This window comes from Lotus japonicus, chromosome 1 (genome assembly GCF_012489685.1).
Source record: "Lotus japonicus ecotype B-129 chromosome 1, LjGifu_v1.2".
In the NCBI taxonomy this organism is placed as follows: domain Eukaryota; kingdom Viridiplantae; phylum Streptophyta; class Magnoliopsida; order Fabales; family Fabaceae; genus Lotus; species Lotus japonicus.
Window position 1 is genome coordinate 3096903 of NC_080041.1, and position 70893 is coordinate 3167795.

A 70893-nucleotide genomic window follows, 5' to 3' on the forward strand; every position below is an offset into this window, starting at 1 on the left:
TTCGATGAAACCGGAGAGAAAGTCTCTTTAAAGTCAATCCCTTCCTTTTGAGTATAACCCTTAGCCACAAGACGAGCCTTATACCTCTCCACATTACCATTAGAATCCCGCTTGGTCTTAAATATCCATTTGCAAACAATGGGTTTCACACCTTCCGGTAATGGGACAAGTTCCCAAACCTTATTGTTTTGCATGGACTTATACTCTTCCTTCATTGCTTCAATCCACTTTTCAGAGTTGGAATCCTGCATGGCTTGCTGGAAGTTGATTGGATCAGCTTCCATCATACCATTATTTTCCTCATGTTCTTGGAGAAAGACTATGTAATCATCTGGAATAGCATTTCTCCTTTCTCTAGTGGATCTCCGCAAAGGTATTGGTTCTTGTAACACTTGTTCTTGAGGATCTTGAGTTTGTTCTTCATGAACCACCATATCACCTTGAGTAGGAGGAGATTCAACAACAATGTCTTGTAGAGGTTCCGTACTTGCTTCATCAAAAGCAACTGTATGAATCGGTTTTGGAATTGTTACCGACTCTTCCTCTAAAACAAAGTCTCTAATCTTATTCTCCCCTCCAAACTCTATATCCTCAAAGAACGTGGATGTTCCCGTCTCAAAAATTGTCTTTAATTTTGGATCATAAAATTTATAGCCCCTGGATCTTTCAGAATAACCAATAAAGTAGCTGCTCACTGTTCGGGAGTCCAATTTCTTTTCATTTGACCTATAAGGCCTTGCCTCAGCTGGACATCCCCATACATGAAAATGTTTCAAACTAGGCTTTCGCCCAGTCCAAAGCTCATAAGGTGTTTTGGCAGCTGCCTTGGTTGACACTCTATTTAGAATGTAAGCTGCAGTCTTTAGTGCCTCTCCCCAAAGTGACTCTGGCAAGGTAGGATGACAAATCATACTCCTTACCATATCCTTAAGAGTCCGGTTTCGTCTTTCAGCCACACCATTCATGCTAGGTGACTCTGGCATGGTGTACTGTGGGACGATTCCACATTCAGAGATTCACTATAGTAGCTACAGTATCAACAAATATAGATTATCATATCCCATAAGTGGACCGGTTCCAACAATATTTGAGTTAGAAGACAACTTGAATTTATTGTTTCCAAATGAACATAAATAACTATATTTGTCCATATAAGAAACTGAAACCAAATTTCGTCTAAATGACGGTACCACAAAAGTATCTTTCAAATCCAAATAAAATCCAGTACACAATAATAATCTAAAATGCCTTGTAGCTGCCACCTCCACCGACTTGCCATCTCCAACATAAATGTATCTTTCAACATCATTTGGCTTTCGGTAGTTCAGGCAGCCCTGCCTTGAAACACTGATGTTAGTAGTTGCACCGGAGTCTAACCACCAAGTGTTTCTAGGTACTGAAGCTAAATTGACCTCATAAATGTACCTTTCCTTGCACGCCAAGCGTGATATTTAGGACATTTCTTTTTCACATGCCCAGACACATTGCAAAAGAAACAGTTATCATCCTTATTCTGTTTCTTTTGTGCTGGAGCATTTGCAGCTTCATTCTTGGGCTCAACAGTTTTCTTTCTTTTGCCCTTGTCTTTAGAGGTGCTAACAAAATTTTCGATTGAAACACTGATTTCTGATTTTCGATTTCTGGTTCTGGTTTTGTGCACCGAGAGTAGCTTTGCTTCGTTCAAAAATGTTGAAGATGTGGGGTGTTACAAGGCTCAAGGTACGATTGGTTTTTATCTCATTCATATTATGTGTGCTTCCATTTCACGTAATTGCTTCTATTCGCAGACTATCCGCCCTGCTTTCTCTTCACTCAGACAATTCTCTTCCGCTGCCAAAGAGGTTCAGCTCCGCACTTGATGAGGAAATGTCAGCAGATCCTAAAGTCTTCTTGATGAGTGAAGAGGTCATTCAATTCTCCCATTTATATAACACTGCTTTTTTTAACAAAAAAATGTCTATTTCTTACTTCATTTTTTGTTGTATTGAAGTGCAGGTTGGGGAATATCAGGGTGCATACAAGGTTAGTTCTGGGTTTCCAGTTGTCGGTGCTATTTCTTTGCTAGCTGTGAATTTCAAAATTTGATTTACTATTATCTGTTAACCTGCTTTTCTTCTTTCATTGTAGATAACCAAGGGTCTGTTGGAGAAGTATGGCCTTGAGAGGGTTCTTGATACTCCAATCACTGAGGTTCTTTTTCTTACCTCACTCCAGACACAATTTTTTTTCTTCCACAAAGAACTTCATGATATTGTGTTTTCAATTAAAACTGCTAGAATTAGTGTTAGATGTAAACCATTCACATGTCTTCTTGACCCAATAGCTTAAGTTTTTTGAATAGTTGGTTCGTTACATACATGTTATCGAAGCCCCATCCATTCCTCTACTAAAAAGCTGAAGTTTAATACAGTAGATGGACTTTTGTAATGTTCATGCTTCAAGTTCAAAGTGCACTTGCGTGGGGGTGGGGGGCATGAATGAAATACAGTATATGAAATTATTCATGTGTCTTCATCTAATAGTTTAATTTTTTCGGGTAGTTGGCTCCTGATAGTTAGAAACTAATTGCAGAATTCAATCTATTTTCTAAATGATAAAATAGACCCTTAGTCGTTGGTATTTGTACTTCTGTTTTCCGAATCATCTAGGTGATAACAAGACTTTGTAACAGGCATAAATAACTCATAGCATTATGTACCGGATCAGACCAGCTAATAAAGCACATCACATTTTACCTTAAAACCTTCTTTAAATGAAACTTGCAAGATTTTGGTATCCAAACACACTTGATTTTCATTCAGCACATGTGAAGGGCTGTGTTATAATGCCCACTTGGCAGGGTTGGGCTACATGGATTATGTGATGTCCTAATGCCCTGTCCATTTTGTTCCAATGGAATCATCCAATAAAATAAACAAATTGAATTTTTTAATAATGAGCTAGCATGGATATGCATTCCTTGGATATAAGCATAGGCTGTTATGTTAGGCTTCCTTCTTCATGTTGATCTGCTTTTAACTCTGCAATGGATTTTTTTATTGAATGTGAAGATTAACTTTTCCTGCCAATTGATACTTCAATAGTGTTTGATTTCATTTTCAACACCGTGTGTGGTGTTTTACATCCTTAAATTTACCCTAATAGATAAATTATTTTAACTGATAATTCCTCGAAAAAAGAACAAGATTTATAGTTGGTAACCGTGGTTTGTTTGGGGTAATTTATTGTTTAAATATACTGCAGGCTGGGTTTACTAGGATTGGAGTTGGCGCTGCTTACTGTGGTCTAAGACCTGTCGTGGAGTTTATGACATTTAACTTCTCCATGCAGGTTAGAGTTGATCTTGATTGCTTTCTTTCTTCCTTAAACTGAATATGCAGTTATGTGGTTTAATATACTTCTTTAACCACTGCTCAATTAATGTTTAATTTCCTTTGGTAGTGTCTCTTCCCTCCGGAGAGCTTCTTCTTGGAAAGGTATTATTATTTCTCTTATTTGAATGTTATACTTTGTGGTAATTTCTTTCTTCTGTTACTTGGTTACTCAAGTCTAATGGGTCTTCCTGTTTCATTGTTTTCTATGTGGCTTGCGAGATATCAAAGAGACATCATTGGATCCTCTACCATCCTCTACTATAAGCCTTAGAAACCCCTGTTGAAGAACTTTGCGGTTCTCCATTCTTTAGTTTGTGTAGAGTTTATGTTACTTTTTATATTTATTTCAGTATATTTCAATCTTTGAGCCTGGCAATTTTTTTTACTCTGTAAAATGAAAACCTTTTTATTTCATTTAGATTCTGAATGGTAAGCACCCAGTATCTTGAAATTTGGCTGGTTTTTATGTTCTGACTTCTACTCTTTAATTTTCAGGTGATGTGTATTCAAATGTAATATTTTATCTGCACTTGATGAATTAGTTGGGCTTGCTCCTTGGAGTTTCTAAGTCACAACTATATCTGCAGTGTTGTCGCTACTGTTGGCCCCGGAAGCAGTAGCAATAACATGCCAACTTTAGAGGAGTACGGAACCAATTTGACTGACATAGCAGAGGAGGTAATTACCAGTTTCTCAATTAATTTAATTGTCATTTTATTCCATATAGATTCAAAATGATAATAGATAGCAAAGTTCCCATGACTGGAATTTCGGATTATGTGTTATTTGAGTGAAGACATGTTCTTGTGATCTTGTATTATCATTTAAACTGACTTCTTTATAAAAATAAGTTAATATTATAGGAATGTGAAACAGAAACATGATATGATTTGAAAAGAGTTTATACTTTCAAGATTAAGATTTAAGAAGCTTTGCAACTTTTACTAATTGTTTTCTCTGTGTATATCTTGAAGATTGAAGAATCAAAGAAAAAGCTTTAATTTGAACTAATATGATTCTCGCTCTTGGTGTACAATTTTGTTTAATAACTAAGTAAAAATTTGGTATAAAAGCTTGAAGGAGACACTAAGAGAGTTATTTCTTTGTGTTTTTGCTGCGTATTTTACATTTGTCTCTGCCACTGCATATGTATAACAAAGCAGTCTGTGTATGTGAATCTTTAATATAGTGTTTGATAATGGAAATCTAGGTGGTGATCAGAAACCATCATGCCTTACAAGATCCTGTCAATTGAAGATATCCATTCTGCTAAATAGTATTTAGGACAGTAGAACAAAGTGAAAGGGGGCTATGAAAGTTTTAAATCTAATAAAAATGCTTCAGTGAAATTGAATCATCTGATGTTATCTACATAATCAATCACATTGTTATTAATGGACTAATAATCAACTACAATACTGCATATTCATGTACTCCAAGTGTTCAATATATGCAAATTCATCTAATTCTAATTCTAATGGAAGCCTGATATATGTATGGGGAAATTCCTATGCTACTGTGATCATTTCATGCAATGGTGTAGACTAATTGCACCAACCTGTTATTTGTTTGTTCCTGTATATATGCTGCAATGAACAGCTAATTTTTAAAATCAAAATTGTTTCCAAGAGCAAATTACAGATTCACTTCAATATTTCGGTTTTATGTATACTTTCATAGTCATCTGTTTGCAATGCAACTGCGATTGCTTTGTCCATATGGGGAACGAATGTCTGGTTTTGTTGTTTCCCCATTCATTTTTCTGCTCATTTATTGGATTATTTTCTGGGTTCTTTGAATTTTAAGAGAGAGAGGGAGAGAGAGAGAGAGGTGAGGGGATAAGAAGAGAAAAATATGAAGAAAAAGTGGTGAAAATATGATGAAAGAGAAAGTGTGTGAGTATGGAAAACTTAATTCTAAAAATCTCACTCCCGGATTATTCCCCTACTCACTTTCCCCTGCAACTGAGTTTTTCATCTCATACTCACCTATTCTGTAGGCAATTGTCATTGTTCATTATATTTACTTTTGATGAAAAATTCAAGCAATCCTCCAATCCAAACTAGACTAGATAATGAGGTTACCTTGGACCTTTATGGAAAAAAATTAATCTTAGTTTTCAATATTTTGAAATTCTTCTATTTCGAATCTGATTCCTATCCTCTCTGCTAGCATTAAAAGGATCTAACTTAGTACAATCTTTTGTCCATATATGTTTGCAGGCTGCTCTGGAATCCAGAAATGAAGAGGAAAGGTTAGGTGTGGCAGAAGAATTCACGGTAGAGGAAAGGATTGATTTGGAAAATACTAACAACTGCCATGACCCAAAGACACTAGGAAGAGCTTGAGAGATATATACATAAATTTGTATAGGATTAAGAATTAAAAAAATGCTACAAAACTTGATACAGGACTTGCATATTAATGTTGCTAGAATATTCCTACTAAAAACAAGAATTATAATAATAGTTTAATTTACTTTGATGAAGGAGATAAAAATGTTATTAAGAAGTTGATTTTTAATTTTCAGATAAATACTTCAATTTTTATTCAATTATATTATCATTTTTCATTCAATTATATTACCAAATTTTATTCAATTACATTATCAAATTTTTAGTATATTTGATCTAATAAAATGTTAATTATATTTCATAATATATTATATATTATAAAATAATACATGTTTTAATTCATAAAAAAACAGTGACCGTGCATCGCACGGGATACTACCTAGTGTATATACATACAAACTGGCATAAATTGAGTGAGCATATACATACAAAAACTACTGAATTTTCATGATATTCAAATTGCACTTGTTGAAACCAAACCATCATATATAATGCGTGAAACCAAAAAAGCATATATAATTTCTATCGCTGTCTGTACTTGTTGAAACCAATAACAACAATTACGCATATCAACGAAATTAAAGTTACATATAGCATATATAATATGTGAAACCAAAACACATATATACTAATTCCGTTGAAACTGAAAACACAAATTCTCACAGCCACAGTATTGATAACCACGCATGTTACATGAATCTGAATTGATAAATTGCATATTAATTCATAGTCATTCAATGAAACTGAATCGAGTATATGCAATCCGAAGAACTGAACTTACAAATCATTAAAAAACCCAATAATCCCAAAATGCAAATTCTCATGAAACTGTACAATGAATATAATTCCCAATATCACAAAATTGGAACCCTAATCTCAAGAAATACCAAATTTCATGCATGAATCAAGTATGGGTGGCTCTGATACCACTTGTAGATTTCTAACAAATAAGGATTTGTTCCTAATTCATGAATGCACTAGACTCATGCGACGGTTTCTTTGGGGTGGTTCAGATGTGGAAAGAAAAATTGCTTGGGTAAAATGGTCTGATGTATGTAAACTCAAAGCTTTTGGTGGCTTGGGGATAAAAGATTTGGCTACTTTCAATAAGGCGCTTATTGGAAAATGGAGGTGGCGATTTGTGACAGAGCCTAATAGCTTCTGGTGCAGGGTAATTAAGTCTCAATTGGCCGATGGAAGGTGCGCTTCACCTTGGTGGAGGGATGTTCTCTCACTGTGTTCAGATGATAATTGGTTTGATTTGGGGATTAAGAAATCTTTGGGGGAAGGGGATGCAACTAGATTTTGGCTGGAGGATTGGCTAGGTTCGGGACATTTGGAGGGAAGATTTCACAGACTGTATAATTTATCTCAAAACAAGTATGCTACTGTTAAGGAGGTGGGGGAGTGGCGTCAGGGTATTTGGGAGTGGAAATTTACATGGAGGAGGGGGTTGCGAGGTAGGGAGTTAGGGTGGCTTGATATACTGCTCAATACTATTAATATTGGTTGTCTGCGGGAAGGGAGGCCGGATAGGTGGTTGTGGGAACCAGGGGAGGAGGGAGTTTATTCGGTTAACTCAGCTTATTCTTTTTTGCAGGATAGCGATTCCGTGGATTCTGATATTGATTTCCAGTCAATTTGGAATGGATTTGCTCCATCAAAGGTGAAAGCCTTTGTTTGGCGCATGTTGCTCAACCGGATCCCGACAAAGGTTGACTTGAGGAGGCGCAGTGCGATTCCTGCAGCTGCGAATTTGCTTTGCTCTCTTTGTAATATTGAAGAGGAGAGTTGTGATCACTTGTTCTGTACTTGTGCGCGATCTTTGGATGTTTGGCTTGCCGTTCATCGCTGGTTTGGATTTGTTACAGCTGTGCCTTCTTCGTCAAAGTCTCTCTTTAGCCAGTTTTCATTCTTGGCCAGAAACAAGAAACAGAGGCTTGCGGAGATGACGGTATGGATGGCTTCTTGCTGGTCCTTATGGCTTATGCGCAACAGTATTATTTTTTCAGATGGGGTTTGGGATGATGATTTTGTTTTGGACCTAATACAAGTCAGGTCCTGGTACTGGATAAAGGAGAAAGTGAGGGGGTTCTATTATTCATTGTTTGAATGGAAGACCAGCCCTTTAATTTGTCTTTCATCTGTGTGAAATTCGCTGGAGACATGGGTGGGTTGTTTATTAGCTTGGTTTCATCTTTGGTACATGCTCTTGTTGCTGCCTACGAATTGGGTGTCTGTTGGCTCATGGGGTTGTTTGTGCTGCTATGGCAATGTGGGGTTGGGTAGTTGGTATCATGTAAGTTTGTACCTCAAAGTAGGGGGGCTTTTGCTTGTTGCAGTCTGATAGTACTGTTCTTTTTTCTTTTTCTTCATCTCTTTTCTTGTATTTGGGTTGAGCACCCCTTGTGCTTTTTTAAATACAATTCTTTGGCTTATCAAAAAAAAAAAAAAAAAGGATTTGTTTCTAACCACATGCTTTCTACCCATATAGAAAAAAGGAGCATAATCCTAAACCTCACTTGATTAACCCATACCCGAATTCAAGATGAGACACATAAAGCGGAAGCGTACCTTAATGAGCCATGGAAACCACTGAAGGATTTGAGGTTGTGATTTTCCAATTGTAGATCACCTTTAGGGTTTCCTTATGTTCTCTTCTGATGGGGATGAAGAGAAACTTTTCACGTTGTTACGTTGTTGTGTCTACAATTGGGGACCATAACCCTATAAGTAACTGCATCAGTTACAATTCTGTTTTCAATATTTCTAATTTGGCCCCTCATCAAATTAGAATATTGCCTTATGGTATCTGCACAATACATTTTCATAACACATATGCCCTTAGCCATAAAATCAATATTAAATAAACCACTTTAGTTTTGGCTAATTAAATAATGGCCCTAACACAATTAAAAGTTATATTTGTGACCCAAAATTCTAACAAAGTTACCTTCCCCTTTTCTCATAACACACCTACAAGATAGATTGATGGAGATTTTTCTACAACAAATGTTCAAATCTACAATGAGGAGTTATTGGTGATGGACAAAGGAAGAAAAGTAAGGGAAGATAGCACTGATAGCGCCAACTTCCTTAGTCTTGACTCAAGTACATACTGATCCTCATTTAAGTTGCTTCTTTAAGGTTTGAGAGGGCTCCTTGTAACTTGTAAGGGCGGAAAGCATTGTGAGTTCACCACGACAATTCGAAAATTGATGGGTTCTAAAATAAAAAAACCTCCATAATCACTCATGAATACGCTATTATTATTTATGCGCATCAGTGATGCTAATTCATTGCCTTTTCACACTATAAATGCTAAATCAAAACAAAATCAGAGACTTGGAAGTAACAATAGTTAAGAAAACCAACATAAACTTATTCAGGACAAGCACATGCACGGCAGAAGAACCTAAGCGACAAACTCTACTCTATGATTAGCCGGAAAAAAATGTATCATCCTATGTCCTATGTCCCTATCTAATTGAAGTTCTTTGCGCAGCATCGGAAAAAATAATTTGGGCTTAGCTCATGTTCTTAGTTAGAGACCATTGCGCGCTCACAGAGAGAGAGAGAGAGACACAAAAAATAAAGCCTTGAACTTCAAAGATAGTTTTACTAAAGTACATCTTCTTCTTATCTATGGACACGTACTCTTCATAAACACCAGATCTATCATTATTAGGTGCCGGCAAGCCATTATCACAGTTCATCGTTATACATATATATTAACCTAAAGACTATGAGATAAACATGAAAATTCACAACAAAAAGAAAAAGAAAAGAGATCATTCTACATTTACTTTTGATGAAAGAAACATTACTGATGTTCATAAATCAAGTAGCTTCAGGCCATGAATACAGAAATATAATGGTTATTATACATGATCAATGTTGACATTATTACAGATGTAGATATTAAATGCCCCAAATAACGTCATTATTAACGTCACTAGCTAGAAAGCCATCTTAAAACCCGAAGATTGTCGCTTAGCTCAAGTAAAATGAAAGTAAATGTCGTATAGATCTTGTGCGCCTTCAACTCCATGGTATTGGGAAGACATCATGGTCATTTCATCTTTGCTTGGATTGGATTGAAAACCATGATCATTGTTGTAGTCACAATTAATCCATTTAGGTTGCACATTTTGGATGCTAGTCTTCTTCTGTTGCCCCCCTCCAACTTCATAGTCATTATTTGGATTGAAAGCCATGAGTTGATCACCGTTGTTGTCATTAATGGTTGTAGATTTTGGATGTTAGTCTTCTCCAGTTGTGGTGAAGGCATTACTTGAGAAGATAATATGGACAATATAATATTTCATAGTTGCTTGGATTGAAAACCATGAGCTGATCAGTGTTGTGGTCACAATTAATCCATTCAGGCTGCACATCTAGTGTTCTTCATCTGTTGCGGCCATGAAAGCATTATTTGAGACTCTTGGAATATTGGAAGAGACTTGTCTTCAATTGGTGTAGTATTTTCCATAATATCAAGTGTATGTGATATCATGAATACTAGATCTCTTTTTACTGTCATCTTTCCATTCTTTAGAAAGTTTTTGCCTATTGTAGAACTTTTGAGCATGGCTTGCTACTTGGGTTGGTGTCTTTGTGACAACAAACTTGCGAGCAACATTTCTCCAATCCCCTTTACCACACTCTTGAGAAGTCCCAGCAGAAAGAGCCTGAAATTCAATACCAAAAACTCATGTCAAGAATTGGACCTAAAAAAAATTAGAGTTAATTCCATAAATCAAACCTAAATGAACTAACTAAAATCTATGTTTAACAATTCTTTCTGAACGTGAAACATAAAGAAAGAAAAAAGAAAGATGTAAAGACAATTAATGATCAAGATTATATGAAACTCACTCGGGTTCATCTACTCACTTGGGTTCATCTTCTGTCCAGTCCAGTGAAACATCTATTCACACATATCTTCTTTCAATTTCTTGTAGCGCTTAATCACATCAAGAACAGTTTTTCTTGGAATCACCATTGCCATATTCACCCATCGGTCAGGTGTATCCTCATTAAATATAGCAAGAACATGAGGGTTGGGGAGGGGAATGTCCAGGGTTGGAATCTTGGAAGGAAAATTTGAAGGGATTTTCTAACTTACTAACAACTAACCACTAACATTTGCATATAAAAAAAATTTATAGCAAGAACATATTCAAACATCTGGTCATCTTCAGTTCATTCTTGGTTGCGCTCCTCTTCTAACAAACCGATTTAATTTGAGAATGGGGTTTCGATGTCCATAGCTTCTACCTCACCAATAAGAAAATGAAAACCAATTTTTTTTTTTCAAAGAAATGCACCAAGAAACCGAACTTACAATGTACTGTGAGAGTGATATCTTGAGAGTGGCTATGTATCCAAATTAATTCATCTAAATCATTTTAAATATAAATATTTTTATACTAAAAAACCACCATCAACAGAAAGTTGTTAAGTTTCAATTAAAATTAAACCAAAATCTCATATTAACGGAAATCAGCAATATTTTAAATTAAATATAAAAACTTAATGACAATTTTTATAATATATACTAAATGAGGAGTTAATGGTGTATAAAACCCAGCACACAAACCCTATTTGTTATTTTGCAAATCGGCATGGGAAAAAAGGTGCGCTCAAGGGCCGCCGGCGAGAAGGTGGTCGGAAACATAAACATGTTATGGGAGATTCTAATCCGGGTGTCGTTGAAACCCCTTGTCCGATTGGAAGTGCGTCTCGAAGCAGTGGCAGACACTCATCTCCGATCAACAATTCCGTGACTCTCATTCCCTTCACCATCAACAACGCCAACGCTACCCCAATTCCCTTATCTTCACCAACTATATGCCTGGTATGTATTATGGCCCATCACACATCCTCTCCTTCACCACCACCCCTACCTCCCATGTTCTCAATTTAGATGTCCGATTGTAGGACGTTTGTATTTGATGCTTCCGGGAAACTCTAAATATAGTGTTTATGATATTTTTGAGTTGAAGGAAGATTACTCTGGATGGTTATTGAGGCACCGTTTTGATCTTAATCCCATACAAGTTGAATTCCCACATATAGCTTGGAACTGGGTTTATTTGAGCTTTTACATTTTTGGCATGGCTAAAGACAAGAAGAAGAAGAAATCATCAATGTCGGTGTTGATTGTAGGTAGAGAAGGAGTAATTTCCCATGATCCTGAGGATAAAACTTCAAAAAAGTTATGTGATTTTCAGATGGGTACAACAACATATGCTCCTATATGGAATAGCCTTACTTGCGGTCATGTTCTTCCGCATTTTGAAAACCTATGCTAATTGCATGAAATAGTCATGATTAGTTATAGGGTGTAGAATCTTGTGGCCATTGCAACTTTTCAGGCTAAAAGTCAACTTGGGGTTGTTTTTTGTACTATGATAGGGCTTTGAATAATATGATATACTCCTTCCGTTCCTTTTTATAAGAAACACTTTGGAGATTTTTCTTGGTCATTTTTATAAGAAACACTCTTATAAAATTAAGTCAAATAATTAATATCAATGCAAATGGACTTATTCCCAATACAAAAATATGGAGGGAAATTGCAAGCACCCAATAGGTATGATCAACATTTATGGTAATTAGCATGATTGTTCTTGTAAAAAGGAAAAAAACATCATTGGAATTAAGCATAGTAGTTAATTTTATAAAAAAATATTAGTTTCCTTAGCTTGTGTGATTTTGTCCAAGATTTTCTTATAAAAAGGACCGGAGGGAGTAGTAGATTGAACTATGAATGAAGTGGACTGGATTTTTCTGTGTGAGATGCATCTTGGAGTGGTCATGGTGTAGAAAGTGAAAATAAGACATTGGACTCTTCAAGCTTTATCCAATGATGTAATCTATGTTAACTCTGTCTCAATACCACTTTAAAATCAAATATGATCCATGTTTTTTCTTGTTATAAAATTCTTATATGTTAAAATCAACTTGTATATAAATCATTTTAAGTGAACCGGATTTTTCCTGATCTATATACACAGCCAAGAACTAATGGATTATCCCGTTGGTGTCTTTGAAGTCAAAAGTTGACTCCAATGAATGCCGCACAACTAGTAACTATGGTGCTCACTAGGGTGGGCAACTTTCTTTTTGGTCCACCCGTGGACCAAAGGGATTTTCAGTAATTTCCAAACATCATCCCCAATCCTTCCCTTTCTCCCCCCACTGCTGCCCCACCCTTCTCGTTTCCCCACCGCCACCTACCTTCCTTCAATAAGCTGCAAACATTAATCTTTTCTATCTCTTAAGTGTAAACCTCTTTCTCAATACTTGTAAATCAATTAGTTTTCTTCCTCGGTTTTTCATTTCAATTCCAATTCCACTTTTAAAAGAGGAATTTTTCATATCTACAAGGAGTGTCGGTGCCATTTTTCTTCTTCTTCTACCTTACTTATTACACCTTCCTCCTCCCGCAGATCTCACGCGCCTGAGGGAGAGGAGGGCGGCGCTGGGGCGTGCGAGCAAGACAGAGGTTGGAGCGACCGGTGGTACACTTGGGTGGCGCGGGTCGCTGGTCACACGCGGGCACAAGTGGTTTTGGAACACCAGATGGTGTGGCCAGTGATGGAACTTGAAACCTCACCGCAGCTGGGAGAAGAAGAGCTGGTAATAGGATTGGATGTAGGAATTGTCAAATTATATTTTTACCCTTTTTATCATCAACCAATCCTAACCATTTAATGAAAAAATATTCTAAGATTCTCAAATCTAATGGTTGTAAATGATGGTCCATGGGTGAACCAAAAAAAAGGTTGCCCACCCTAGTGGGCACCTTAAAGTGAAGGATAACAGTTTTTTGCTCCGAAGACAATTGGTATATGTTAATTTGGGGTTTTAAAGGCTTTTGTACGATGAATCATAGTTTTAGTTGGTTATTTCAGCTCATTTGTTTGAGTGTGCATACCTGTTCTTAATTCCCTCAAATTTTATATTCAAAGCATCTTTGACAAAAAAAAATGCTAATTAATCCTTATAAAATTTAAGCAGCTGGAATAATAATTTAGCACGTATGACAGGTATTCCAAACGCCAGCATTGAGAATCCAAAATTACCATCCCCATTTCTTATAACACACCTACAAGTTAGGTTGATGGAGATTTTTCTAGAACAAATGTAAAAATCTACAAGAATGAGGAGAGAGATTTATTGGTAAAGGACAAGCGGGAAGAAAAGGAATGAGAATAGTTTTTATTATTTTTTTAAAAAAAAGACGACAAACTAAAACTCTAGGAAATCCTACAGAAAGCACTGATGGTGCCAAGTTGTTTAGTACTCAAGTACCGGAATCACTTATGAGGAAAATCTACAAATTGCAGCTTTTGGAGTTAATTTGCTCCAAACACAGTATTAATTTGCTCATAGTATTTACTTCTTTTCATGTGAAAATGCACAATAGTACATGATAGAGTGCCATAAGATGTCAAAATAACTGTTCTTCGCTCTCAACAAACATACCATGGAATTTATAAAATAAAAAAGCTCGTCCAAAACAAACATTTTCCTTGGTCATTTATCAATGGAAATAAGATCCTTTCAGCAAAGTTGAACCCAAAATTTTATCATTCCCACATTATTCTGTAGGGTGAACACAGCATGACCAACATCATGTCAAGGGAAACAAATTTCTAAGGATATGGATCTCTAGTTTAGTCCACGTTATAATAGTAATAATAATTTAGGCTTAGCTCATGTTCTAAGTTAGAGAACATTGCATGCTCAGAGAAAGACACACAAAAAACAAAGCCTTGAACTTCAAAGATAATTTTACTAAAGTTAAAAAAAGAAAACCTCCGCTCTCTCTCTCTCTCACTCTCACTAAATCTGTGAGACTGTGACACCAATAGACAAAAACAAGGAAAGGAAAGGAAGATAACAACTCAAACAATGTGAGATTAGATCATCTCACTCACTTGGAAAGTGAATGCGCCTTCACCAACCAAGAAGCAAAACCTTCAACAGAGCCATCCTAATATATAAACCATTCTTTGCCTGCCTAAAGTACGCAGCTCTTGGATCATCATCAACATTAACTTCAATCTGCATCAAATTAAAGGACCAAACCAATTTAGTTTATTTAATCTTAATGCTTATGTTCATAACTAGAGTGTAGATATCAAGTGATGATGTTCTTACTTCATCTAGTCTTGGAAGAGGGTGCATAACCACAGCATGTTTTTGCATCACATTTAGAACATCCTGATTCACAATATACTTGCCTCTTGCCTGTTCATAAAGATCAATTTTCCCTTCAAACCTTTCTTTCTGAATGCGAGTTTGATAAACTACGTCGCACTTAGAAGCCACTTCCATCAAGTCAGCACTTTCTTCCCACTCAACTCCCTTTGATGTTAGGTACTCTTTTATATCATCCTACAAAAAAGAAAACTCCATAACTCATCATATCCTGAAATGTCCCTAACATTGTGTTTGGATATCAGTTGAGTGCAATGTGAACAAACTTTCATGTCAACAAAAAAAAAGAGTTCCTTTCACTTTTTGCCTCGAAGTGAATGCTAACATTTGTTTGCACTGGTGCCAACGGATATCTAAACATACATCAATTCTGTTCATGAAATCATAACTAGTATTTACTACAGTTACCTTCATTTTGACCACATTAGGAGAGACAAAATAAAGTTTCACATCCTGGTACTTGGCAAGTAAGTATGCGAGTGAGCGAACTGTCCTCCCATTAGCTAGGTCTCCCACAAGCCCAACTCTAATTCCGTCCAGTTTTCCTATCTCTCTTTCAATGGTATAGACATCTAGCAGTGCCTGAGAAGTTTGAAAAAGCAAGAGTTTTGAATAAAAAACAGTACCATCCATTTATCATTCAAATTAGTATCAACAAATATTATAGAATGCTCAGCAATCGATACAAATATCTTGCTCTCCAAGAAAATACTAAGGAAAAACATATGCATAACCATCTTGTCAACTGCAAATAAAACATACAACAAGGTATGTACCAAAAGACTAATCTAGTATTCTATACTTGAGGGTACTTTTTGGTGGAGAAGTCTATATTATGTTATTACAATTGGCTAGAAAACGAGAAAATTTGAAGTCATGACTCGTAAATAAACAAACAAATTTCGCTGTATGAGCCTAAGTCACCATAAACCCCTTCAATCTCATCAACTTCTCAGATATAATATGTAGAAGTGTCTGATTTTTGTGTAAAAGTTTCAGAGGCAATGTAACACTACAGAACATTTGTGTCAGAAGGTAGCAAGTAAAGCAATTCCACAAAATGAAGATGAAGTGGTGAAAGCTCTGCCCTCTAAAAGTCTCTATCCTTATAGCCAATATAACAGACAACAATTAAAAACCCCATATACAATGATTATGTTTCATGATTCTTGGCAGTCTCGATGAGAGAAAAAAGAAAACAAGTGTGAGAGCATCTAGTGCAAGAACCGTATGGGAGCAAGTACGGAAGATGCAAGCATATGTGCTCTCTCAATTATACTTTCGGCAACCAAAAGGACTGAATACGCTATTATTATTTATGCGCATCAGTGACGCTAATTCATTGCCTTTTCGCACTATAAATGCTAAATCAAAACAAAATCAGAGACTTGGAAGTGACAATAGTTAAGAAAACCAACATAAACTCATTCAGCACAAGTGTGAGAGCATCTAGTGCAAGAACCGTATGGGAGCAAGTACGGAAGATGCAAGCATATGTGCTCTCTCAATTATACTTTCGGCAACCAAAAGGACTGAATACGCTATTATTATTTATGCGCATCAGTGACGTTAATTCATTGCCTTTTCACACTATAAATGCTAAATCAAAACAAAATCAGAGACTTGGAAGTGACAATAGTTAAGAAAACCAACATAAACTCATTCAGCACAAGTGTGAGAGCATCTAGTGCAAGAACCGTATGGGAGCAAGTACGGAAGATGCAAGCATATGTGCTCTCTCAATTATACTTTCGGCAACCAAAAGGACTGAATACGCTATTATTATTTATGCGCATCAGTGACGCTAATTCATTGCCTTTTCGCACTATAAATGCTAAATCAAAACAAAATCAGAGACTTGGAAGTGACAATAGTTAAGAAAACCAATATAAACTCATTCAGCACAAGTGTGAGAGCATCTAGTGCAAGAACCGTATGGGAGCAAGTACGGAAGATGCAAGCATATGTGCTCTCTCAATTATACTTTCGGCAACCAAAAGGACTGAATACGCTATTATTATTTATGCGCATCAGTGACGTTAATTCATTGCCTTTTCACACTATAAATGCTAAATCAAAACAAAATCAGAGACTTGGAAGTGACAATAGTTAAGAAAACCAACATAAACTCATTCAGCACAAGTGTGAGAGCATCTAGTGCAAGAACCGTATGGGAGCAAGTACGGAAGATGCAAGCATATGTGCTCTCTCAATTATACTTTCGGCAACCAAAAGGACTGAATACGCTATTATTATTTATGCGCACCAGTGACGCTAATTAATTGCCTTCTCACACTATAAATGCTAAATCAAAACAAAATCAGAGACTTGGAAGTGACAATAGCTAAGAAAACCAACATAAACTCATTCAGCACAAGCACATGCACGGCAGAAGAATCTAAGCGACAAACTCTACTATATGATAAGCCGGAAAAAGGTATCATCCTATGTCCCTATCTAATTGAAGTTCTTTGCGCAGCATCGGCTTTTGCAGCATTGAACAGAATCATCGAAAATTCGTTCATACCTGACTGGGATGCTGTCCAGGGCCATCTCCTGCATTGATTACGGGAATGTTAGCAGTTGCGGCCGCTCTTTTGGCAGCACCACTTTCAAAGTGCCGCATCACAATTATATCAGAGTACCCTTCAACCGTTCTTATAGTATCTGCAAAAAGTAAAGTAACGTGAAGATTAAGTGCATGACTCACGTCTAAAGCCAAAATCAATTAACATGAGAAGTTTATGTGAGTAAAGAGAAACTAATACAAAGTTGCTATAAATCTCATACAGGACAATGAAATAAACCCACAAAATAACTATGTATTGTCAATTTAAATGCCCCACCTTCAAGAGTCTCTCCTTTGGCAGCAGATGAAAACTCCCTAGCATTTTCAGTTGTCAGAACATCCCCACCTAATCTTTTCATAGCAGACTCAAATGAAAGCCTAGTTCTAGTTGAAGGTTCATAGAACAAGGTAGCCATGAGGTACCCCTTCAGCATTTGGCTCCCAGATGAGTTGTGCTTTATACTCTCCATACTCTTTGCAATTTCAAATATGGCACTGAGAGTATCCCTATCAAACTGCTGAGCTTCAATCACATCATCAAGTTGAAACTTCTGCCCACTTGAGAATGAAAGGGGTGCACTCTCAACATGAATAGCCTGTGCCTTGCACATAATCCCATCATCACCTTTGTGCAAAACCTTCGATCTTTCAAAAACCCCACATGAAACTGACTTCAAAGGACTCCATGCAAGTGACTTTGCAGCCATTTTGGGATGAGAAACTCCCACAGGCGTGGAGCATGAGAACATCAAAGAAGCAGCAGTCATTGTGTTCTGTACACAAGAAAAAAAAAAACCCCGTTTGGTATGAACTTCAAAGCCCTTAATGAATCATACAAGCACATAAAAACCCATAAGAACACCAAAACAACTTCAACCCAGGAAGCAAAAAGTCATAAAAGTGACATGAAATGAATTGAAAAAACCAAAAGATAAGATAAAATAATCAGGTTTGAGTGGAATCACTTTATAGAGTTTTTCTATGCCAAAGGGTATCCCCAGATAAATCAAACGCTTCAAAAAGAAGCGGCTGCAGAATCTAAAGTTCAGATACAACAAGGTTTTGAAGATTATAAGAAAAAAACATGAAAATCCAACAGAGTTTTGATTTGAGAATGAAATAGTGTTTACCTTGAAGGTGGTTGACGAGGTTACAGTGTTTTTGGTTTTGCTACTTTGAAGAGAGACAACGGCTACAAAACAACGTTAGGACTGTGGAGGAAGCAAGTATATATAAGGGATGCTACCTAGGAAGATGACACCAAATGTTCTGTACAGCAGCACTAGAGCCCAATCTATTCTTCCTCTTTCTTTTGGGCCTGTCTTGTACTTTTTCTTTTCTTGTTTACACATTTTAAGGGGCCTTGGATTTTTCTAATGTTCTTCAAACAAATCAAATGTTTACATCATTGACCAAAAATATTCCTAGCATCTTTTGTCAATGTTCTTGAATCAATCAAATAAATCTAATTGTAAGAGGTAGATCGGGTGGAGTGTGATATGTATTGTAAAGCATATGATAATTGGTATTGAGAAGGAATCAATTTTTGCTTAATATAAGCAGTTGATGGCGTGCTACAGAACGGGAAAGAATCAATAAAATTGATAGCACATAATGACTTTGACCATTAGAGTTAAATGGAAATGATTTCTTGCCCTGGACAATGCGTTAAGGGATGGGAAATGGAAGATGTCCCAAATTCATCAATAGTGTCCTTTATTTCCTTGTATAAGCACTTTTGGAAGCATGAGGTTTTACCTCATGAGTTGTGAGATCCGTCTTGTTTGGCAAATTCTGAAGAATGCGATTCGGGCTTGATAAAAGCTTTGGAATAGAGAGGTGGGTTGCCCTCTATGGTGCCCATGTTGTGAGGGTATAGAGGAGACTATGGACTACATTTTTCAAGATTGTGAGTGATAGTACTTCTCTTATTCTTAATTATTTTACTCTATATAAAATTTAAATTTTATATAACGTCATTCTTTTTATAATTTGTTCACGTATTGAGAGCAATAAGGATGGAATTAGACCCAAAATCCTAATGATGGTAAGGTCTTGTAATAGTCTAGTTGTCGAATGTATAATGGTCAAAAGATCCCTCTGGAGGTACAAACATTACTTTTTATAAGGGGTATTCAAAACCCTCAACTAAACCTAGTCGACTCTCAGGCCTTATAATTTCTCAGCCCGAGAGTTCTTACATGAGTGGTGCACTGGTGCCTGCCCCCAGACAATCATTTCCTAAATTCGTACCGCTATCAAGTTCTTGCGTTCTTTGTTCGCCCCTCGCCTTTGCCCAGTCTTGGCGGTCTTGAATGACATATAAGCCACTTGGGCAAGTGTCTTACCTGGTCGAGGGGCTCGCCCAGTCCACAAATCCACAAGACACATTATCTAAAGTATAAGGACTAAGTGTATTTTCAAGTCATAAGTTCTTGACATCATCTACTCACTAAAGGTTCTCCCTTTGACTTCACTATTCTTGTAGAGGGGCTCGCCCAGTCCAATATGTAGTTATTATCGGTTTAAAAACGCTTTGGCTAGTGGAACCAATGAACCGATCACTGATTCATTCTTAAAATTAATTAATTTTAGTTTTTAGTCCCTGAGGTGGGGAAGTTCTATTTTGAGTGCTATTTTGCTTCTTATATTTATTAAGGGAAGTTATTATAAGGTAGCTTTGATCCAATTTATTTATCTTTTGAAAAAAATAATTTTAAGTTAAAGGTTAAAATAAGAATTCGAATATAAGTTTTATTTACTTTACCTTTATACCCACTAATAAGCTGAAATGATTTGATAAATACTTTCAAAAGATATAATTTAATTTGAATATTTTATTATATCTAACTTGGCTCAAAGAAATTTAAATATTAATTATAAAATATTAAAAAAAAAATGCAGATTCATCAAATATAAGATCCTTCAAGTGCATGACATTGAGTAAAATCAATATCTACCCACCTAGAACATAACAAAAATCAACTACACCTATTTCCAGACCAAATGACACCATCAAATTACCAAGCCTGATGCATCAATTGCACTGCTGATCTCCTCCATTGTTGTTTTGATGTGAACTTCCAAGAACAGATGTTATAGCTGCTACAAGAGTTGCAGTGAAATTTGGGTCTGAAGTGATAGCAGCTGTAGCTGCATTCACTGTGTTTGCAAGAACATTAGTTTGATTTTGATCACAGAGGTTCTGTCCAAAAATCTTTGGAACTGACATGAAATTCTGAGCTAGAAGTGGAGTTAAGAGGCTAAGTTGGCTCTGTTGTTGATCACTCTGTAATTGTTGTGAGGAATTGGTGGAATCAGTTTGAGTGAGATCAAGAGTGATGGTTGGAAATGGTGCTGAGGCTGAGAGAGTTGCCATGTTTTGTTGTGCTGAGGAGTGAAGTGAAGCAGTTTCTAGTATGGTTGGATTGATTAGGCCATGATCTGCACTTGGCATTGATCCTGAGAGAAGCATTGAGGCTGCTGCAGATGTGGTTGATGCCATTGCTTGTGCTGTTGGAGGCAGAGGATGGCTATGCTGCCCTTCATAAGTTGTGATCAACACACTTCTATCTTCAGCACACCTTTGGACCTATCAAGATTTAAGGAAAATGATAAGTAGATATACGCCAGGTATAGACACTCAACAAACATTCAAAGTGAGAAAAAAAAAGAGCACAAAGAGAAGTAATGAATATGACATATAATGGATGTGATAAGAAAAGCAAGATGTAGAGAAAAATTAGGTGTCTGGTGTATGCACTTTTTGAGTGCATTACGCTTTAAAGAAGCATAATAAAGCCACTTGTTGGTATAAGTTTTTTTATGGATCAAGAATTCAAGATCTTTTGTCCATGGCAGAAAAGGAGTGAATTTTTCTAGAATGCATACTTGTTTTCTTACTGGACAACCAGTACTCATGGTGCAACGATAATAAGCTCTTGGACAAGGATTCCCTTTAGCCATTTTTTGCCCATACTTCCTCCAATTGCATCCATCCGCAATCTGTAACAAAGAAGTCAAGAGAAAATCAATGTAGCTGTATTCATAGCACATAAACTTCACATTGCAGTTTCATCAGTGTTAAAAATATAATATGTAATCATTCATGTGTATGAGTGTTATTGAACTTAGACTTTCAAGCCCAACATACTTTTGTAATAGTTGGTTGGTGATAAAAATAGAAATCTGTGCAACATCATATATATATAAATTACACCACTTGTCCCCTTTCCCATTAGAAGTCGCCAATTAGTTGTGTTGAGCTTGCTAATAAATAAGCATCTAACCATACTATTGTATTGAAATCATTATACAATGCCAAAATTTACTCCGAAGTGAAACTATTGTGAGTAACTTCTGCGTGTGGCAGAATTTATTCTGTTAACAATACATTCCTTTAATATACCAAGTGTGATTATTTGGTTACTAACCATTGAAGTTTCTGATCTTGCTCGAACTGATACACGAGCTTTCTTGATCATTGACATGGTTTCAGATGATGCTTGTTCATTGAAAGAACTCAATCTAGGAACTTTGCACCCTTGGAATGTTTGGTCAGAAGAAGGCTTCACCAACATTCTGTTTTTTGCACTTTCACTACCAGATAATTCCACCTTATCAGTCTCCAAAGCAACATCTTTTCTGGTGCAATTTTTTTGTTCCTTACATTTCAACAACTCAACCATGGTCAGTTTGCTCTCTAAAGGTTGCTCATCCTTTGGGTCCGCATCTTTCTTATTAATCTACATGAAAAACCAAATAAAATAAAAACAATTAACTACATTACACATTTCAGCTTTGTATGACAAACATCAAAATATTTTATTTTACTTTTTGAAAGCAAATTATGATATAATAATTCATGAAATTTCTCAAAAAGTTAAAAAAAACCACCCCATGGTGATGCTGCCTCTGCTTTAGCTCCACAAGTTGCATGCGTAGTGCATTGTAGCTATCGTTCATCTCATCAATCAATTCTCTTAAGCGTTGGTTTTCAGCATTCATCTGTTGTAACTCAGCTAACACACCTACAAACTATACCCATAGGAATAAAATAATCAATTACTATCCCAAAAGTTTTAGCATTTTATTGAAAGACATGTGAATTTTTGTTTTATATTTTTAACACATGCTCCATCAGCAAGAGACAATAGACAGATCCACGAAATTCAAGAATAAAGATTAAAAGCTAAACCATTTAGTGCATAGTTGGTTTTCAATTGAAATGTCTTGAGTTGCTTTTACATTAAGTGTCTCAAATTCTAATACAGTGAATCTGGTTTTCAATTGAAAACTAAACATAGACTTAATCACTGAGACTCTTACACTTTGTCATAAATCTACTCTTTTAAAATCTTAAATTGTAAAGACACATTAATTTTTTCTTTTGTACTAATTATATTTTAAACAAAACAAACTTACCTCATTATTTCTCTTATCATCCACAGTTTCCAATGTTGCATCTTCATCTGTTGATGTTGATCTATGGCTACCCGTGTTCTTTGTTACAAGATCCAAGCTAGTCTGCAAATTAATTTACACGAGAACATAAACAAGATTGAACCATAATTAAGGTAGAAAATGAGAAAGACAAAACATTAATAAGATAAGAATTTTCCTATACATCTAAATCAGGCTCCTCCACGCTAGTAGTGTGCACCATTTGATCATCATCTTCACTCTTTTTCTTCTTCTCCTCATCAAAGAAATCAAGCTCATCCACAATAAGTCGGTTCCCTCTAAACATCATGATTGGATTTAGAGAAGTAGAATTACACTTGCTAATGGCATTATCATTATTCAGGGTGGCTTCCATGTTGATTATAATGTATATATATATAAGTGATTAGGTTGAAGTAACAAACTCTATGTGTTGAAGTAGTCTTCTGTTAATTAGTGTTGGTTAGGAATATGGGAATATGAAAGTAGTTGAAGAGTCCTCTAGTTCTGCCCACAAGTTTTTTTTCAAAGGAATATTGGAGAGAGAAAGTAGAAGTCAGAGATAGAGAGATGCAATGGACTCGGCAATAAAAAGGGTTTAGTTTGACTAATATCAAATTAATGTAGTTAATGTGATGGGATTTGAGAACTGAGGTAAGATTATGCGTAAGTGTTCTTGTACGTGGTACTTTTCTAAATATGAGAGAGATTCTGACATAATCCTATAAATATGATATAAATAGATTAATTTATTTGCCTGAAAAAATTGATGGACCTTGATTGCTTTAAAGAACTAAAATCACATGTAATCCAAGTTAAAAGAAACGAAAAAAAATAAAATAAAGTTATACTTTACTTTTAACTCATAAATTGATCTCATTGCTTCACATGGTAAATGTTTGATTCATCTTATGTAAAGTCTCAGTTCGAATCTTATGACTGAAAAAAAAATTGACAGAATTAACCTCAAAATGATGTGAATATTCCCAACAATCGAACGAGATTGACTATGGTAGAGAATACTTGTAACAAAAAAAAGTCTAACTTCAACTCTAATTGAAAACATAAATTGAGACTAAATGAAAATTTTGGTGAACTTTAAAAGAGGAAAACAAAATTTTAACCATTTCTAGTTTTTTTTCTACAACTCTATTTTAATGATACATAGATTCGGCACTTTGTAGTTTTTGAAATTAGAACACTTACGAAATGAAACAGAAAAAGAAAAAGGGTTTATACTATGAAGACCAAAGCAACTATCTTGAGCATATCTTTATTGTTAGTTTGTTCAAAATTGAAAGGGAAATAACCCCCTTCTCATGTTAATGCCTATTAGTGTTAGTAATTACTAAAAATTGATACGCAAAATTATCCTGACTGCTACCTGAATCTATTCAATTGGCGAGGTAAGACAAAGTCAAATAAAGGAATCAAGAAGCAAATCAATAACGATTTCTGCCTGATGGGAAAATGGAGTACATGATATTACAGAGGAAAAACAATAGAGTTGCCATCAACCCTGTGAAGCTTTTATAAGTTAGCCGCCAACATGGCTCGAATTTTGGCTCTAAGCTCATCAGAGACATCACTTATTTCTGGCCCATGGTTTGCATTCGATAAACTGGCAGAAGGCTCTCTGCTAGCACGTTCAACCTCACTTGCTTGTTGAGACTTATCTGATTTCATTACCTCCCCCTCCTCCAACTCTGATTCTCTTTCAACATGAGATCTGCTCTTATGCTTTGTATGTCTGCTTCGGTGTCTACGCTCATCCTCAGATGAGGTCTCATGTTTATGCCGTCGTGAATGTTTATGCTCATGGTCTGACATGCTGTCTTCTCTTTGTCGTCGTCTTGAAGATCGGTGCTTTTCATCGGAGGAGCTATCGTATTTATGATGATGACTTGAGTGTTGATGCTCATCATCAGAGATGCCATGTTTAGCTCCCCTGTAAGAATACTTGTCTTTCGAGGAGGAATGTCTTCTCTTGTGCTTGCGTCCGTCCCTATCCCTGTCCCGACTGGTGTGTGAAGATCGATGAGATCGATGCTTTTTTCTGGATCTTTTATGATCCCTTACATCTTCTCTCTTTTCTTCTTCCTCCTCCTCCTCCTCTTCTTCCTCCTCTTCATGTCTACTAGATCTGGAACGGTACTTTCTTTTTGATCGCCTTTCAATATCATCAACAGCATGTTTCTCCTCAGATTTCTGACTTTTATCTGAATCATCAATAGAATGCTTCTCCTCAGACTTACTTATATCTGAATTATCCACATCAAATGGAACGGAGCTTCCTTCCCTTTCTTTAACCACAGGATTCCCAGTCTCAGCATCTGAACCTGAAAGACCAGAGCCAGGTGGCTCAACGGATAAAGCTCGTGGCAGGTCATTTTTCAATGCTCCAACTCCACTTTTTAGCATGGCTGCAAACATCTTTGCTCGTTTCAATCTCTCTGCCTTAAGTTTCTGCTCTTTAGTCATATGTGCTTCAGAGGAGTCTGCTTCCCTAGCTGCGGCAATAGCTACTGTTTCTGCAATAGCCTTGGTAACAGGGATAGGAGCATCCAGATTTTGATGAAAAGTGGACAAATACCCACCATCACCTCCAAGGCCATGAACACTACTACTTGATGTCTTGGTAAAAATATCTAAATTAGGGTTTTTAATACCCCTAGTCGCAGCCTGAAGAATAGCAGCTGCTGATGCTGCATCCATGCCAACTGTGTTTTGAGAATGGCAGTCTTTGGGAGTTGGATCTTGACCATCCTTTTTTGACTTGCCAATAATCATCTTGAATTTCTCTTTTCTGTCTATATCATTTGGTAGATCAGAACCCATAGATCCACATGAGAGATCATCACTTTCTTCATGTACAGCAGTATTGTCCCCTGCACGACCTGATGAATTGTGTTTCTGGTGGTCCTTGCCTGGTAACTTACCCTGAAAGCAAATAGAAAGATCAGTTAGTTGCAGCTAAAATATGCATTTAGCAATACCTTAAAATTCATCAAACGAACGTGTCCTAAAGTATTCATTGAATTTACTTGGTGCATAAAATACCTCCTTAACCCCAACAAAATAGTTACAAAAAGGATAGCAGGAAAATACAACTGAGAAACACACCTCGTCAGCATTTTGAAGAGCTTTTAGATAGTAAGTATGATATCGATTAGATGGCAGAAGAAATGGGAACCTTCCATGAGCACGATCTTGTTCAGCAAGAACAGCCTCAACTTGTTTGCCATTTTTTAAGACGAACTCAACTATCCTCTCAATAACTCTTTTCAAGTCAGATGGAGGTTCAACAACAGGTAGTTCAATCTTAGCAGTACTAGGCACATAAGTTTGTGACTTGTTTGCAGCATTAGATGCTGAATCCAAGTCATCAGCTGTTTTTGCTCGAGCTGCAGTCGCTGTCTTAACAGTACTGATAGAGTGATTCCGCTTAATAACAGGGACTCTTTCTTTCAAAGAGGGCACTGGACTTTTAGATATGCTTCCATCCTTATTGGCAGTATTTGAAGATGATTCAGCCTGTTCTGTTTCTGGGGAAGCACTTGTACCAGCAGCATCAACAGCAGCTCCCTCACATTTGTCTCTTTCAAAGTCACAAGTATTCTCAGTTGTACCATCTTCATCCTCTCCAGATCCATAGACAGATCCAAGCAAAGACAGTGCACCACCCGTTTGATCAAGCCCCTTACTTTTATTCTTGTCCACAGTTGAGTCACCGTCGTCTATGTTAGCTTTCAAAAGTTCTTGATGATCAACAAGAAACCTAAAATATGGATGAAGATGATGATCAGGCATCAGGAAGCCAAATGTTGGATTATCTCCTTGCTTCACCCTCAGAATAATTTCTGACTGGCTTCCATGTTTTCTTACAAACGTTGCAGTCCTTGAAATAATCTGATGTACCTTATCACTTGGAGGCTGGAAAAGAAAAACAAATAAAAATGGTTTCTTCATCAGCAAATGTGAATTTCAATATTAGAACAAAGTATAATTTTGAAAAGGGGGTTTACAAGCAGAATATATAGGTACATAAAGATCTTACTAAAAAACACAAGAAAACCTCACATATACTTGGATAATCATACAGATCAAGAAACAGAACTTTATGAAGATATTTTTCAATCCATTGGCTCTCAAGAGGTAAAGAATCAACGAATTTCTATCATCCTAATCCCACCTGCATGACCCCTTCTCATGATATCAAAAGGAAACAAGGTGCCTGTGAATGGCTACCTTGAGTCAAAAGAACTCCATATATGCTCCGAGCATCTGAAACTTAGACATCATAAGCCTTAGAATAACACATGTACCCTAGACAATTATCACCTAATCACATTGGTTAAACAATGAAACGTCAATTAAATGTGTAACATCTGAAAATAACACAACAAACTATATTTTAAGAGATGGGATACTCACCAGGTTATGGAGTAAGTTTTCTGGTACTGGGAAGTTAGGATGAAAACCAGCGTCAGTATCACTGTCCTTCGTCTCCATGGACACGTTAGAATTTTCATATGAAAATGCAACAGCTCGATAGCCAGCTGAATTCACTGGACCTGAATCATTATCTAAACAAACACAGAAAGGCGACAGCCATGATCAGAATCACATATAATTCTCAAGAGCAACAATATCATACACCTAGAATGGTAAAGACACTAACACCAAAGAAATTAAACATAACCGGAAGCCAGGAGAAAATATCCTTACTTGCATTCTGACACAGGAACCGTAGCAAATTACAGTCCATCCTGCAAATGTGGAGATTGTTGTTGTACAAACAAAAGAACTCAACATTCTTAGGTGGAAGTTGGGAAAAAAGTTGTTCCAACATCCACTGACAAAAGAGAGAAAATTTTTTGACTTGATAGCCAACGTTGCACATCGCCTAATTGCCTCAACTAAAGTAATATCTCAACCAAATATAAGAGTGTGTCCAAACGATGAGTGAATTGAACACAATTGTTTAAAGATTATTTTAAGGACAAATATTATAAAATTACTAGCTATGAAGCACGGATACCTCTGCTGGTCTCCAACACCAACATGACATTTGTAACACAATTCTTCACCGTGTCCAAATACAAAATAATAATTTGCAGCTCGGACACTTGAGCCGATATCTCTTCTTGGCTGGACACCTCTAGGGAATTTACATCATTTATTTTTTTTTAAAAATCATTAAAGAAATTACTAATTTATCACTTGATGAACTAGAGGCTAGACTTCAATGACAATAATAAACAAGGAGGCGAAGCTGTTAGATAAATTAGCTCTGTTGTTTAGACAAAGCGGTGTTTTTTAGTATCTTTTTATGAAGCTCATTGTCATAGAGCTCGTTTTCTTAACTTACTATGCAGGGTCCCGATGTCCTACTTTTTGGAGGTTAGCCGTGTCGCAGGTGTAAGTGTAAGTGTTGTGTCGAAATCGGTGCTTCATAGATTACTAGTGATTCATTAAAAGCCTTCACTCTATACACACAATAAATTACAAAGATATATGAAGTCCTCTGTATAACAATACACAAAAGAGAACCAATCTAACATCATTTCATTCATAGCAAACCTCTCATCATGTCATGTAAGGAAACATTCTACCTACATCGCATTAAGAAGCAACATCATCAAGTAAAAGTCAACAACCAAGCCTTATCATCATCGCCACTAGGTGAACTCCATCAAGTCCAAAACCAATTTTCTAGTCAAAACTTTTCCGAAGTTTTCTTACAAACTTCCTCTACCCTAGTTAACCTCTCAACCCTCACAATTTTTTTTTCAATTTCTCTTCTGAGAGCAACACAAAACATAAACAGTCAGAACAAAAATCATCAATCAAATTTCCCATTTCTTCTACTACAATTCCATCAAGCAACTCCAATAATAGTAAAACAAAACGAAATGGAAAAAGTGAAGAGGAAAAAAGTGCTGTGTACGGTACGATTAGGTTTACCTTGTGGTTGTTGTTGTTGGTAATGGTCAGGGGATGATGAAGGGAGGTCGAGATAGCGTTCGTAATCGAGGTCAGGTTCGGGAGGAGGAGGGCGGCGCTTGAGGCGGGGAGGAAGGGGACCGGAGAGAAGGTGGCGAACATCGTAGCGATCGATGGAGAGGGAGTTCCAGTCAACCAGAGCTTCCGGCGAGTTCACGAACGCCGCCATGGCGTCGTCGTCGAAGAACATCGCGTGTCGCCCAACCAACTCGAGATCCATCGTTTCTCCACTCTCCGATTGCTTCCAATTTGATGATGAATTTGAAATGGTTACTCTGACTCTGACCATGGATATGAAAGATGAATGATGATGGGCTTCAGAGTTTGTTGAACTTTGGGCCTTTAAGGCCCATTTATGCATGAACTGATTAGGATTGACAAAAAAAAACTGGTTATTATTACCATCTCTAATGGGGTTGTTTAATTCAGTTGGAGCACTGAAGTTTATAGCATCATTGGAGTAACATGATATGACATTTTTGGTTTTTTAAACTTTGGCAGTTTGGACTTACCAATATAGCGTTTAAGCAACCCAACAATAACTTTGCATTGGAGATGCTTACACTCAATTATCAATAGTATGTATATTTAAAGAAAATGATACAGAATATGTGGCTAGCAATTTAACCAAAAATTATGATAAATTATTGAACTAGTATGTATTATTTCATTATTGATTACTTCAATCATTTAAATCAGTGATAATCCAATATGTATTTTTAATCTAATATAATTTATTATGGAGATCCCAAAAAATTCATCATATACTAAGTTAAATAAAAATAATAAATGATTGTGTTTTGTGACAAATGTTAACAACAAGATTTTGTTACAATCCATATATATTGTTTTTGTTACAATCCATATATTAACCTCATGTGGATTTTTATAGTTAAGAATTTGTCAAATATTACTGTACGCACCCCATACCCACCAATTTACACGCCCTCAGACAATGAGCAAATGACTCTGATTCATAATCAAAACAAGGGTTATCACATTCCGACAAATGACTCTATCCCGCCTCCCGCTAGGCCCACCGTTGTTTCAATTGCTCTTCAACTGATTGCGGACACCGCTGCAGTGCTGGAAATATCTCCAGAGCGCATATTTGCACAACCTGAAAAGGAGCCCACTAAGTGGTGGTTCTGGCAATGTTGTTGATGGTGTTGTTCAACAAACTCAAGTCCTTATAAATGCTTGCTAACACAGCAGTCCTGATTTATACTCACCAAGCATCTGGCTAAAGCGAGTAACTTTAGAAGGCATTGTTTTGTTTGAAGTAAATTCAATGGCTCAGAGTACTGAAATGAGAGTAGGAGTTTTGACTAAATAGGGCCTGATTTATGTTCATCAATCATCTAGCTTATGTTAGACAAAGACTCGTCATTTCCAGCCTTGTCCTTTATGTACAAAGTACAGAAATTACAGAGTCCAGCAATGGGATTAGGATGACCAGACAAAGCCTTGTCATTTCCAGCTACTCCATCATCAAAGCTTTTATTTCGCCTTCAAGAAGACATGAGTTCATGAATTGACAACTTATCCTTTTTAGCAAATCCCCTGCTTGTGCAAAAGGAACCTTCACTCTTTACCAAACTATTTGCAATTGTTGACAAATGTTCAGAACTGCTTATGCCTATAGTATAAGGGTCAGAATACTTCATTGTATCTCCTTCATTTCCTATTTTTGATTGCCTCCCTCAATCATAATATCATCTAGAATTCACATTAGACTGGCAGAAAAGGGAAAAAAACCTCTGCAAATTCATATCCATTATAGGTTGGCTATAACATATCCAAGGATCCTTGTTAAAACTTAAAACCATGCCTGGAATGTCCTAGTCCAATTCAAATTGTAGACCAACACGATGTGGCAAATACTATTGTACGCACCCCATACCCTCCAATTTATACGCCCAAAAACAACGAGCAAATGACTCTGATTCATAATCAAAACAAGGGTTATCACATTCCCACAAATGACTCTATCCCGCCTCCTGCTTAGCCCACCGTTGTTTCAATTTCTCTTCAACTAATTGCGGACACCGCTGCAGTGCTGGAAATCTCTTTAGAGCTCATATTTTCACAACCTGAAAAGGAGCCCACAGAGGGGTGGTTTTGCCAATGTTGTTGATGATGTTGTTGAACAAACTCAAGTCCCTACAAATGCTTGCTAACACAACAGGTCTGATTTATACTCATCAGGCATCTGGCTAAAGCGAATAGCTTTAGAAGACATTGTTTTGCTTGAAGTAAAGTTCAATGGCTCAGAGTACTGAAATGAGAGTAGGAGTTTTGACTCAATATGGCCTGATTTATGTTCGTCAATCATCTAGCTTCTGATGGACAAAGCCTCGTCAATATATTTGGGACATACATGAAACTGACCCAACATTACACGACCATCACTGAGACAATGAGGAGAAGATGGGGTAGAGAAGATAGGATTAATGGGTTGGTTTTTACTGAAAGTGGACAATAGTCAAAATGATATACTGAAAGAGGATTAAAGTGAAATAAAGAACTGAAAGTGGTATGTACTTTTCAATTCACACGATAGACCGCTCCCTATTTTACACTTCTAGCGCCGAAAAAAACATATTTCTAAATTTTGCTCAAAAAAGGGGTGCACGTGTGCCTCCCCAGCCAAGTGGCGGAGGATAGTTTTTGCCAACTAGTAAATGTATTATTTCATTATTCATTAGTCTCATTGACTGACATTGTGGGAACCAAATGTTATGTTTGGCAGAACTGCTGAGTAATTACTGTTGCGGGAAAGTGCTATTGAATCTCGCTACGGTAGGGAGAAAGTTTGATGGAGTAAATCCATTTGATTTTCGCTGGATAGTTTGATTTTGCTGGAAAATATGGTTAAGGTGGCACTTTGGTGTATCCAAGATGAACCTGTTCTCCAGCCAGCAATGAAGAGTGTGATGTTGATCCTTGTCCAAATTCAAGTCGGTGAAGAAAATACTGCAGCTTTACAGTGTTCATGTGTTCAAGATTGCAATTCTTCAGCAAGACCTTTACCATCTCTAGAAATACTTTTTTTTGCTACATCGGAAAATTAACAACAAAATAAAAGACTAAGGAATAGTCAACCGATCCCTCAAAATGAGGATCTCTAAGTCTGAAGGCGGAGCCTCCAGGAGACACAGATTCATGGACGTAGCGGAAGCACCCTTCTTGGCCAATCAATCTGCTGGGTGATTGCAGTCCCTGCTAATCACATTGATAGTCACCTTCCATTCCCTGCTCTTCAGGTCATGAATCTCGGTGAGGATAGGGAAGAAATGTAAGACCCAAGTTTTTAAGCTTAGAATAAGTGGAAGAGATTTCCATTTACGATTAGGGTTGATGTAATGTGAAGGGAAACCTGAACGAAAGTTTATTAAATGAAATAAATTTATGAAGGGGAAAGTTCAGGAAAAGTCAAAGGATTGTATCGAAGTCGATTTAAGTTATAGCACGACTAATATTCGCATTTAAAACCTAGGACAAGAACCTTAGGAAACAAAACTATGTTCCAGCTTTGGAACACTATAGGAATATAATTTCCAACAAACTTCCAGCTTTGGAACACTGTAGGAATTTAGTCCAAAAATCTTTAGAGAAATATTAGAACTTCTCTTTTTCCATATATCACAATCATTTCGAGGCGAAACTCTAGGATCTACGAACGTCCGATTCCAATCATCGGAAGTTTGCCGAAACCGAATCCCTGGTTTTTCAAAACCCTAGAATTACTCGACAATGAAGACTTTTTCTATTCAGAGCTTCAAATGAATATTCTACACGCGTACACCCATTTCTCTTGATGATTTCAATCTTTCTTCAGAAGGAAGTTTTTCATTCCGACATCCGATGCAAAAAGCAACTTATCGGGTAAAATAGTTTTATACCGACTATGCATTAGTTGCCAAAAATACAAGGAGACCTCTTTATAGTTTTGGAATTCTTTTGCCAAAACATATCTATTAATTCACGGAGAATGACGCCGGAAAAATCAGATTCGCGAAACTTTCATTTTACCGCGTTTTGCCAACCTCTATATATAGCCAAGAAATGAGAAAATATCACAAATTTCCACCATTTCTCTCCAAAACCTGCGAATTTGCTAAGAGGAAGAAGGAAGAAGAGATTTTGTTCAATCCTTGCTTGATCGTTGATCCGTTAGTTGCTGCTTCAAGGTTTCGAGGTATAGTCGCTAATCCTTACCTCCGATCGCTTTTTCCATAGCTTTTCTGTAGAGTTTTCTGAGCGGATAGTTTTTGGGTTTTTGCAAAACTATCCTGAATCTTTCATTTCTGATTCTAAACCTCTTCTATATGTGCCCAAGATCACTTCTGCCGGATTAGATTTTCCGTTATGTCGCCGGAATTCCGCCGGAATCAATTTTAGCCTAAAATACCCATTTTTGGAGTTTTTGGAGTAAAGCTTCAACCTTTAGGCTGAAAACTATCGCCTTAGCTTAGTGCTAGTAGGATTAGTTGTCATAAACGTCGTTGGTGACGTCCCTGCAAAATTTTATTTTTGGGATTTCAGTTTTGAAAATCCTAAGTTAAAAATCATGACCAAAATACCCCTGCGACAGTTTTTGATCCGATAATTTTTCCGAGTTCAGAATACCCTTAGTTACGGCTTATGAAAGCATAGGAACCAAGTTTGATCGAAGAAAAATCGAGCCCCACAATTGTGAAAAGTGGCCGAGCCCTATAGAGGAGGAGGGGGAAAATTCCTTTTCCGAAAACTTGTCCTTTCGCGCTAGATTATCGTACCTTAGAGTATAGATTACTTCGAGTAACCTTAGTAAGTATCGATAACTTAGTTTTCGATAGATTCTGATAGTGTTTCTGTGGTTTTGCTCTAAAGGTGATTTTGAGGAATTCCCAGAGGAGCAAGCCTTTGATTGTGAACAAGTGTTAGGAGATCGTCCTGGAGAATCTACAGGTGAGGGCATCTCACTGAATCTCTAGTTAATGCTTAGGGTCGATGCTTTCGACATTGTTTACTGTTTATGCACTGGATTGTGTGTGATTGAAAAATGTTTTCTGAGGCTTCGGCTGACAATGTAGATGATGCATCTACTGAATGTTTTTGATGAGTGAATGACATGCTAAGTGCTAATTGGGTAATTTAGGATGTGTGGTGCATGCCTTATATGCTAGGTGCTATGTGGTTATTGCTTAAGATATTGACATATGACATGTTGATTGATTATGATGAGTTAATTCTGCTTTTGCACTATAATCTGAGTTTCTGAACGGTGAGAAAAGCGGGCAGGTCATGCCGATTTTATTTTGAGAGTTTTGAGAAAGCTTGAAAGGACGAATGAGATTCGGGCCTTGTTGTGGTGTTGTATGGATCGAGACATTCTCTGGAGTCATTTGGGGATTAGGAGATCCCGAGAACTTATAGGATTCGCGATAAGACTAAAAGGATAATTATTTTGTAAAGAAAACTCATAAGACATTAAACAACCTCTAAATCTTTAAGTAATGGTAATAATCTCGGAAGGGAGCTTTGGATGCAAATCATAGTTTTGGAAAACGAGAAGTGTCGTCGGATCCCAGCATTGAGAAAGTTGAGGGGCTTCGAGTATGTAGATGTTGTGGTGCTGTTGGAGCAGCGTTTGTTGTTGTGCTGTTGGAGCAGCTATTGTGGTTGTGCTGTTGGAGCAGCTATGTTGTTGGGTGTATCTTCGACTTTGCGGCGCGAATCCGTATGTCCAAACCCGACGGGTTGGGCCGATTCGGCAATAATTGTTGACACGCGCGAATCCGTATATTCAATCCGATGGATTGGATCGATTCGGCGGTAGTCACTCAGGCACGCGTGAGTCCGTATGTTCAATCCGATGGATTGGATCGATTCAGCGATTGCCATTTTACCTCGCGTGAATCCGTATGTTCAATCCGAGGGATTGGATCGATTCAGCGATAACCTTTCGACTCGCGCGGATCCGTATGTTCAATCCGATGGATTGGATCGATTCGGCGATAGTCATTGGACACGCGCAATGTCCGTATGTTCGACTCTTTTGAGTGAACCGACTTGGCGTTGTCATTTGTTGCGTGTGCGAGTCCGTATGTTCATCCCGATGGGTTGGATCGACTCGACATGCCTAATTGTGGGAGTTGCGTGTGCGAGTCCGTATGTTCAACCCAAGGGGTTGGATCGACTTGACATGCCTAATTGTTGGGCTATCCTGGGGATAAGTCCGGGAAACCGGTAGTTTCCGAGTATGTGATACTTTTTGCTTGTTGAGCAGTTGTGACCATCGGATTGAGATGAGTCGGATGATCCGGAGATCATCATGAGTTACTATGTTGATGTGAAGAAGTGTCTTTTGTCGCAGAATCGACTTTACCTTAGGATAAGCTTTTAGAGACTTTAATTTACCTAGAACACGTGGCGACGTGTCGAGTGAGAGTCGGAGACGTTGTTTGACTAATCATTCTGCATTCATGCATACTGATTTAGTTGTCGAGTGTGATTGTTATTTGTGTAAGATCAAGTTTTGATCGAGTAGTACAACTCTATGTTTTGATGATTACAAGTTAACCTTTTGATATGAACAATTGTGGTACTCTAACGTGTTTTTCTGAGTGTGCTATTTACAGGCTCTGACCTCAACTCAATCTCACACAAATCAGAAGCACTGTGTATAAAGAGTAACCCAAGCAACGCTTTCGCATTCACCATGTTCAGTATGAACAGTGGAAAAGCTTCAGAAGTTCTGAAGCTATACAAACTCTGATGTGGACTCAGTCGCTAGAAGCTCTGAAGATCCAGAAGTTCTGATAACCAAGAAACAGTGAAGGTTCAGATGTTCTGATGGTGTAGAAGACTCTGAAGATCCAGAAGCTGATTAGTGGAAACTCTGAAGTCCAGAAGCAAGAAACTCTGAAGGCCATGTTCTTCCCTCTGAGTTCAGAATCAGAAGATACAATGGTCAGAGGATCTGTGCTTTCCCTCTGACTCTGATCAACCGGCTTCACAAGTTCCAATACGAAGCATTCCTCTGATCAGAAGTCTCCTAGGTTAAAAGGTCAAGTCGCTATCCAAGTACAAAAGCAAGTGTACCTTCCTGGCGACCTACCTAACGTTCTCAGCCACAGCAGAAGCTGGATTTTCCAGAACTGCCCTCCAACGGTAGCATTTCCCATGCAACGCTCAACCCTAATCCTTGGAGTATATATAGAGGCTGAAGATTGAAAGAAGCGGCGTAAGAAGAAGAAAAGAAGCAACACATACGCGCAAGACATATTCAAAATATTCTAAGCTTTCTTTCATCTGTTCTTATTTAGTTTACACTCAGCTTATTTAGAAGCAAACATTTGTAAACACCAACCTCAAACAGTTGTTTGATTTTCCTTAAGGGACCGGGTAGGTCAGTATCCTTAAGAAGACTAAGAGAGTGAATCTTAGTGGTAGTTCCTTTAGGAGATCAAGGTTGATCGGATCCTAGAGAAGACTAAGAGAGTGAATCTTAGTGACAGCTAAGTCAGTGTATTGTTAGTCACTTGTAGGTTTCAAGTGCAGTTGTAACAATTATCTGATTAGTGGATTGCCTTCATTCTAAGAAGGAAGAAATCACCTTAACGGGTGGACTGGATTAGCTTGAGTGATTTATCAAGTGAACCAGGATAAAATCCTTGTGTGCTTCTCTATCTCTTATCTTTAGCACTTAAGTTCTCGAAAGATTTGTCAAAATCTTTAAGGTGGAAGTTTTGTACTGAAAACGTTATTCAAACCCCCCTTTCTACCGTTTTTCATACCTTCAATTGGTATCAGAGCGCAAGTTCTGATTACCACACCTAACAATGTTCAGTGATCCGGGCCGGTGTGAAAAACAATGGCTGCCACCACCAGTGAAACTCAAAGAGATGGTTACAATGCAAAGCCTCCTATGTTCGACGGTCAAAGGTTCGAATATTGGAAAGATAGACTGGAAAGTTTCTTTCTGGGTTTCGATGCAGATCTCTGGGATATTATTGTGGATGGCTACGAGCGTCCAGTTGATGCAGATGGCAAGAAGATCCCAAGGTCAGAGATGACTGCAGATCAAAAGAAGCTGTACTCACAACATCACAAAGCAAGAGCAATTCTTCTAAGTGCTATTTCCTATGAAGAGTACCAGAAGATTACAGATCGTGAGTTTGCTAAAGGCATTTTTGAATCTCTGAAGATGTCTCATGAAGGAAACAAGAAAGTCAAAGAATCAAAGGCATTGTCTTTGATCCAAAAGTATGAATCCTTCATCATGGAGCCAAATGAGTCCATTGAAGAAATGTTCTCCAGATTTCAATTGCTTGTAGCTGGCATACGACCTCTCAACAAGAGCTACACAACAAAAGATCATGTCATAAGGGTCATCAGGTGTCTTCCTGAAAGTTGGATGCCCTTGGTGACTTCAATAGAGCTCACGAGAGACGTTGAGAATATGAGTTTAGAAGAACTCATCAGCATTTTGAAATGCCATGAGCTGAAGCGCTCAGAGATGCAAGATCTGAGGAAAAAGTCCATAGCCTTGAAATCCAAATCTGAAAAGGCTAAGGTTGAGAAGTCAAAGGCTCTTCAAGCTGAAGAAGAAGAATCTGAAGAAGCATCAGAAGATTCTGATGAAGATGAGCTGACTCTGATCTCCAAGAGACTCAACCGCATCTGGAAGCACAGGCAGAGCAAGTTCAAAGGCTCTGGAAAGGCAAAAGGAAAGTATGAGTCCTCAGGCCAGAAGAAGTCTTCAATCAAGGAAGTCACATGTTTTGAGTGCAAAGAATCTGGGCACTACAAAAGTGATTGTCCAAAGTTGAAGAAAGACAAGAAGCCAAAGAAGCACTTCAAGACCAAGAAGAGTCTGATGGTGACATTCGATGAATCAGAGTCAGAGGATGTTGACTCTGATGGTGAAGTCCAAGGACTCATGGCCATTGTCAAAGACAAAGGAGCAGAGTCAAAGGAAGCTGTTGACTCTGACTCAGAATCAGAAGGAGATCCTAACTCAGACGATGAAAATGAGATATCCTTGATAGCTCCACTGAAACACCAATCATGGTATCTGGACAGTGGATGCTCGCGTCACATGACGGGAGAAAAGCGTATGTTCCGAGAGCTGAAACTTAAGCCTGGAGGCGAAGTTGGCTTCGGAGGAAATGAAAAGGGTAAAATTGTTGGTACTGGTACTATTTGTGTAGATAGTAGCCCATGCATTGATAATGTTTTATTGGTAGACGGCTTAACACATAACTTATTGTCTATAAGTCAATTAGCTGACAAGGGTTATGATGTTATATTCAATCAAAAGTCCTGTCGGGCTGTAAGTCAGATCGATGGCTCTGTTCTATTTAACAGCAAGAGGAAGAACAACATCTATAAGATCAGATTATCTGAGTTGGAGGCTCAGAATGTGAAGTGCCTTCTGTCTGTTAATGAAGAGCAGTGGGTATGGCATAGACGGTTAGGGCATGCCAGTATGAGAAAGATTTCTCAGCTGAGCAAGCTAAACCTTGTCAGGGGCTTACCCAACCTGAAGTTCGCTTTAGACGCTCTTTGTGAAGCATGTCAGAAAGGCAAATTCACAAAAGTCCCTTTCAAGGCAAAGAATGTTGTCTCAACCTCAAGGCCGTTGGAACTTCTGCATATCGACCTTTTTGGACCAGTGAAAACTGAGTCTATAGGTGGCAAGAGATATGGGATGGTTATCGTTGATGACTATAGCCGCTGGACATGGGTAAAGTTTCTAACCCGCAAGGATGAGTCTCATGCTGTGTTCTCTACCTTCATTGCTCAAGTGCAAAACGAGAAGGCTTGTAGGATTGTACGTGTCAGAAGTGACCATGGTGGAGAGTTTGAGAATGACAAGTTTGAGAGTCTGTTTGATTCCTATGGAATTGCACATGATTTCTCTTGTCCCAGAACTCCTCAACAAAATGGCGTTGTTGAGAGGAAGAACAGAACTCTTCAGGAGATGGCTAGAACCATGCTCCAAGAAACTGGCATGGCTAAGCATTTTTGGGCAGAGGCAGTAAATACAACATGTTACATTCAGAACAGAATCTCTGTGAGACCAATTCTGAATAAGACTCCTTATGAATTGTGGAAGAACATAAAACCCAACATTTCTTATTTTCATCCTTTTGGCTGTGTTTGTTATGTTCTCAATACTAAGGATAGATTGCATAAATTTGATGCTAAGTCTTCTAAGTGTCTATTACTTGGTTATTCTGATAGATCTAAAGGTTTTAGATTTTATAATACTGATGCTAAGACTATTGAAGAATCTATTCATGTTAGATTTGATGATAAGCTTGACTCTGACCAGTCAAAGCTAGTTGAAAAGTTTGCAGATTTAAGCATTAATGTTTCTGACAAAGGCAAAGCTCCAGAGGAAGTTGAGCCAGAGGAAGATGAACCAGAGGAAGAAGCTGGTCCCTCTAACTCACAAACTCTGAAGAAGAGCAGAATCACTGCAGCTCACCCTAAGGAATTGATTCTAGGCAACAAAGACGAACCAGTCAGAACCAGATCTACCTTAAGACCTTCTGAAGAGACCTTGCTGAGTCTGAAAGGATTGGTGTCCTTAATTGAACCCAAGTCCATAGATGAAGCTCTTCAGGACAAGGATTGGATTCTGGCCATGGAAGAAGAATTGAATCAATTTTCCAAGAACGATGTTTGGAGCTTAGTGAAGAAGCCTGAGAGTGTCCATGTTATTGGAACGAAATGGGTATTCAGAAACAAGCTGAATGAGAAAGGAGATGTAGTCAGAAACAAGGCAAGGCTAGTTGCTCAAGGCTACAGCCAGCAGGAAGGAATAGACTACACTGAAACATTTGCTCCAGTAGCAAGACTGGAAGCAATCAGACTGTTGATCTCTTTCTCAGTAAATCACAACATTGTTCTACATCAGATGGACGTAAAGAGTGCCTTCCTAAATGGTTATATCTCAGAGGAAGTCTATGTTCATCAACCCCCAGGTTTTGAAGATGAAAAGAAACCAGACCATGTGTTCAAATTGAAGAAATCACTCTACGGTCTGAAGCAAGCTCCCAGAGCATGGTATGAGAGACTTAGCTCATTCCTTATGGAGAATGAGTTTGTAAGGGGTAAAGTAGATACAACTCTTTTTTGCAAGACTTATAAAGATGATATCTTAATTGTGCAAATTTATGTTGATGATATTATATTTGGTTCTGCTAATCAATCTCTATGCAAAGAATTTTCTGAGATGATGCAGGCTGAATTTGAGATGAGTATGATGGGAGAATTAAAGTACTTTCTGGGAATACAAGTTGATCAAACACCAGAAGGAACATATATCCATCAGAGCAAGTACACTAAAGAACTTCTGAAGAAGTTCAATATGCTGGAATCTACAGTGGCCAAGACTCCAATGCATCCAACATGCATTCTGGAGAAAGAAGATATAAGTGGTAAATTATGTCAGAAGCTCTATCGTGGCATGATAGGTTCACTTCTATACTTAACTGCATCTAGGCCAGACATATTATTTAGTGTTCACTTATGTGCTCGCTTCCAATCAGATCCAAGGGAAACCCACTTAACTGCTGTTAAGAGGATCCTAAGGTATCTGAAAGGCACCACTAACCTTGGCTTGATGTATAAGAAAACATCAGAGTATAAGCTTTCAGGTTATTGTGATGCTGATTATGCTGGAGATAGAACAGAGAGAAAAAGTACTTCCGGAAATTGTCAATTTCTGGGAAGCAATCTAGTCTCATGGGCAAGCAAGAGGCAATCAACCATTGCACTATCAACTGCAGAAGCAGAATATATCTCAGCAGCAATATGCAGTACTCAGATGCTCTGGATGAAACATCAGCTGGAGGATTATCAGATCCTTGAGAGCAATATCCCAATCTATTGTGATAACACTGCTGCAATCTCATTGAGTAAGAATCCTATCTTGCATTCAAGGGCAAAGCACATTGAGGTAAAGTATCACTTTATTAGAGATTATGTACAGAAGGGCGTACTTCTTCTGAAGTTTGTTGATACTGACCATCAATGGGCAGATATCTTTACAAAGCCCTTAGCAGAGGATAGATTTAATTTTATTCTGAAAAATCTAAACATGGACTTTTGTCCAGAGTGAAGATGGATCAGAACCTCTGACTATGATACTTCTTGATCAGAAGATGTCTAGTCCAGAAGGTAACTCAATCAGAGTGTGTGTACCCACTGGTACTGACTCTGAAGCTGAGACAACAACACGTGTGTCAGAATTTCTGATGCATAGTTCCTTGTGCCCGTGTGACAGTCTGTTATGATTGCGTGTAGATATGCTTATCTCCTGTGTGTGATTTGTGTATTTTACTATTACTATCTATCTTTAATTTTCAGCCGTTGATCTTAAAGTGCTTTTTGAATCAACAACGGTTATTTGATAAAACCCACTATACACACACGTTCTCTTTCACTTCCGGTTTTCACTCTTGCTCTCTCTGCTTTTCAAAACCGCCTTTTTCTCGATTTCTCTCTCGATCTCTCTTCATCTTTTACCTTCATCTTCTACCTCAAACCTTCAACCTCTTCAAAATGGTAAGACAAACCAGAAGATCTAATGCAGATCCACCTCAGTTCCCTCACATGGTAGTTGGTCTAGCAACGGGTCAAAGGGGCTCTGAGAACCCGGCACAAGAACAAGTTCAAGCTCAAGAGCAGATTGTTCCAATTGCAGAACGGGGCTGTGCCGTTCACCGCGTATTTGCTCCTGAGGAACTTCAAGTCCTGGCAGAATGGAGATTCGACCTCGACAATCTGGCTACAAATGGGTATGATCTTCGTCCTGAAGTCCAAGCTCAAGGTTGGGGAAATTACTTCAACAGACTTCGAGGACCGGTGTATGAGAAACTGGTAAAGGAATTTTGGAAGCACGCCGACTGCGATGATACTCAGGTGGTCTCTCATATTCTTGGAAGAAAGATCATCATCACTGAGAAGTCATTCGTGCACTTACTGGGTGCAAACACTGCTTATGGGTTTCGTTTCCAACTCACGGAATCGAAGCTGAAACCCAGCACCAAAGACAAAGTCAACCAGGCCCTGTACACCACCTTCAAACCGGGCAAGACGAGTTACAAGGTGATGGACCTTCATCCCAAACTCAGAATCTGGCACAAGATCCTGCTTCACTGCATAAACCAGAGGCCGAAGGGCAGTTCTCCAGACTACATCAACTTCAACCAGAAGGTGATGTTGTTCTTCATCCAAGATCAGAAGAAGATCTGCCTTCCCTACTTCCTGTTCTCCTACTTGAAGGAATGCATCCGGAAGTCTCGCACCACCGCCTCCATCAAGTCTGCAATCAAATATATCCCTTTTGGGAGGCTGCTCTCAGACTTTCTCATTGAAAGCAACTTGGTGCAAGATTTGATCCATGCTGGATGTGTAGAGGATCTAAGCACAATTGTCAGTGATGTCTTCACTGCAAACTCCCTGAAGAAGATGGGTTTGGTCCAGAAGAAGATTGCTCCTGCTCATGAAGACACATCTTCTGACATCAGAGGAAGAAGAATGCCTCTGAATGACTACCCTCTGTGGACACAAGCGGACAATCCTGACGCCATCAGATGCTATGTTGAAGACCTCAGGGCTCAAGGTTTCGAAATTGACCTTGATGATTTCGTCAGCAGACTGCCACCAGCTCCAGAGTTTCCTTCTCCTCCCAAGAGGAAAGCTCAGAGGAAGATGGTTCTGGACGAATCTTCTGAAGAATCTGATGTCCCTCTGGTCAAGAAGACGAAGAGAAAGCCTGATGATGGTGATGATAGTGATAGTGAGGATGGTCCTCCAAAGAAGAAGAAGAAGAAAGTCAGAATCGTGGTGAAGCCTACTCGGGTGGAAACAGCTGCTGAAGTGGTCAGAAGGACTGAACCTCCTGCCAGAGTGACTAGATCATCAGCACATTCAAGTAAGCCTGCACTTGCTTCTGATGATGATTTGAATTTATTTGATGCACTCCCTATTTCTGCTATGCTCAAACACTCCTCAAATCCCCTCACTCCTATTCCTGAATCCCAGCCAGCCGAACAAACCACCACTCCACCACATTCCCCAAGATCTTCCTTCTTTCAACCTTCTCCTACTGAAGCACCTCTCTGGAATTTGCTTCAGAATCAACCCCCTAGGTCAGAAGAACCAACCTCTCTCCTCACCATTCCGTACGACCCATTACTTTCTGAACCAATCATCCATAACCAACCCGAGCCAAACCAAACAGAACCACAACCCAGAACGTCTGATCACTCTGCTCCCAGAGCATCAGAACGTCCTGCTGCCAGAACCACGGATACAGATTCATCAACAGCCTTTACACCTGTATCCTTCCCAATCAATGTTGCTGATTCTTCTCCCTCCAATAACTCTGAATCCATTAGAAAATTCATAGAGGTTAGAAAAGAAAAGGTGTCTGCCTTGGAAGAATATTACCTAACTTGTCCAAGCCCTAGGAGATATCCTGGCCCTAGACCTGAACGTCTAGTAGACCCAGATGAACCTATCTTGGCTAATCCTTTACAAGAGGCAGACCCCTTGGTTCAACAAGCTCACCATGTCCCTGACCAACAAGAGCCTATTCAACCAGAACCTGAACCCGAACATTCAGTGTCTAACCAATCCTCGGTTAGATCACCTCATCCTCTGGTTGAAACTTCAGACCCCCACCTTGGAACCTCTGAACCCAATGCTCCCATGATTAACATTGGTTCTCCACAAGGTGTTTCTGAAGCTCATAGCAGCAATCACCCAGCCTCTCCTGAAACCAACCTCTCCATAATTCCCTATACTCACCTTCAACCCACATCTCTCTCTGAGTGCATCAATATTTTCTATCATGAAGCCTCCTTGAGGCTCCGCAATGTGCACGGTCAGACTGACCTCAGTGAGAACGCTGAAAGTGTGGCTGATGAGTGGAACAATCTGAGCACTTGGCTAGTGGCTCAAGTTCCAATTATGATGCAGCTCCTGCATGCAGAGGGAAGTCAGAGCATTGAGGCTGCAAAGCAAAGGTTTGCTAGAAGGGTGGCTCTTCATGAACTAGAACAGAGAAATAAGCTTCTTGAAGCTATTGAAGAAGCCAAGAGAAAGAAAGAACAAGCAGAAGAAGCTGCACGTCTTGCAGCAGCTCAAGCTGAACAAGCCAGACTTGAGGCAGAGCGACTTGAAGCTGAGGCTGAAGCTCTTAGATGCCAAGCACTTGCACCAGTTGTGTTTACTCCTGCTGCTTCTGCTTCCATTCCAGATCCTCAAGCTGCTCAGAATGTTCCTTCCAGTTCCACTCAGACAAGCTCATCCAGACTCGACATCATGGAACAACGTCTTGACACTCATGAATCCATGCTGATTGAGATGAAGCAAATGATGATGGAACTTCTGCGACGATCTGACAAACCTTAGTTTTAGGATCTCTTCTTTTTCTTCTTTTTCGTTAACTTTGTTTTCCTTTTGTTAAACTCTGTTTCTTTTTTATTTACTTATTCTATTTTATTCGTTTGTGATTATATATGCATATCTATATACTTGTGTCTCATATATTTGCTAAACTCGTTTTATTCATAATCTTTTTGTGTTTACATCATACATTACTTCCCTAAAAAGTCTAGAATGGAGGATCTCTCCTCATTCTTCTGCACTCCTGGCGCTGCTCTGACCTATCTTTCTCCAGACGCTCCAGTACATGCTGGATGTTGTTGAGCCTGTTCTTTAGCTCATCCCTCTCCAGAATCTCTTCTGAAGTCTTGAGCTTCTCTTCCAAACATTCTTTCTCTTCCAGCAGCTTGAGTTCAAGCCGGCTGAGTTCTTGCACCTCCTCCACGAAGGCAAGAAATTCCTTCAGGTCTCTCCCCAACTCTGGACGCAGGTCCTCTTCCAGTAGTGTCCGTGTTAGCTCCGAGATGGTCGCTGTACCCTCTGGATGCCTGATGTTAAGGAACAAGTCCTCTTCAAAGGCCTTCTTCCTCAGCTCTTCTAGTGCTACGTTGTATGATGCCATTCTTTTTTACTGAAAATTGTTCGAGGTGTGAAGCTTACCTTTCTCTCCAACGCTTTTTATAGACTTCACTTTCTCTCTGCAAGTTAATGCTCCTACAGTTTCTCGAGGTTAAGTTCTTGGTAACTGACCCTTCTATTTACTCACTTGACCGGTGGTAAACGTTCATCCCTTGCATTAACTCTTTTATTTATTTCGCCTAACTCTGATTCTTGCATCGTTTTCACTTTCTTTTAAACTTAGACCTTCTCTAAGGGGGAGTACCTTGTACTTCAAGCTAAGTTTTTCACACCCCAAGCTTTTTGCTTATGACAAAAAGGGGGAGTACACCCAGTTTTTGATGTGTAAGATGTGTTAGTGTGATTTATTTTTCTTTTGGAGATTTTAAGAGTTCCACCTTCATGACCATAGATGTGTCACTGGGCAAATACAAGGAATACATTTCACTTCTTCTGAAGTGATTCTAAGTTGACTCTGATACCCAAGACTCTGATACCTTGTCCATGACTCTGATCACTTATGCGCTCTGATTATTCGTTTTTCATCTATGTCATAAGTTTTTCATTCTGAACTCTTACATCATTTAGCTCAGAATCTAGACTTTACTAACGTTTTCATCAAGTATTAGATTCAGGGGGAGCTAAGCTCAGAATCAAGCAGTGACTTGAATTCAGAATGAGCAAGATAAACTATTCACATCAGGATAAGTCTTATTCTATATCTCTAAACTCTGAGTGAATTCAGTTTAATGTTTAAGAATTGTTCATCAAAAATCCTAGTTTTGTCATCATCAAAAAGGGGGAGATTGTAAGATCAAGTTTTGATCGAGTAGTACAACTCTATGTTTTGATGATTACAAGTTAACCTTTTGATATGAACAATTGTGGTACTCTAACGTGTTTTTCTGAGTGTGCTATTTACAGGCTCTGACCTCAACTCAATCTCACACAAATCAGAAGCACTGTGTATAAAGAGTAACCCAAGCAACGCTTTCGCATTCACCATGTTCAGTATGAACAGTGGAAAAGCTTCAGAAGTTCTGAAGCTATACAAACTCTGATGTGGACTCAGTCGCTAGAAGCTCTGAAGATCCAGAAGTTCTGATAACCAAGAAACACTGAAGGTTCAGATGTTCTGATGGTGTAGAAGACTCTGAAGATCCAGAAGCTGATTAGTGGAAACTCTGAAGTCCAGAAGCAAGAAACTCTGAAGGCCATGTTCTTCCCTCTGAGTTCAGAATCAGAAGATACAATGGTCAGAGGATCTGTGCTTTCCCTCTGACTCTGATCAACCGGCTTCACAAGTTCCAATACGAAGCATTCCTCTGATCAGAAGTCTCCTAGGTTAAAAGGTCAAGTCGCTATCCAAGTACAAAAGCAAGTGTACCTTCCTGGCGACCTACCTAACGTTCTCAGCCACAGCAGAAGCTGGATTTTCCAGAACTGCCCTCCAACGGTAGCATTTCCCATGCAACGCTCAACCCTAATCCTTGGAGTATATATAGAGGCTGAAGATTGAAAGAAGCGGCGTAAGAAGAAGAAAAGAAGCAACACATACGCGCAAGACATATTCAAAATATTCTAAGCTTTCTTTCATCTGTTCTTATTTAGTTTACACTCAGCTTATTTAGAAGCAAACCTTTGTAAACACCAACCTCAAACAATTGTTTGATTTTCCTTAAGGGACCGGGTAGGTCAGTATCCTTAAGAAGACTAAGAGAGTGAATCTTAGTGGTAGTTCCTTTAGGAGATCAAGGTTGATCGGATCCTAGAGAAGACTAAGAGAGTGAATCTTAGTGACAGCTAAGTCAGTGTATTGTTAGTCACTTGTAGGTTTCAAGTGCAGTTGTAACAATTATCTGATTAGTGGATTGCCTTCATTCTAAGAAGGAAGAAATCACCTTAACGGGTGGACTGGATTAGCTTGAGTGATTTATCAAGTGAACCAGGATAAAATCCTTGTGTGCTTCTCTATCTCTTATCTTTAGCACTTAAGTTCTCGAAAGATTTGTCAAAATCTTTAAGGTGAAAGTTTTGTACTGAAAACGTTATTCAAACCCCCCTTTCTACCGTTTTTCATACCTTCAATTTGTTAATCCTATTTGGAACATGTTAATTGTTATTATTGCCGTTAAGTTCATTATGGAATATGCAACCCTAGGATGTTATCCCTAGCAATAAGCCTAAGTGGCTATTCTCTTATCTATATCTATTGGTGCTATTATTTATGTAATTCTTTGGAGTTGACCCTCGCGTCTTCTGTGTGTGCTTTGGCGGACAAACGCCCTTTGTCAGATGTCTTTGGCGGACTGGTTCACGACGGTTCACCCTTCGGGGGAAACTAGAGTTGGGATGCTGGAACAGGAGCGCATTGCGATAGCGAGCGGAGGACGGATGGTGTACATAGACTAGGTCGTTCTGGATTTCGAATTCGGACGACGATCATGCTAGCATGTAGGTTTTAGTGCTGGTGTGAGCTCCTCGAGATGGGATTAGTGTAGGAGTAGAGTCTTAGCTCTGAACATCATTTGTTTTCTTTGGGGACAGGGTAGTTTCCCACCTATAGCTTTTTGTGTGGTTCCTTTACGGGAATCACAGAGAGTTGGTTGGACTTAAGAGGTCTTGTTTTAGGCCATCTGGGCTGACTTATTCTTATTTTGAGGGACAGTGTTGCAGACACCTAACCTTTCTTTTGGATTATACCTTTTGCCTACGGGCGTTCTTTTCTACTACTTTCCGTCACTGGAGGTTACTCGTGACGAGGTTGGGTACTTACAGCGGGGGGTTGTAAATATATATTGGATAATAGTTTTATTGCTTTTCGCATTTGGGTTTTATTTAATTCAGTCTTGTCTTAGTTATTATCAAAAAAAAATATTTACGTTTTTCCGCATTAAGTTTACTTTTGGTTACTAAAGTGACGCCACCGAAATCGGGGTGTTACAAGAAACTACGATTATCCTCGTCCTGCAGCGCCCGCAACAGATTACCATAATCAATGTTGCAAATCAGATCCTTGATTCCTTGCTCCCAAGCTATCTACAATCCTGTCATCAGAGCCCTAGTTTTCGCAAGGAGCACACTTTCTCCTGCAAGATGACTGTGAAATCCGCCTACCCAATGGCCTTGGTGGTTGCGAATCAGGCCGCCGGAACCCATGACCTTGGCAACGGGATTATAACTGCCATCGACACATAGATTAAACGCTCCTGCTGGCGGTGGCTGCCACCTTATAGCCATCCAATTTCTGTCCACTGATTCAACCTCCCCACTCAAGACCTTCTGGATCTCATCATGTTCATTGCATAACCGACGCCACGCCACATCAACGGTCCAAGGATCCTCCTCGAAAATCATGTTATTACGCCACTTCCATATCCCCCATAAACATGCCATAAAACGATTGCCATTCCTCCCCTGAACTGGCTCCGTACCCACGCATCACACCCATTCTGCATGAACCCTGGCCATGAAAGCGCACCCGCACGCATCCATAACTCCTTAAAATGAGGGCAATCCCTCAAGCAGTGGATTGCATCTTCCTCAGGAGCAGAACAACGAGTGCAACTAGGAGACGCTGCCATGTTACATTTGAAGCGGTGTAGGTTTGTTTGAATGGAATTGTATGCCACCAGCCAGATGAATATTCGGATTCTCTCAGGAATCTTTAAACCGCAAAGCCAACGCCAATCCTCAAGGTTTTCATGTTGCTGCAACCGGTCTGCGAGCCAAGAATACCCATCTTTGGCGGTGTAGCACCCACTATCGCTGCTTTCCCACACCCAAAGGTCCTGACGATTGGCAACTAATTGGGGTTTCAAGAGCTGCAACTGGGAGGCAATGTTCTGAGGTAACATTGTGTACAGGAGCTCTAAGTTCCAGCCATAAGACTGAATAATGTCACGCAGCTTCACGTTCACATCATGAATGTCAACATACGGTATCAAATCCGCCACTCTACCTTCACCGCTCCAATTGTCATCTCTAGAAATACTAGGTAGGAGTGTAGAATTATTCTTTGACAATTTTAGAAAAAAATTAGGTTTGTCTTAGTCTCTCAAAATATATTAGTATGGCTGAAAAATACTCTCAGATGAAAAATATTAGATCTAGTGATTAGATTTGGTGAGTAGATCTGGGGCCGATGACAAGTGTTGGGGGAGACAAGGTGAAGAGGGAGGTCACAGAAGAAGAGCTATGGGAGAAAATAGAGATGTGTTTAGACATTATAAGAGAAACTAAGAGTGCAAAAATGCCTCCTCCTCCTACAGAAGAAGAAAAAATCATTTGCGTGCATAAGCTTCGTGAAAACTATGAGATTGGAATCTATTGTGTGAAGTGCGGAATAGTGGAAACAGAAACTAAGTACATCTTTCCAGCTGTTGAAAGTTGTCCTCTTATGTTTTATTTTTATCTTTCCAACTGTTCTAGAGCTAAGTGCGGAATAGTGGAAAAAATGATTCATACACTCCAGAAAAATCGTTTTCGTAAACCCATAAAAATATTTTTGTGTCAAGATCTAGAAAACTATTCATACACCCATAAAATAATGTCAAAATTTACTATTTGAGTAAAAGAAATATATTTGATTAAAGAGATTTGTAAGAATTTGTGTAAAAAATTAAAATTTTGGAGATCTATTTATGTCATGTGAATACTTCTGTATTTTGAACATGAACAAGTAATTTTTGTGATGCTTTTGTTATGTTATTGCTTTTGTTATGGAGAATGTTGGAAAACCTTAAGTCTTTAGCTTTCTGGGTGGGTGGGTTTACTGACTTTCATGTGGTGGCTATTGTTCTCCGGTGGTGATTTGAGAGAGAGGGTGAAACAAGAAGAGGGTAGTGGGTTAAGCAATAATTTCTAACATTAAATTTGAATCATTTAATATTTTAGTATTAAATAAAATGGTGGAAAAATGATTCATACACCTAGAAAAATCGTTTTCATAAACTGATTTTTTCTTGATCTTAGATTAAAAAAAAAAGTCAAGATTTAGAAAACAATTCATGCACCCAGAAAAAGAATGTCAAATTTTTTATTTGAGTAAAAGAAATATATTTGATTGTTTGTGACAAATGTCAACAATAAGATTTTGTTATAATCCATATATTAACCTCATGTGAATTTTTATAGTTAAGAATTGGTCATTTATTTGTAAAATGAACATCTTTTGTTTGATTTAAGAAATTAAAAACATAAAAACAACTTGTTCGACCAAAAGCTTCATACTCAATTTATCTATCTATCTATTTTATTAGAATATATTAATCCACAAGTGCGGAATGTGGCGTATCTATATCAGCTATTTACTTTCATCTACTTCTTCCACATCAGCTTCTAATCCTATGTGGCCTCACAAACTATTTGTGTGCATCAAGCTTTTCTATTGATCCTTTTTATCTTCTCAAACTCCGTAACATACTCTTCACTAAACACTATATTAAATTGGTAACGCATTGTATTGCACCGTAAAGGTTCAAATTCGTGTGATTAATTTCGTAATAAATAATTGAAAAACGCTTTCATGTGTCAACCATGTCTCAGGTTGCTTGATATTCGTTTATTCCCAATTAGAACGTTCCTCAAGCTCTTGCGGAAGCACGTTAGCCATTGCTTTGTTAGAATAATGCAATTAATATGGAATTAGGGTTAGGATTAATGCTGATTGATCCAGCATTAATGTAGCCGAGTTAGTGGGTTATTAAAAGCCCATGATTGACTTGTATAAAAGTAATAAGAGGTCATTAATGTGTTGACCATCGGTTGAATAAACATATTAAGTTTTTCCCCAATTCTCTCTCTGTGTTTACTCTGTCTCTCTCTAGTTTTTCTGTTGTGTAAAACTCCAACATGCTTCTCCTATCCGCTCTCCTCCAACACGAAAGACCCCTCCGGCGGCGATGTCCTCTTCTCTAACAGTTGGCTCCGAAACCCCCTCAACGAGCACCTCTGCTAGGAACCCGAATAAAATCCTCCATCATGGTGGGTCGCGACCCTTTCCAAAACCACCCCTTGATCGCGTTGTCAAATCCCTCGACATTCGTCGTCCTTGCGCTCAACTCCCTACGGAACCTCTAATACCTCGCCGAGATCGCTGTCCCCACACATCCTGACTATGACGGCACAAACCCTTCAATCTTGAAGCTTCGCTAGTTTGTGTCAATGATTCTTGAGCGAGTGGTTTTTCCAGTGGCATGGTGAACTTTGACCTCTCTTACAACGACATTCACTAAACGAAGTCACGAAGCAAATTTCGAGCAGTCTCATATGTAGTAGGTGGAAAAAGTAATTAAGTAAAAATATTGCAATGCCATTTTGTTGAAGGTAAATTGACTCAAGAACCTTACATACTTGCTCTAGCTTCAAAGATAGGTCAATAATCAATTCGTTCTTGCACGTGATCTATTCTCATCAGTTAGCTCCATCCAATTTGCACAATTTTTTTTTTGAAAAAGTTTAGCTCAGACACATGATCTGATTACACCTATGGTTTTGTGCTTTCCATTCATAGAACATCTCAATGAAGCAAGTAACATTTTTTTTTGAAAGTGAAGCAAGTAACATGAAGAGGTTTATTATTTATTATGATGTATATTTCCTTATTGGTTTTTAATTATTTCCTTATTCCTTATTCTTTTACCGTTTTACTACTAGAGTATTCCACCTAGCCTGCCATGTCACATGTTGCTTGATTGTCAACGACGATCAATTTTCAGGTCTTCATGTCATTGGCGGACCTTGCGCGAAATATTTAAGGGGGCCATCATAAGTAAAACATATAATTTTGTATCATGCATTAAATTTTTTTTAAGTGTAGTCTCAACAAAAAATTAACTTTAAAAATACAAATTTAATTTTATGCACTTTTAGGTTAAGTTCAAATTTTCAAAAAGTTAATAAATATACTTTCTATTTGGGAGCCATCACAATCCAAGCATAAATGCATGAGTAATGATATATACACACCTCATTTTTTAAACACTTCATTTTCACCTCTTTTTGTTTCTATCTCTCTCATCTTATAATCTATCACATCTCATACTTTCTCTCTCTTACTTTTTCTTTTCTTCCTATCTCTCTCTTCATTCCACCTCTTCCACCTCAAATGAGAGGTGTGTAAGTAACATTATTGTAAATGCATGTAATTATCAGCGCTCTATACTGTGGTTTAATTTTATTTAAACGCTGTCAAGTGTGGTGGTTAACTCATCTCTATATAAACCTTCTACTCAGTACTCACCCTTTAAATAATACTTTAAAAAAATATGTTTATGTAGTGATCATGAATTCATGATTAAGTGTGTGTTTGGTTGTGCGTTTCAAACGTGGATCTGAGGCTCAAAATTGGATCTGAGGCTGGAACGTGGATCGTTGGTGCAAAATTGATGTTTGGCTACTTGCGTCTGAGAACCGATTCAAGGATGGAACGTGGATCTGGCTGAAGCAATCCAGGGTTGCTTCTCCATGAGAGGATCCGATTCTCTCCAGATCTGAGAAGCATTCGAAAATCGGATTCCCTTTATACCCTTCCCTTCTTGCACTGTGATACAGAGATAGAAATTGCAGACAATATATGTTGATGAAAGGAAAATTAAAAAACTGAAGAAGAAAGGAGAAGGAGAGAAGGTGGCTGCGCAAGAGAAAAGGGAGAAGGAGACAAGGGTATGAGGGTTTTATTGTTTGGGGCCGTATATATATTTATGTATTTTTTGTCATTTTTAATTTCTTAATTAATAGAAAACTAATAGTAATAATAAATTTGCTGGGCCAAGGAAACTCGGATGGGCCAAGTCTAGATACTCAAGCAAGTGATAACCATTGGAAAAAAAAAAACATCAAACCCTATTTTTATCTAATCTTCATGTGATATTGTAAAACATTTTAATTTTTTTTTCATGACTCAGTTTTCTTTTTTACGTCAAGTGAATCAATGTTTTATTATCATATATGTTTATTTATTTATTTATAGATATCAAATTTGTTATAAAATATTATTTAATACTATATGATTTTTTTTTTGAAATCAATACTATATGAATTATTTAAAATTAAATACGATTCAGTTAAATACTAACTAATCTCTCTTGTAAAATATTTATACCCATTTTAGTCATTACACACTCAAAAGCAATTATAATAAAAGATATCCAAACAAAATTCTCTTATTAGAATCACGTTCTTGTAACTGTATCCAAACATAAATCACGTCACTCAAATTTAGGGGTGTTCATAACCGAACCAATCCAAACAAAACCGACAAACCGATCCAAAAAAACCGAAATCCAATCAAACCGAAAACCGAACTGACTGAAAATTGAAAAAACCGAAATTATTTATTGGATCGGATCGGATTTCGGATTTGATTTCCAAAACCGAACCAATCCAATCCAAACCGAACATTCACAAATATGTATACTTTTAGTTATACATATATCATTCCATTTACACTTACATATTACATATTTATTGTATATATATTGGTTATATCACACATGCATCAAAGTTTACTATATAATGCATCAAAGTAAACAATTATAATCATAATTTTAAAATATGTTGACTATGTTATAATTTATGAATGTTATATTAATGTTATAAATTATGTATCATTGTATTTATCATATATTATATATTTTTAAAATTTATACAACACAATTTCAAAGTATAAAAATGTGAAATAAAAACCGAACAATCCAATCCAATCCAAACCGCTATAGATTGGATCGGATTGGTTCGGATTTGAATTTAGTAAAAAATCCATTGGATGACAAAATCATAAAACCGATGAGATCGGATCGGATGATTTTTCTCCTCAAAACCGATCCAATCCAATCCGCGAACACCCCTACTCAAATTCACGTTTACTAGATCTAATTCTGCCAGATCCAATTCTGGCCAGATCCAATTGTACTAACGCGGATCCAAACACACACTAATATACTTCTACCATATTTTTTTCCTTATTCCTAGTCTAGTTTCACTTATTTCCACTAATTTTAGACCAATTCTCCAATGTTCGTGCAATGAAAATGGTGATTTCCGCTTTCCAAATGATAAAGCCCTCATCTTTTGGCAACCAAAATTATTATGTACATTCACTTTCTTTTTTGGTTACACGATTTACATTCAATTCGGTAATTAGCTAGTTTTTCTACGATTAAAATAATCAAACACCTCACCAGTTCATGAGCTTTTCACAAATCCAATCTGGTTGCCAACATTTCCCTAATAATAATTGGTTAAGTTTATTATGCACTCTGGTACCTCAACTTATCATTTACTGTAGCTCTTCTGATTTTGAAAGTAACGTACTCAAGATGCAATTGATGTTGATGTGTTACTATTATGTTAAAGCAATGGGGTTATGTAGACTAACAACTTATCCCAAAAGCTTAAGTTGTTGGGTAAGGATCACATCAATAATTTTATATTATATTCAAACACGCCCTCTCACGCAAGAGCTCTTTGGGCTTGAAGCGTGGATAACGCACATACCCACCTACCATGTGCTTAAATTCTACTTTTTTAATTAGAAAGTGACGGGAGCAGAGATTGAACTCTAAACCTCTCGATCATAGAAGCTCTGAGACCATGTCAAGTAACCACTTATCCCAAAAGCTTAAGCTGTTGGGTAAGGGCCACATCAATGGTTTTATATATTATGTTCTAACATAGTGTATGTGCAAGGATCCCAATCCCATCTATGAATTAGGCGATTTTCCATTTGGAACCAGATTTCAATTAATGTTAATCACTTGCCTACAATTCCATTACTTACTGCAGTTTGACCAAAGTTTCCTTAATCAAACTGAAAAATGATCCAAATATCATAGTTACAGAGGTCCTACAGTACCCTGAAACTGAATGTTTTCATCGATAAATTATAGCCAAAACTAGTGATCTACCAACTAAGACAAACACAAATCATACAGAAGTAGACGAATGCTTGTTTACAAGCTGAATTGTTGACTGGAGGCATCTGTCTTGAGCACTCAAACATGACTTGGCTGTTTCAATAAGAGCAACGCAAATAGACGACAATTCATCACTCAGCTGCCAGCAGCCAAGAAACAACCCTCGATTAGAAGACCGAAGTAAAATATTACACATGATTCAAATACAACTCCGCAAGTTCTAAACAAGCAAATTCATTCAATCATTTTGAATTCGTGATCACAACAGAGTAAGTCTGATCACTTTAACTGAATACTAGCTTGATTAACTAACCGCTTATCTGGTTAGTTATTCCTAATATGGTAATCATTTCGTCAAGAATTCATAAATTCCAATCCTCTTTTCCTATGTACTTTTCCCCACTAAGACGTTTATTTAGATTGATCACTCACAAGTGTTGAATGAAAAACTGAATTCAAAAAAGTATGCACATCCTACCATGAAAGATGATGCAATGCAATTGCAAGCTTCAAGTGCCATAGTTCCTCGAACAGACTTCATTTTAGAATAATAAATCAGTACCGATTGTAATTGGTCAAATAAATACAACTATGTTTGTCAAAAAAATAAATAAAACAATACTAATCAAACCAAAATGATGATACCTGCGTAGCTTCTTGTTTGACGACACTAAGGAGATTCTCAAGAACGAGCTTAGACAAAGAAACAAGTTCTTGCTTGTAAGATGAATCCCCATAGTATAACATGTCATTGCCTGGAACCTGGAACGGAAAAAAATACATTACTTTGGGAATTAAAACACAATCATAATCAGAAACCATAACTGGTCAGCTGGTAAGGAAGACTCTGATTTACAAAACCAGAAACCTTTGCACTTATCAGTTATTACAGAGAGTGCAATTATCAATCAACTGCTGAAACTCATGAAGGATCTTGGTTAGAAACTGCTTATCAGAACTATCTCAAATGGCCTTATAGTGGAATGAGGGGATTATGGTTTCCTCGGACCATCAGTGATCTCGATATCAAAGTTGATTGAATATAGATAATAATGAAATAGTCCCACCCACCCCCAAAGACCTATCTGCTCTTGCAGGTTGTACCCAAAGGAAAAGAAAGACATTAGCAGGTAGGTGTAGTTAAATATTCAATTCATCAGGGAAGATCAATGCGCGAGCAGGCATTACAACACTTTGTTAAGAAGGTAAGGTGCATGTAAAGCTTAAGAGAAACGCAAAGGGAAGGGGAAACAAGTTCAGTAAAGTGTCTCAAAATAATTATAATCCATAAAGTTGAGCTATAACCACCAAATGACACATGCACCTATTACTTTGGATGCAGAACACAAGACCCATAAAACTTCTTTGAATACTCTTTAACAAATTTCAACATTTTATTTTGGAACGAAAGATGGGATGATATGTCGTTTTATTCTGTTAATGTAATCAATATATTCAAATTTCCTTTCAAACAAAGTCATAAGGAAAGGAAAACATATACCTGTGCATTTGCATGATATGGCAGATTCTTTTGTGCTGAAGCTGTCAATAATAATATGATGGCAGAAAAAACCCGTATTCTCATTTTTGGGTCAAACCTACAAGTGTTTTTCGTTTTTTAGTTCATTCTTCAAACATGATCCAGAGAGGGAAAAGAGAGATTAAAGTAACAAGAGAAGTATTCTCAAGAAGGAAAAAAAATAAAGGTTTGAAATTTCAATCATGCAATATCTGAAAGAAAACATACCGTGATTGGGAGCTGATCAATGTAAATAAATTATTCGGGAAATAGGTGACTGGTAGACCAGAATTACCTTCAATGAAGTTGATAAAAATCATAGTAAATACTAAATACATACTGAGGAAGGGATGAAAAGGAAACTAGATATTAAGACCTAGTACACAGATTTTTCTATTACATACGGCAATAGTTTGAAATTTCTCTGCAATTCAATGTCAAAAATATAAATAATATTAACAACCTGGAACCATAATTAAGAAGCCACATAGCTTTCTAATAGATGAAACTATTCCTTCAACATCACTTGGAGTTCGAAAGCCTACAAAATCAAGCAAATCAACAGACAATTATGTTGAGATTCAAAGGATACTGACAAAAAACATTATTTTAGAAAGAAGCCATGGTTGCACAATTAAAGTAATTGTACTTCAATGACAATGCTGAAAATTTACATGCTGATACAAGCAGCCAAAAGACAGGAGAGAAGGATGCTCAATAAAAATCCTTCTTGGAGAAGAATAGCGAGTGTCTTAGTCTAGCATACTGTAGCATTCAGTGTTACATTAGTTATTTCTAAGAACTAAATCTAAGGTACTTATACTCAGGAAGAAGACAGAAGTTAGTCTTGTTTGATCATATTTTCTGATAATCACAATAGGGGAAAAATAAACTATCCTAAAGTTTGGTTCAGCTGACCCAAAAAAAACTATTTTAGTTCAAATAGATTAAAGATTAACTAACCAAATGATAGTATAATTTAACCCTAAACACAAACATAATTTACCACTGAATGGCTTTATCTGATTCAGTTCATGTATTGACCGATCAAGTACCAAACTGACTTATCTGTACCTAATTTACCAATCATATATACCTAATTCTGATACATCATTTTGGTTATCTGTAAGTATATATTTGATAGTTACTTGATACTAATTATAAGAACTGAAATGGAAAACATTTTCACAAGTTGCACCAATGGATCAATTTCCAATTACATTAGGTATGGAAGTATAAGTATAGACCATGCATGTATAAAGGTTCAACATCTTATTGGAGGCTTAATTGTAGAATATACCAGTTTCCAAGTTAACTTTTAAGCTGTATGTTATCAGAAGCCAAAATCCTTGTTGGGATCATGGAATTTGAAAAGGATTACAAAGTTCATACAAATATGTTAGCATGCATTGCCTTTTAAATCATCAAAAACCTAGGGGATATAATAAAGTTATGATGCCCAAGTTATTAAGTGCACTGTTTGATACTAGCAAATAGAAAATCAACATTGAAAAAATTCCGGCAAAATGGAATATTGGTTCTCAGTACTTCCACAATGATTCAAACATGTTTTACATATAACTAACCATCAATTATGTCTAAAGTATGCAAACAGCTGATTGCTGAATCGATCAATCCATCTGAATGAGAAACCAAGCCCCCTGAGAGTGCAACCTGAAAACTACTATGAGTCAATGGATATATAGATATAGCAAAAATACATGCAACTTATGTGACAAAAACTGACATATCTACCTCTGCAGTCTCTAAGAAAAGATCAAATTGCCTCTGAGCAGAAATAGAAGGTATGGTGACTTCACTAAATGTGACACATGATTTCACAAAACTCATATGCTTCTTAGAACGTTTCAAAGCTTGAATTGCTAAAGAGTTGCTTGAGTGAACAAGACTTTCCTGCAACAAAGCATGATCACTATATCACTTTAAATTTTACAGGGCCTTTTTCAAACAAGGCATCTCCAAGTAATAAAGCAATTTTTTTCACGGATAAGTACTTTCTTGCAACACTTAACTTCACCATTTTCAAAATTATATAACAATATCAGATGGCATTTGTAATTTTTATATTAAAAGTACACTATTTTATAAATCAACTGAAACAAAAACAATGACAAACCTTAAGCTCATCTAAGTTACCAAAAGCTCCTCGGCAATCAACAAGAAATGCTAGTTGGCGTTCCATCTCTGTTCCATAATCTACCTAGTGATTAGAGGCAATTAAGCATCAACAAATCATAATCATGGAAAAAAATATAACAACCACAACAAAATAAAGTTAGCATTGAAGCAAATAATATTCAAAGAAACAAGCTACCATGTGCACAAAGCGAGATATTGAACGTGCCACAAGACCATCATCATCTTTCACGATCATAACTTCCATGTTGTCATGTAGAGTCCGAGAAATTTCAAAAAGCAACTTTATGCTTGATGGATCATTAATATGACCATTCCTGCTTAACAAATAATAATATAAGAGGCAGGCAGAAAGCATATCAAGAAAGAAAATATTTTAAAATGCTAAAAAAGAAAGACAGAAAACTCTGTAAATATCATTGAGATTCAATTCTGGATCTGCATGTATTATCTCATTGATTTATTTTTTCAGATAAAAATATCCCATCATTTTTTTTTGGGTAAGGATGACCTTATCTAATGTTAACCAAGCTGACTTGATGCCTTAGCCTCATATCAGCTCCTGATTTAAGAAAATAGAAGCTCATGTAAGACGCATTTTTCAAAATTAGATCTAAAATAGAGACTTCAGGGCGCAGATCCTTATGGGTTCTGTAATAGTAACTATGTATATACACTAAGGGTAGTCAACAACTTTAGGGCGCAGCAAGAAGTGAAATGTCCTATGGATCTGAACTATGTTAGCAGCTAATTGGGGTATTTGCATGGAGCTGAATGCCAAAATTTATCAGGAAATCTTTGCCTTTTTCATGGGATAGGGTGGATTTATTAGTACATTTACAGTATGGAAAATAGTAATTTTCAGTAGCTGCCATTACTGTCCGACATGCCTATTCTGTTTTTTATTTTTTCAAGTGAGAAAAAAATAAAGAAAGAAAGAAAGAAAAAAATGAAAATCAGATGTAGGACCTTGTAATGATGTATGATAGAAGTGATTGAGAGATAATTCAACAGTAACCACCTCATGGTTTCAAAAGCAAATTGCCTTTCAAACAAACAGTTAAGCTTATTATTCCTCAAATTCTCGACTATATATCATATATGAACTAAAACGCCAAGATGGCCTCATATGAGTGCCCATAGTGAAGCATCAATGAAAGGAGGACAGGAATATTAAATATGTATGATTAATGATACCTTGTCGCCATGCTAAGGATATGCAAAAAGACAACATCGCGTGATTTCCCATGCATTGCATCTAAGATTTCAGGAAAGCAATTCTACAAAATAATAACAATAAAAACAAATCACGACTGGTATTTTAAGCTCATGGATCAAAGAATGAATTACAAGGACAGAGAGAGACAATGATGTACAACAGTATATTATTAGGAGCATACCAGAGAAAACACATCTTCCAGACTCTTAAAATGAGACAGGAGCTTCACCAAGAGAGATTGCAAGCCTGGTATGTCATCTTCCGCAACCCCTCCTTTACAAATACGTTCTGAAACACCTCCCAAGATGGTGTTCAAAAGGTTATCCTGGCATTACCCACTTAAAATAATTAATTCATCTAATCAGAATTCCCTATCTGAAAATAAAAATTGTTTCCTAATATAAATGTTGTTTATCCATTTAAATGTCGTCCTATTTATAATTATGCTCACACACATATTTCACATGCACTCATTAAATCAATCAACCTTATAACTATTAATATTTCTATTTCTGGCATTATGGTTATTGTTATTATTAAAAGGATTCTGATAACTATGACTAGGCTTTAAGAATATGTAATTTTATCAATTTACTGAAAATTCATGTTTGTTTGTGTGTCTTTGCGATGATTGCATTTATACTAACAATCTTATATTATTTTTACGGGTATCACACATCCCAGCTTAGCCCTGGACAATGTTTTTAGTATTGCAGTACATTTCAAATTCCCTAGCAGGACTAAAAAAAATAGTGTAGCTTAGAACGGGAATCACATTGAGGTCATCTTCTAAAATCAAACTTGCATTGCACCATAAAACGAATGCCTTAAGCAGACACAAACTTCAGTGCCATGGTAACATTTTAACACATGCTAGTTAGTTGTCGCTGCTTTTCAAGGATAATCAATACCACAGTTAAGAATGCACTAATACAATTAAAAAGAAAACCGAACCTCCAACAAATTATATCTTAATAGTAATAGAAATAGAAAAGTGATCACTACAAATGTATCAGCTCTATACCATGTAAGATGGAAACAGACTAGTGCACTCAACTAAACAAAGAAGATGCTCAATGGCATAAGAAACCTTTTATTCACAAGACATACAGAACCAGCAGACTGATTGTAACCACTCACTCAAACTTACCATCTGATTCTGAAGAATAATATCAGCATAAGCATCTACAACCTTCAGGTATTCATCAAGGCTATCATACTGCGCAATAAACTGAAATTGCAGCCGAATTAGAGGATATATGAAATACCCAGAGAAAGAAATGAAGGTACGAAAAGACATGCTAATAAGTGAAGTCCACACCAAATCTTAGAAATCATAAATCTTTAGAGGTCAAAATCACCATATATTCAAAATTTCAAATCTGAACAGAGTAGTTTTTTAAGATAGTAAACTACTCACAAATCCCCTCTTGATATAAAATAAGGGGTTTCTGGCATGTTACAATTTAAGTTCAATGAGATTTACACACATATTATATGCATGTCAATGATTTATTAAATCAAGGTTTGTATTATTTATAATATAACAGGGGGGGAGTATATGATTATAACAAACACCTAGATAAAGAACCAATCTCCATATCACCCTTTATTCTAGGGGTCATCACTGTCGTAAAAATAAGAATTACTGCTTTGTCTTTTTTTGTAAGAGCATCTAAATATATCATTCACATCTAAATCAACATGAATATAATATTACTTAAGTATTCCTTTTCCTCTGTCTTTACCTGAATAACTTTATCTAGCACAGCATTGAAAATATCAACTGGGGGTTTCCTTTCATACAGCCTGAATCCGAGTAATCTGTAATTCATGTGCTGTATCACCAAATAGAAGAACAATAAAACTACATGTTGAAAAAATGAAACAATGAAGGCAGCTAGAATATAGCAAATAACTTTATAGGCATATTCCATAATGGAAATTGCAAATGCATACCTGACCAAAGGAATTATCCTTGTTAAATTCAATGAGATAAAGGATATGCATAATGTTTGAATTGACCACTTCAATAGGGAGTTCCTTCAGTAAATGATGAAGAATGAGTGAAACACATGATACATTCCTAAAGTCCTGTTGACTCTTCATCAATCCAAGCTCTGATAGAACTTCATTGGCTTGCCGCTTTAGAAAAGTAAGATATAATTAGAACAGCATAACACAGAGAACATAGATGCGATAAAAGCAGGAAAACTTTTAGCAATCTGACTTATCTTCTTTTTCTAAGTTAATGTCCAGTTATTCAACATAACAGTGGCAATAATTCAACTTCATTTCCCATTATAATAATGAGAATAACCCTAACCATGTAGCTAATTATATGTGTGTGCTCCTGTTCATGAAGTTTCAACCCGCATTAGCATTTTTTTGAAATACTCAAAAGCAAAATTCAAATGGAAGAGCCACCATGCCAATCAATGAAATTTCAATTATACATTTCACATAACAAAGATATATGGGAACTATGTCATATGCAATACTGTCCAAAACAAGTGTACTTGTGACAAGAAACTTCACTACACACCTGAGACAAACCATTAAATATACATTTAATAATATACTCAATGGTTGGTTCCATCAGACTGATTCGCAATTTTTTGTTGTGTTCATCATTTTCATGAGTTCTTTCATTGGCTGACAAGATTTGCATCAAAATAACTCTGATGTCATTAACACATGTTACAAGATAACCTGTTACAAGAGCACAATCCATGAGATAAGTTCTATGAAAATGAACATGAGGAAGAAGTATAATAGTAATAAGATGCATTAAATTACAGAATCAATAAACTCAAATTTGCATCGCATTGAGAAAAAGGGATAAGAGAGAAATTTAAGCATTCATAGGCATCCAAGCACTGCTATAGAGAACAGAATACAAATAAGAGCATCAAATTTCATGTAGAAAGAGTATAGAGCAATAATCTAGATTCATTGATTTTTCTTGCTCTGAAATAAATAATAAATTAATGTGTACCAGCCAACATATCACATTCTCAATGAAATATTAAGCAAACCAGGAAAGAATTACAATAGTTTCAAAACCAAAGCATTTGCGTACTGGCCCTAAGTATATAATATTACTCCTTCAGTCCTTTGAAATGCAGTCACTGGGGTATTCATGCATTGTGATCAACAATTTTGTATTCATGCAGTATACAGACCTTATTGTAACAACTAGAAGCGGTCTGTCCATTTATTGTTCTCATGCTTTATAAATCCTAAGGATTGATATATAATATAAACTAAATTACCCATATCATGTGTAGGCAGCTTCTGAGCACAGTGAGCCATATATAAACGGCAATATGCAGATGCAACTGGATCTCCTAATCCCCTTGTCATCATTACCAAGCGTCGGAGACTATCTACAGGTTGGTCAAGCAGAAAACGCCAGCAAGGCAATATTGCCAGTTCCAAGTAACTAAGTACAATTTGAGATGAACAGTCAGCATATACTAGTGAGTAAGAATCAATCTTAGTGCAGCAACTTTTAAAATGTTAATACCTAACTCTTTGAAGAGAATACTGAAAATGTGTCTATTTATTAGAGCAAAGTTTCGTGCCATATTGATAGAAAACATTGCTTGTCACATTACATCCAATCTTTGTATTAAGTATCAACACTCCATAAGAGGTTCCAAACATGCAGAAGTTAATTAAAAATAAACACAGGACACTCCATAACAAAGCAAATATCTACAAACAAATATCAACCCCGTATAACTGCACACAATATCCTACAACACGTAGCCAGTCCAATTTTTTTATTACCACTCATGTATATTACAACTATTAACCCTCCGTAGGGCCAATTTCTAAAGGAAACCAAATAATCCCAAAAGGTTAAGCTGCAAGGTGCAATTTCAAAAATGGCTTTCATCTCTAATAGACCCTCCAACAAAAGTCCTTTAGGAGCTACTCAAACCTTATGCTGACATTGTAATTCAATCACAAACAAATGACCAGACATTCTTACTTGATCAAAGAGGCTTTGACAGCATATCAAGAACCAAATTATTCGTAACACTAGCAGCTAGGCGCAGACCCAAGAGTGGTTTTTATATCTAATCAAGACGGCCTGGTCCAAAAGTGAAGTTTTGTGTAACTTAGTTTTGGAAAAGAAGCATGGTTATTTCTTTATTGAAATGGGATTAGGTTTAGCTTTAAGATTATGGAAATTTAGATGGTTCTAATTTTTGTAAGAGCTCAAAAATGGAAAGTCTTCCAAAAGAAAACTTTTAGAAACTCTAACTGTAATTACAAAGGAAATAGAGGTAGGTGAACATGGCATCCGGAAGTCTCAAACCAACAGACAGAGAAGAAAAATAACATCATGGGAAAAAAAACATATAAGGTTTAATGAAATAGAGAACGAAGGATATGGACCTCACATGCGTGGAAGAAGCTCTTGTACAGCACCAATTTTACTGAACCAGTTATAGCAAGTTTCTTTTGCATCAACACAAATATCCCTTGCTTCAAAGTTTTCTACACAAATCAAATCAAATAAAACATCCAAGGAAAACAACCTGTTTTTAAATCAGGATCAAATATCTAGAAAAACAAGCCATTTTTAAACAAGATGCAATTGGAAACATATTTGGTGACGTAGAATGTTTGAGATAGTAAGAACCGTTTTAAGATGAAAATCCCAATGGATGTATTTTCAGATGGTTAATTCATCCAAAATCGGTAATATCCTAGATTGTAATTCTACCTATACTACACACACATCTCCATGGTGCACAGATACTCCAACTATGGTGCTATTATAAAACCCATCACCACAATTATTATTGATCTTATTGTGATTCTCCATGATCTACTCAAGTTAGAGATTCAATAGGAAGCCATCTTTGAACTTCCAGATTTAAAACAATGACTAGCAAACATTAGAAACGCCCAAGCAAACTCTCTGGATATCCATTATTAATCAATAACTAGGAAACAAACACCCAGTTCTAGACTGCACAAAAAATTAAGGAATAAACATGCATTAATTAGTTAAAAGACAGAATCATTCATCTCCAAAAGTCAAAACATTAGCATGAAAAAATTTGACGTAAAGTTATTAACGATCTCCAGATAGACCATAAGCTTGTCCAGTCTGACTTATTACATTATTACAGAGAATGTAACTAAACAAAGTTTTGTGGCTGAGGTTCAAATTGACAAAATACCTGCTAAGTTGCAGACTAAAGTTCCATCTTCAGTAAACTCGGCTCTCCGCTTTATGCGTTGCCAAACCAGCTCCCCAACCATATCCAGGATATCTGTGACAAGGACAAAAAGGGTAGGATAAAACTCAGAAACTGACGTATCCATCAGAAGCTTAGCAACCTGCAAAAAGAGTAATCAGTTTCAGGCAGGCACAATCAACCAATACAAAACAAAAAAAAATGAGAAGACAGTAAGATTTCACCCCCAGTAACAATGACGAAGACAACACATCAGAAGAATAACAATTACTTCGTCATTTCCATAAATGGCCAAAGCTTTTCTCAATAGAACCATATCAACTGATCATGTAACCTTTCAAAATATAATTTTTGTAACAAACCCTTAAGTCTTTCTTCAATTAGCATTATCGACAACCTTATTCTAGCAAAGATATGCCTCACTTCTACAAAGCATTTAAAGAAACAAATATCTGTCAACCTACTAGATAAAACCTTCAAGAGAATCAATTATATGAGTGTGATGTAAAATCCAATACTAGCTAAATGGAACAACTGAAAACATGATACTATTTCTTCATGGTTTAAAGAAGAAGAAAAAGTGTTTTCACTTCTACAAACCATAATATTGCAAAAGACTTTGTTAAATACATCAAATTTCACCTTTATAGTTAACTTTAAAGATGTTACACGATCGTCAGCAAGCCAAGAACGGGTAATTTCATCTTTGAGCTCATGTAGACGAGAAACATACTCCTGCCAAGTAATAACCTTGACACCCTCATCTGCAAATTTTTGTGGATCATCCAGCTCCTCCAAGTGCATACTTGTTGAAGATTTCTCATGTGCTGAAAATTGGAACATTACATAACTTGGACGATAAATAAAGGATAAAAAAAAGAAAAAAAAAATATGAAAGATATTGGCATACATTTCCCACTTCTCATTAAAACATCTGGCATCTGTAATTTAAAAGATAAATGATTAGATAATTATAATAAAAACTGAAGGGTTAAAGATAAAGGATCAAAAACAGTTTTAGAATATAAGGGACTATTAACCAATGCTTTTGCTTTAAGACCTAGTCTACAAGAATATCATAGGCACTTCCTTCTTCAACAATGGAAGATAGGTGTTACAGTATTTAATATTTATTGTAATCAACTGCAATATCTTCCACTTCATAAAAGAACAATTTCTGAAATTTCCTAACATAACATCAGATAAACAACACGTTCGCGAGCCCAGTGTTATCTAGTATACTATACTATGTAGCTTAAAATTCACATAGGATAAGAGTAAACCATTAAAAGAGAATACTGTAGAACTTACTGAAGAAACTGAAACCATTTTGGAGACAGGAAACCTCTGCATTAGTAATCTCCTGAAAGATGTCCATTCCTTCGTCGGCCGAGGTTCGGAAGCTTCAACCAAGTTATCAGGATCATGAGGAGCAGCCTTTGCATCAGTATCAGTACCTCTCAGTGGATCAAAAAAATCAGTGTTCCCACGATCTACAACATCGTTGACCTAAACAGAGAATATCAAATTATCAATTGAGAGTTGAAGAAGATCATCACAAGTGAAGTACATGTAATAGCAACAGCGATTGTTAACGAAGAAAATTTTGTGAAGTGAGCAGAACCTGGGGGAGTGGTGGAGCAGAGAGAGGATGAGCATCATCGGCGCGTACGCGAGGGAGCGCGTGAGATCCTTTCTCGGCGGTGTAGTTGCGAGGTCTGAAATCCACGGAAGCGTTCATCGACGAGAAAGAGAGAGGGAGGGAGGGATTCAGAGCTTGGGTTTTGGCACTGTGTGAGAGAGAATCACTTTGTTTTCAACAGTTAGAAGATGAAACCGTCGCTATTGTTGGCGTTTCCGTAATTTTCAGCAAGGGGTTGTTTGCGGCGGAATATTTGTTTGTCACAAAATCCTTAGTTCGGTTCGGAATTAGCGACGGAAACCACTTAATAAAAACCCCTAAAATATAGTTTTGATTATTTCTAACTCAATTTTAAAACAATTTGATTTTAATTTTTAATCTAAAAAATAATTGGGTGGCTGCCTCATAAAGTAAAGAATATGATTAGAACAAAGAAAGTACCAACAACTTGACTATAAATTATGACTCTCAAGGACTTTACATTACAAAGCAAAAAAGTAGGGGAATTCCTACATGTCATGTAAGTATCTTCGTCCTTGTGCATCTATGTTGTCTTTTCAAAGGCAATAATAATAACTGCATGATCCACGAGCTCTTTTCAATCGTATGCAGGTTTTGAGAGTACATCTTTTGCAATTAGCACTATCTAAGCTAAGCCTATAGTGTACATAAAAGCAATCAAAATGATTACTCAAGCATAATCCACATTTGTACTTTCTTAATCTAAATATGTTGTTATAAAAAACTGAAAACAGAGCAGAACATGTTCAAGGACCCCATCCCATGTTCATTGCATTTAAAATCAGTATACAATCTGAAAAAGAAAGCCTCAAGGTAAAATAGACGCAATACTTAATTAAGGTGTAAGTGTTACAGTGGAGGTTCTATATTCTTGTCCTCTTGAAGAAGCATAGACCAATCTCCTAGGAAAAGAGAAAGAGCAAAAGTGCAAGTTATAGCAGGTTTGGTTTGGAAGTACCACATAAGCTATCTGAGTTCAACGCATTTACAAGATATAACACAACTTGCTGTTCTATAGTAAAAGCTTTGGTGTCCAGAAGAAATTCACTTCTTCAGCTCTATATATACAATTTTTTACCATCATAAAAGACCAAACTCACCAAAGAGATAAAATAGAACATGAATAGCCAACAAAGCACTCCCTCTTCTACGTTACCATTATTAGCCATTGTGATCTCAACCTTTCTATCCCTTATTCCCAATACTGTCAATGCTTCATGCAGCCATGAGTTTTCTGAACTTGTCCACCAGAAAAACATCTCATATTGCAAGACACTGCACACTCTAGATGCTGAGTTTGGCTGGAAATACCAGAATTTCACCAACTTCATCACACTTGAAATCTTGTTTAGTGCCAAGCTCAACAAACCAGAAGGGTGGATAGCATGGGGGGTGAATCCAGGTAAAAGGGCAGAGATGACTGGAACCAAAGCTCTCATAGGCATCAAACATCCCGACACGCCGTTGAGAGCAGACACTTACGATATCACCAAGGAAATCGTAACTGGTTGCCATCTTCTACCATCAAAAATTAGTGAATTGCAAGTGTCCAATTTGTCGATGCAATATGAAGGGTCCAATTTATACACCATGTATGCAAGATTGGTTCTTCCTTCTGATCTGTATAACATCACAAAGCTGCACCATGTGTGGCAAGTTGGGTATGCTGTTAAAGGGGACCAACCCCTGTATCATCCAACAACTCTTGATAATGTGGATAGCACAGAGACCATAGACTTGACTTCTAGTGTTGGACACAGCACTGGACAATACTGGGGTTTCCTTAGATCGGTAAGAAGTTAATTTCTCTTCTTTTCTGTTAATAATCTTGATCCAAGCTCTTTAGACATAGAGTTTAAGAATTTGTACACTTATATTATCCTTAATTAACTCATTTCTAATCAATGTAGAACTTTATATCTCATACTTAGAAATTCCAACAAATTCCATAAGTCTACTAATTAATTAGGTGTTTGTTCTCTCTCGATTGGCTTGTATGATTGACTCGCTTCTAGGTCAAGTTGATGGATTGACTTCAAGTTTTGATTCCTTAGAATTGTGGAAGGTCACCTAGAAAAGAGACTCTGCATTCAATACATTTTTATAATTCATGTATTTAGGGTCAAGCTTCTCTATATAAGAGGAGAGAACCAAACGACTAGGTTTAGGACTCTCTCCTTAGGAGCTCTAGACCAGTTCTTAGTTCACCGTATGTGATTGAGCATAGTAACAATACATATGGATACAATAATCGGCATTGATGATCTCATAGTTACATTTAGTTGTTTGCTTCCTCTATCTAGAAAGTTCGATATCCAATGAGTGATCTGAGGGGATGAAGATCCTCTATTTTCACTCGGTTAGCTTAGAGTTCGTCGCGATTTGGGTCAAACCGGCCCAAATTGTAACCTACTCTAAACAGCTCAGTTCCATCAAGTAGATTGGGCCCGGACAGAGTTGGGCCCTCGCGGATTGGGACGGGAATTCAGTCTATATGCATATAATTATTTGATTTTGTCAAGCATAAAATTGTTTTAGAGATAGTCGACCATAGAATTGCCAATTGCCTATAATTATTTGATTTTGTGCTGGGTACAGAGACATAAATTCTTGATAAGTAATGGATTATGTTTGAAAATTCAGGTACATGGAGTTCTAAACATAATTGGATGGGGAATACTGTTACCGAGTGGAATCATAATTGCGAGGTACTTTCGAGTGTTTCCTTTTCAATGGGAGCCAACGTGGTTTTACATGCACATCGCTTGCCAATTAACTGGTTTTCTGGTCGGTACTGCTGGTTGGATTATTGGACTAAGCCTTGGACATGCTTCAAGATACTACACATTCCACACTCATCGAATCTTTGGCATTATTATATTCACGTTTAGCACAATCCAGGTAGGTATCACTCACCTATCTCCCTATACCATAATCATCTCTTATGAGAGCTAATAAATGCTTAAAGCGTCTTAGTGTATATTTGGATAAACGATAGAAAATCACAATAAAGTCTAAATTACGAGCAGCAACTTCCCTTACTTTTGTGACTGCGACCGTCAACTATAATGATTGTGCCTTCATCGTGGTTTTCACAATGTATGCAAACATGCACTACGAATCAATAAATAAATGATATTTATGTAAATAAAGCTAAATTTATAAGTATTTGGTTTTCAGATGTTGGCTTTTCGCTTAAAGCCGAAGATGACCGATGATTATCGCAAATATTGGAATATGTATCACCATTTTCTTGGGTATGGGCTATTGGTCATCATATTTATAAATATATTCCAAGGAATTTCCATTTTGAAAGGAGGAAAACAATGGAAGTGGGCTTACATTGGAATTCTTGCATTTTTTGGTGCTATAGTGTTTGGAATGGAGATTTTTACTTGGGTTCGTTTCTTCATACTCAAAGCAAAGAGAAACCGATCAGACAAAAGTAAATCGGGTGAAACAACCAAACAGAAGTCAATTCGCAAATAGCCATGTTCCACCTCATTTATATATGAGCATTACTCAAATATTGCTTGACTATTTTGTTGTTTTTTTTTACAATGATAATATGATTCTTTAAATAAAATAATGGGAATTTTGAAAACATTTGTTTGTGTGGTGATCATGTAATTGTTTCTTAGGTTGATTTCTTCATATTGGCATAGGGCTTATAAGTCATAGGTAGACATAATATTATAATATTCTTATATTTCGAGTCTCTAGTTTTAAAGATAATTAAATTAATTCTCCATATTTCATCAATTTAGGCAAGTCAACAATTCATATGATGAACATATTCAGTTGAAGGGTGATCACGTGAATTTTTTATCACTTTTAATGCATATAAAATATTTCAATCAAATCCGCTCATCTTCTTCCTTTTTTCCTCTACATCTTCCCTCTAATTCATCTTCTTTATAATCACCGAACTATAGTTTCCGGCCACCCATCACACCATCGTCACACCTCTTTCTATCCCCCTTTCTTCCTCCTCCCACCCCTCCCTTCACTTACCATTCTTCTTGGTCGATCTTCTTCTTCCTAAATAGATACAATCTGTTGTTTCATACTCTCTTATAGAGAGTATGAAATTATAAATGGACATTTATGAGCCTCTAAAACCTCATTTATACCATGACTGATACCCCAGTTGGTCCTATACATGTGACCCGTCTTCCAGAAAATAATAGCAATAGCTAAATG

The 70893-nt window shown here is 37.2% G+C and overlaps 5 protein-coding genes, 1 long non-coding RNA gene and 1 pseudogene across 17 annotated transcripts; 2 read left to right on the forward strand and 5 right to left on the reverse strand.

Moving 5' to 3' along the window:
- The first annotated feature begins 1721 nt into the window (after positions 1 to 1721).
- LOC130733081 (pyruvate dehydrogenase E1 component subunit beta, mitochondrial-like) lies at positions 1722 to 3390 on the forward strand (annotated as a pseudogene).
- Positions 3391 to 9529: 6139 nt separating this feature from the next.
- On the reverse strand, positions 9530 to 12130 carry LOC130733083 (uncharacterized). Its single transcript, XR_009017321.1, has 2 exons — positions 10625 to 12130; positions 9530 to 10419 (listed from the first exon to the last, which is right to left on the reverse strand). It is a non-coding gene; the product is annotated as an uncharacterized LOC130733083 (long non-coding RNA).
- Positions 12131 to 14391: 2261 nt separating this feature from the next.
- On the reverse strand, positions 14392 to 18816 carry LOC130733084 (aspartate carbamoyltransferase 1, chloroplastic). The gene is made up of 6 exons (XM_057585145.1): positions 18662 to 18816; positions 17809 to 18304; positions 17490 to 17629; positions 15371 to 15544; positions 14903 to 15139; positions 14392 to 14806 (listed from the first exon to the last, which is right to left on the reverse strand). The coding sequence occupies exons 2-6, from the start codon at positions 18296 to 18298 to the stop codon at positions 14699 to 14701; spliced, it is 1149 nt and encodes a 382-aa protein (XP_057441128.1). The 5' UTR covers positions 18299 to 18304; positions 18662 to 18816; the 3' UTR covers positions 14392 to 14698.
- Positions 18817 to 20420: 1604 nt separating this feature from the next.
- Positions 20421 to 23367, reverse strand: LOC130731516 (probable WRKY transcription factor 31). Its single transcript, XM_057583821.1, has 6 exons — positions 23158 to 23367; positions 22956 to 23057; positions 22428 to 22568; positions 21965 to 22276; positions 21423 to 21536; positions 20421 to 21123 (listed from the first exon to the last, which is right to left on the reverse strand). Exons 1-6 carry the CDS (start codon positions 23347 to 23349, stop codon positions 20569 to 20571), a joined length of 1416 nt encoding a protein of 471 aa, XP_057439804.1. The 5' UTR covers positions 23350 to 23367; the 3' UTR covers positions 20421 to 20568.
- A 1028-nt stretch (positions 23368 to 24395) lies between these two features.
- Positions 24396 to 29253, reverse strand: LOC130733085 (uncharacterized). Of its 9 annotated transcripts, XM_057585148.1 has the most exons (5): positions 28941 to 29252; positions 27702 to 27742; positions 27408 to 27559; positions 26097 to 26906; positions 24396 to 25913 (listed from the first exon to the last, which is right to left on the reverse strand). In XM_057585148.1, the coding sequence occupies exons 2-5, from the start codon at positions 27739 to 27741 to the stop codon at positions 24504 to 24506; spliced, it is 2412 nt and encodes an 803-aa protein (XP_057441131.1). In that variant the 5' UTR covers position 27742; positions 28941 to 29252; the 3' UTR covers positions 24396 to 24503. The 9 variants fall into 9 exon arrangements, with proteins under 9 accessions (XP_057441131.1, XP_057441129.1, XP_057441130.1 ...); XM_057585146.1 differs by lacking the exon at positions 27702 to 27742 and having other exon boundaries at positions 28941 to 29253; XM_057585147.1 differs by having other exon boundaries at positions 27702 to 29252.
- Positions 29254 to 54719: 25466 nt separating this feature from the next.
- On the reverse strand, positions 54720 to 66901 carry LOC130733086 (uncharacterized). Of its 4 annotated transcripts, XM_057585155.1 has the most exons (23): positions 66652 to 66893; positions 66339 to 66536; positions 65938 to 65968; positions 65670 to 65854; positions 65010 to 65169; positions 64221 to 64317; positions 63081 to 63250; positions 62351 to 62517; positions 61765 to 61950; positions 61554 to 61643; positions 60956 to 61036; positions 59987 to 60130; positions 59784 to 59866; positions 58765 to 58903; positions 58567 to 58650; positions 58185 to 58343; positions 58016 to 58103; positions 56893 to 56970; positions 56658 to 56724; positions 56412 to 56508; positions 55556 to 55672; positions 55389 to 55445; positions 54720 to 55049 (listed from the first exon to the last, which is right to left on the reverse strand). In XM_057585155.1, exons 1-23 carry the CDS (start codon positions 66766 to 66768, stop codon positions 54921 to 54923), a joined length of 2724 nt encoding a protein of 907 aa, XP_057441138.1. In that variant the 5' UTR covers positions 66769 to 66893; the 3' UTR covers positions 54720 to 54920. The 4 variants fall into 4 exon arrangements, 3 of the variants coding, with proteins under 3 accessions (XP_057441138.1, XP_057441139.1, XP_057441141.1); XM_057585156.1 differs by lacking the exon at positions 55389 to 55445 and having other exon boundaries at positions 66652 to 66896; XM_057585158.1 differs by lacking the exons at positions 65938 to 65968; positions 66652 to 66893 and having other exon boundaries at positions 66339 to 66532.
- Positions 66902 to 67615: 714 nt separating this feature from the next.
- Positions 67616 to 70296, forward strand: LOC130731517 (cytochrome b561 and DOMON domain-containing protein At4g12980-like). The gene is made up of 3 exons (XM_057583822.1): positions 67616 to 68481; positions 69334 to 69591; positions 69871 to 70296. Exons 1-3 carry the CDS (start codon positions 67810 to 67812, stop codon positions 70177 to 70179), a joined length of 1239 nt encoding a protein of 412 aa, XP_057439805.1. The 5' UTR covers positions 67616 to 67809; the 3' UTR covers positions 70180 to 70296.
- The last annotated feature ends 597 nt before the right edge of the window (positions 70297 to 70893 follow it).

Excerpts from the sequence above, each read along its gene's own strand:
- LOC130733084 (XM_057585145.1), bottom strand. The coding sequence starts at position 18,298 with ATGACTGCTGCTTCTTTGATGTTCTCATGCTCCACGCCTGTGGGAGTT. Across the intron at positions 15,545-17,489 it reads CTGGACAGCATCCCAGTCAG|GCACTGCTAGATGTCTATAC; the intron begins GTATGAACGAAT and ends CAAACTTCTCAG. Across the intron at positions 14,807-14,902 it reads CTCTTCCAAGACTAGATGAA|ATTGAAGTTAATGTTGATGA; the intron begins GTAAGAACATCA and ends AATTTGATGCAG.
- LOC130731516 (XM_057583821.1), bottom strand. The coding sequence starts at position 23,349 with ATGGAAGCCACCCTGAATAATGATAATGCCATTAGCAAGTGTAATTCT. Across the intron at positions 22,569-22,955 it reads ATGATAAGAGAAATAATGAG|TTTGTAGGTGTGTTAGCTGA; the intron begins GTAAGTTTGTTT and ends CTATGGGTATAG. Across the intron at positions 21,537-21,964 it reads CAAGATCAGAAACTTCAATG|ATTGCGGATGGATGCAATTG; the intron begins GTTAGTAACCAA and ends TCTTTGTTACAG.
- LOC130733085 (XM_057585146.1), bottom strand. The coding sequence starts at position 29,199 with ATGGATCTCGAGTTGGTTGGGCGACACGCGATGTTCTTCGACGACGAC. Across the intron at positions 26,907-27,407 it reads AAAACTTACTCCATAACCTG|CCTCCAAGTGATAAGGTACA; the intron begins GTGAGTATCCCA and ends TTTCTTTTCCAG. Across the intron at positions 25,914-26,096 it reads CTCTTCAAAATGCTGACGAG|GGTAAGTTACCAGGCAAGGA; the intron begins GTGTGTTTCTCA and ends ATTTGCTTTCAG.
- LOC130733086 (XM_057585155.1), bottom strand. The coding sequence starts at position 66,768 with ATGAACGCTTCCGTGGATTTCAGACCTCGCAACTACACCGCCGAGAAA. Across the intron at positions 65,969-66,338 it reads AAATGGTTTCAGTTTCTTCA|ATGCCAGATGTTTTAATGAG; the intron begins GTAAGTTCTACA and ends TTTAAATTACAG. Across the intron at positions 60,131-60,955 it reads TTATTCTTCAGAATCAGATG|GATAACCTTTTGAACACCAT; the intron begins GTAAGTTTGAGT and ends GGGTAATGCCAG.
- LOC130731517 (XM_057583822.1), top strand. The coding sequence starts at position 67,810 with ATGAATAGCCAACAAAGCACTCCCTCTTCTACGTTACCATTATTAGCC. Across the intron at positions 68,482-69,333 it reads ACTGGGGTTTCCTTAGATCG|GTACATGGAGTTCTAAACAT; the intron begins GTAAGAAGTTAA and ends TTGAAAATTCAG. Across the intron at positions 69,592-69,870 it reads TCACGTTTAGCACAATCCAG|ATGTTGGCTTTTCGCTTAAA; the intron begins GTAGGTATCACT and ends TTTGGTTTTCAG.